Here is a 72,089-nt window from a genome sequence, read left to right as displayed (position 1 = left end):
ACCGGAAGTCGGAACTAATATGGAGAGGATTATGATAAGCTGCACATGCATTCCAAAAATATATTTCTCAATGTTCTGTCACCAGTTTGTTTTACTGGATGAAACATTTTTGAATGTGTTTTTTTTTTCACATTACGGACTGGTTTGAGCTAATATCAAGTAGGCCGATTACGAGTATCTCGGAAAGAAAAAATCAAATTATTATGTTCAAAGACTGAAGAACATCAGACGGTATCCGTGTGTCTTATCGGATGGTTTATAAGAAAACATGCAAAGAAAGGTACTCAGCATTTGTCACTGATAAAGGAGGATAAAAGAGGGATAACGGCGGGACGACTGAGCCTAGCACAGTTAGTTTCCTCTTCCCGCATGAGATCATGGAGAGACGGCATGGGGATCGCTACGTTACGGCTCACGTGTTTTATATGCACATACATACATACACGCGCGCGCTATGTGTTCAGAACAAAGAGATTATACCACAAGAGGGCGTAGTCCAGTGGGGAGGCACAGTGCCGTATATTAAGAGAGTCTGGCCAACTCGGTTTTCGGCTAATGTGTTTTGAAGCCTGTGATTGGTCAAAAGCTGGTCCCGTGACCTACAGGCGCCATGTCGTTACCAAAGTCAATCACGCGGGCGCGAGCAGAGCTCATACGCAGTGCCCATTGTTGATTACGCGTAGCTATACGCTCTAATATTGCTTGCCTTGGGACTTCCCCTGAATATCAGTCATAATGCAGTGGGGATATGTCATTGCCGTTGTTGTCAGCTTTATTGAAGTAGAAGGTACAATACGAAAGATATTTTGATATCTTACTGCGATAACCTTAAGATTCGTCATGCCTTCCTACACAGCATGGCGTTGCGCAAACCGACCTGGCTCTTTAGAGCAATGATGCAGCGCTTTCCGACAGATCCAAAACAAAGACGAACATTTTGTTTATACAAATAAGGATAATTTTCTACTGTTATTTAAAGCTTTAGTAAGACCTCATTTAGAATACGCCCATGCGGTATGGAGTCCTTATTTGAAAAAAACAACAACATAAATACTTGTATTAGCTTTAGAAAATGTCCAACGGAGACCTGCAAAATTAGTACGTGAAATAAGATCTTTATCTTATGAACAGAGACCTGGGCACCTTGGGCTTTCAACTTTATAGCATACCGCAGGGTGAGAGGTGATAATGAATATTTGAAGTTTTTAAATTTTTTTCAGAAATATGATCAAAAGGTAGAGCCTGATTTGGGTTTAATAGGAAGAAAAGCACTGAGAAGACATAGTAAAAAGTTATATATTTTTCGGTCCATGTAATCATCTATTAAGGTAGCGTTAGGGATTCGGAAAAAAAAACAGATATATCCATGAAAACAGCTATTGTACTTCACGATAAAATGTACTGTTCGGAGGAGAATAACACAAGCCACAAAATTGAGGTGAATCCCTGCGACATAAAACGTTTTAATCAATAGAATTACATCATAGTTACAGAGAAAATTACAAATAGATCTTACTGCAAAACGACAAAGCAGGAGGGTAGAATATCTAAAATAGAATAAGTAACTAGTGAATCGGGAAAGAGAAGAGGTAAAATTTATATCTTGTCCATTTTCTAGCTAAAAACTGGGAAAGCCTATTAAAAATAGCACGATGGCATTATCAATGCTCTAAAATTAATTCATACATCGTTATTGTCCTCTATTAAATTCATTTGTGTTTTTGTCTTTTTTTGAGGGGTGAAGAATACTAATTCTTCTATTTTTTTTTTTTTTTTTTTTGGGGGGGGGGGAGCGGGGGCATGAAGAATACAATTCAATTTTCTACTTGATAACAATGTCGCTCCCTGACACACTTGCCCCCCCCCCCCCCAGAAGTATGTAGAAATACATATTTGATGATGTTCATAATTATGTAGATGGTCACCATCTTTCAATTGATAGCTTTACGAAATTACACCCGCCAGTATGTTATTTTTTCGATCATGGAACACCCTGTACAGGTGATTGACATGTAGATGGCGCTGTTTATCCTGTCGGTCTCGTAGGCCTTCTTTGCCTACTGTCGGTCTCGTGGGCTTTCTTTGCTTAGTGTCGGTCTCGTGGGCCTTTATTGCTTAGTGTCGGTCTCGTGGGCTATGTTTGCTTAGAGTCGGTCTCATGAGCCTTTTGTGCGTAGTGTCGAACTCATGGGCTGTATGACTCCTGAGCCGTATAACTCGTGGGCTGTATGACTCATGGACCTATTATTGATGTCGGTCTCGTGTCTCTTTCTCCCTCTCTCTCTGCACTGTCTACGAGAAAGAAAAGTCAAGCAACACCGTCACCGTGCCTTTGGGACGCCTGCGCGAACACGCTAACCCCTAAGCGCACACGCTAAAACCATAAGCGCACTGTACGCTGGGTAACGACATGGCGTCCAATTTATGAGTTGGCCAGACTCTCTTAATATACGGCACTGGGGAGGCACAGTGCCGTATTTGAGAGTCTGGCCAACTCACAAATTGAACGCCATGTCGTTACCCAGCGTACAGTGCGCTTATGGTTTTAGCGTGTGCGCTTTGGGGTTAGCGCGCGCAGGCGTCCCAAAGGCGCAAGGCACTGTGTTGCTTGATTTTTTTTTTTTTTTTTTTTTTTTTTTTTTTTTTTTTTTTTAGAGAGAGAGAGAGAGAGAGGGAGAGAGAAAGGGTGTAGGTTGGGGGAGGGACATTCATTCATTCCATCCATGTTGAACATTTAAGCCAACAATCAATCATTTTTACACATTCAAATAGACACAAGCACACAGGTATATAAACTTAATAGGGAAGCTGTTTAAAGGACGTAATTCCTGAATATAAATATGATAAATTATTGCTGTATAAATAAAAGAAGAATTCACAGCATGTCGTGTCGTAAACTTTCACTAGACTGTAGGCCCCCTATGCTATATTGTTTATTTAGCAAGTTGTCCAGGGAACAAGAATATTGTACAACAAAATGATGCAATGTATATATATTTACAATTCTAGCTGTACTGTGCACAGACGATAGACGGATTTCACAGTTTTACTGTTTCGCACATAAATAACCATCAATTACCATCCTATATTTAGTACCATAAACTGACATGAAGGCCTACTAGTATAAGTAGGCCCTAATTCAAGAGGAATACACCTATGTACAATGTATATACAACATGAAAAGTCATCGGCAAGTGCGTAATCATAATGGTAATATGTCATAAAATGATCTCAAATTGTTTAAAAATAATTTCCAAAAAAAAAGACCTGTAATTGAACAATTGAACAAGCACAATCTATACCTGGATAACATGATAATCATGAGGGATATCCTCAGTGACATCCATACCAAATATAAACTATGATCAGGACCATTGACTGGATATGAAATGAGTTTTAAAAAATGAAAATGTCCAAATGGCGACCGGTATACCTCCGCCATATTACATTTGTCTTAGCAGATGTAGAGTATACGCCTTGACAATGTTACACGACAGTTTCACATATTATTGGCAGAAAAATTTGTCACAAAATTTAATGCGTCGAGTGTTTACTTTCCTTGAACTAGGTGTAAATGGATGAGTTTTATTTAAAAGAGAAGTATTAAGGAATTTGAGCATTTTTTCACTCGTAAGTTGATGAGCAATACTTTAAGCGATTATTTCACAAATCTGCGGAAATTACTGTCATTTTAGTATTTTCACTTGACCTTTGACCATCATGGCCAAAATCTTTCCCCATGCGTCATTGTGTACGAATGGTGACATGCAAATACCGCGTTTGGTTTTAAATTTGTGCATTGGGTATAATCTCCAAGGTAGAGATGAACTGGGTAATAATATTTCAACAATAGATAGTAGAATTTTAACATTTTACCCGACATCGATCCTTGACCTTTGCCACCTCCCATGACCCCCAACCCCACCCCCACCCCCCACCCCCCCCCCCCAAAAAAAAAAAAAAAAATCACAAGAGAATCAAGGTCGGGCAGTAAGTTTCGTCTGGAAATACATGTGCTCACCTTCAGAAATTGTATACAGATATGGGGGAAATGGCAGTATTTTAAGATTTTAACCATTATGATTTTGACGGTTCACTTTGAGCATGCTTACACAAATGTTATATGCTAAAAAAACTTCGTCCACTCCCACATGCACACAATCATGTCAAGTTTCGTGGCCAATGGTTTCAACAAAATTGATTACGAATGAAGGACAGACAAATGCCTCAGGCGACACTTCGTACGTCATAGAGGTGACATACAATCTTAATGTGAATAAAAACTTGGATAGTCTGAGAGACACCGCGAGGAATCCAAAGAAAAAAAAAATCATATAGTTTTCCGGTCACACTCTAATTTATCACTTCTTTCCTTCGTTTTTGGATCTTACGGAAAGCGGTGCATCATTACACTTGAGCCAGGTCGATCGGTTAGCGCAACGCCATGCTGCGCAGGAAGGCATGACGAATTTTCAGTTTATCGCAGTAAGATATCAAAATATCTTTCGTATACTTCACTAAAATAGACAACGGCAAGGACACTGCACCGTGACTGACAATGACAATGTTTGACAATGTTTGACAATGTTTTTTTTTTATTTTCCCATGTCACTCAAATATAGAGTATTGGGGAAAATCAAATCATGGCACAGAGTGATAACACGAAAACGAAGAAAAATACAATTTATAACTACTATTTACATTATTTACAAATCAACAGCAAAGCACAGTAGATAATATACATTTGATATAATTTGCGAAATTCTTGAACGAAATGCGTTTGATAAACTATATACATTATTTACAATCAGCAGTAAAAACAACAATAGAAAAGATGCATGTATGTATGAATGAAAATCTTGACTGAGTATGTATGTGGTTAATTAATCAAAGTATGCAGATGGGTTAAAAAATTTCAGACAATATACCCAATTCAAGTTTAGAATGCAAACCACACACATTTAGACCTAGTATTTGAATATCAGATGGAAATGATGAATCAGTTAAGTTACTTATCGATAAGAAGTCCACTTCTTCTTTGTTGCCATCGCATTCCTAGTGGCGAGTGATGTCCTTGATCTTCTCCACTGTCCAGCCCACTTTCCGCAGGTCTTTCGCGGAGTCGATGGATAGCTTCTCCTCCTTTCCGTTCGCATTCTTGATGGCGAAAATTCTCCCATCGATGGTCCAGACGGTTTCGAAGGGGTGTGATGTTGGGGATGTCCCAAAGGCAAGCAATATTAACGCGTAGCTGCGCATGTTCAACAATGGGCACTGCGTATGAACTCTGCTCACGCCCGTGTGATTGACTTTGGTAACGACATGGCGCCTGTAGATCACGGGACCAGCTTTTGACCAATCACAGGCTTCAAAACACATCAGCCGAAAACAGAGTTGGCCAGACTCTCTTAATATACGGCACTGGGGAGGCAGCCGCGCGAGGGAGCTGCCATTTTGCGTTGTGGGAGCCGCCATTGCACGGATCCTGTACAGTTATTAATCAGTAGGTGGCAGCGCACTGTGTAATGCGCTCGACTTGAATATTCGGCGCAGTGACCTTGCGTTGTTTTTGTTGTGACGTCACAATGGTCATGTTGAAGCGTCATAATGGTGCTGATGTTGTTTGATTTTATGGCGTGAGTGGGAATGTACGCGAAACAAACGTCATAATGCTCAAGTACTGTCTAGTCTACACCCAAGTTCCCACTGTTTATTTTGGGAATAACAAAAAGGTCTGGACTCTACCAAATGGTTCAAATGATGTGATATCATCGTAGAAACTAATATTTAAACAATTAACCACATTGTGATTATGAAAAAGAAAATGTGTAATGAAGAATAACATATCATTCCAGATATGATATGAGAAGATATGACTTGAACGTAGACTTAGATCCAGTGCCAGGAGCTGAGTGTGCGCTCCCTCTTCAATTTTGGACGCACTATTTGTACGCACGCGTATGGCGACTACTTACTCTATAGGTATAATCTCTTTGGTTCAGAATGACTCTGCAGAAGGAAAGAGAACAGAAGGATAGCGTGAATTTGGTTTTCAATATTTCGTCTGTCTCGCGTGTTTGAAAGCGGCAGGTCAAGAAATGGAACCTCGTTGTATCCGATCAAATTGCTTATGTGTTTCTTTATCATGACTCACCGAAGATGCCCTCGTTATAACCGAAATCTCATCATAACCGAACTCGTTGTAACCGAGCGATCCGTTTTACCATAGGTTTACACTCAAAGAAAAATGGGACCGACTTGATCATCTCGTTAAAAGCGTTTCCTCGTTATAACGGGGTTTCACTGTAGATGAGAGGGTTCCTACTCTAACATTGTTTCATGGTCCTCAAGGAATCAGCGTGCCGAATTTAAACCTTTTATCTGCAGTGTAAGAGCAAAACGAAAAAGAACAAGCAAGCAACACTTTTTAAGGGGTCCCCGTCCCTTTTGCCCTACCGCCCCAGCTTATATTACGCAAAAATGTAAACAATGCATCGACCACAATGTCCAAATTATGGCTCCTAACCAAACCAAAAATAAAAATATACAAATATATCTTGTCATCAAATCAAACATAAAAAGAAGCGGGGAGTTTGCCAAAAGTGTCGGCCATTTTGAAATTTTATTTGTGTGTGTGTGTGTGTTTTCCTTAGAAATATTATGAGAGCCCCTACTCTAATATTGCTCAATATTCCTCAAGGAATGCGTGCCCCAAATGTGGTGCTTTTATCCTCCTTTGTATACAAGCACAACGAAAAAAAAAAGCACGCAAAAAAGCAGCAAGCAACCATTTTAAGGGGGGGGGGATCCTACCCTTTTGCCCTACCCTCCCTCCCCCCCCCCCCCCCCCCCCCGGAGTTAAATTTAAACAATGCTTTTACTACAATGTCTATAATGAAGGTTCATATAAGTATAGCCAAACCAAAGATAAAGATATACAAATACTGTCATCGAATCACCCATATGGCATAGCGGGGAATTTGCCATAAGTGTCGGCCATTTTGAAATTTGATTTGTGTGTGTGTGTACGTGTAAGTGTGTTTTTGTTAAAAATTCCAGGAGGGCTCCTACTCTAATGTATTGTTTAATAGTCCTCAAATGAATCCCTGCGCCAATTTTGATGCTTTTATCTGCCGTGTATACAACCAAAACGAAAAAAAAAAAGAAAAAAGAACAAGCCAACAATTTTTTTAAGGGGGTCCCTCCCCTTTTGCCCTACCCCCAGCATTTCCTAGACTTTACATTGCGCAAGAATATGATAGAAATGATGCTCCTACCGCAATATTCAACTTCAGTTGTAAACCAAACCAAAATTAGAATAACATCACCCATAAATGACATGAAAAGTGAGGGGTATGACGTGTCGGCCATTTTGAAATTTGATTCTGTGTGTGTGTGTGTGTGTGTGTGTGTGTGTGTGTGTGTGTGTGTGTGTGTGTATGTGTGTGTGTTTTCCTTAAGAATTCCAGGAGGGCTCCCACTCTGATATTGTTTGATGGTCCTCAAGTAATCCGTGCGCCAATGATGCTTTTATCCGCGGTGTATAGAGCAAAACGAAAAAAAAAAAAACCTATATCTTTAAGAGGGGAGGGGGTGTGCCCCGCCCCTTTTACCCTACCCTTCTCCCAGCAGTTTAGATGGTACTTTACATTACGCAAGTATATAAACATTGCTCCTACTGCAATGTCCATATCAAGGCTCTAAACCAAATCAAACATAAAAAAATATGTAATACATGTATATTGTCATCATATTGCCCATATGACATGAAAAGTGAGGGGTTTGCCAGTTAAGTGTCGGCCATTTTGAAATTTGATCTTTTTAGTGTTTTTCTCATAAATTCCCGGAAGGCTCCTACTCTAATATTGTTTCATAGTCCTCAAGGAATCCATGTGCTAAATTTGATGCTTTTATCCGCCGTGTAACGGTAATTTCACATAAGCCCCTTTTACACTTTCACGGATCGCATCACGGATGACCACGGATCGTCGATCCGGGATCATCCGTACTGTTTCCGGCATGACCGTGTTGACTCCGTGAAGTCATCCGGCATTATCCTTGATCATCCGGCATGTCCGCGGGAAAAATTAAGCTTGCTTAATTTCTCATCCCGGACATCACGGATGAAAATCAATGCGAACTCTTCCTTGTTGGCACCGTCTACTCCATGTTGCCGCCGTATTCCTTCCTTGTAGGCACCGGCTATTCCGTGTTGCCTCCGTACTCATTCCGGGACAATCCGTGTACACATCGGGACGTCCGTATTAGCATCGGCTCCATCCGGGATGAGAAATTCGTGTATTTTGCCAATACAAGCTCGTAAAGTCCATGAAATTTGCTCACATCTTCCCCCATCGGTACAGCCAGGAACCCCTCATACTGTTCGAGTAATTGTAGCCTGAGAAGCTTCAGTGACCCACACACATTTCCTTGATGATTTGTGTGTGTGTTTTTTTTTTATTTGTTTTGTTTTGTTTTGCTTTGTTTATGTCATGATGTTCTCGCGAAATGAGAGTTTGCGAGAAGAGATTTGCCTGATGTCGACAAGCCCAGGCGTATGTCATGTACAGTATGTAGGCTGCTGTTATTAGCTCTGGCGGCATGTTGCCCGAGAATGATAAAGTATCCAAAGCAAAAGTAAATGTCATCTATCAACATTTTAGGGACATCTGTGTAAAGACCGCGAAGGGACCCAGCTGCATCCGTGCTTTTCCTTGATATCCGTGTTAGCTCCGTATCTTTTCCCTTGTGGTTCGCGTTCGTTGCTTGTCTGTTCGTGTAGGCACTTTAATTGTACGTGTAGCCTCCGTACTTGTCCGTGTAGGCACCCAGTTGGGATCGTATTCACACCGGCATTGAGAGGAAAATAGATAGTTTGCATGCCGGAACACCACGGATGACGATCCGTGGTCATCCGTGAAGCAATCCGTGAAAGTGTAAAAGGGGCATAAGCGACCTGACTAAAAGGGGAAAAAAGTAAATCACCGTCTATTGTCTGATGTCCTGCAGTATAGTGCAATCATTAGTGCTATGTAATTCCGCATTTTTTTGAATGCAAGCATGAACTTTGTGTCAATAAAATTGCCATTTTGGGGTAATTTTAATTTCTAGTTAACCAGAAATGATTCACTTTGCATGGAAATTGTATTCATCTCTGGAATTACAATGTATTTCTTAGAAGTTCAGCGAGAAGGCGTTCCCCGAATGGTTGATACATTTTTCCGACCTTTGAGTATATATTCTAGAGAAAAAAAAAAGGATCCTAAACTAACAAAACTCAGGCAATAGCAGGCAGAGAGCACACAAGCAATGGAGCATCCACCCTTGAATGAAAAGAAAAAGAAAAAAAATCTTCACCGATCATGTTAACGAGCACTATTGAATAATGAGCTCATGCAATATCCCTATTATAGTTCCAAAGCCTTCGCGGACAAAAGGGCAGACGCTAGTTGGATGTGCCTCCCTGCAGCTGGGGCACGCACGTCCACCAAACACCAATTTCAAATTAACATCAAATAGGAGGCCCAGTGGGAGGACACCAGAAAAGAAAGAGTTGCCCAACCGTAATTGGAAAAGAAATCTGGAAGTTGTGGTTTTGCTACACAGACCGAGGTTATCTTCTGCAGGTCAAAGTCCCGGAGAAGGGGAACGGTGTTCTCTTGGATATTACGGGAGCAAGAAAAGGTACGCAAATTTTACCCAAGAATATTTAGTATACGCAAAAGGAATTAGACTCAGAATGGACGTAATGATAAAGCCTTGTTGAATTAAAATAATGTACTCTCGAAAACTTCAAAGTGATGACGTCAGTTGGCTTTACGATTAAAAGTTTAATCGGACCACTTTTTTATCACCCATGCGTGATTATTAACTGATTACAGCTGTACTTCTACTGTCGCACCGTCAATGTCCATTGGGGTTGTGTTATTTATTGCGTTTGGATCTATATACATGTAGTCAGTAAGCCACTCGACGACGGAAACCGTCAAGTAAGTCAGTCATCACACCTACTAGTCCATGGGCCAGGCCAGATATTGGTACCATCTGAGGTGGCAAAACCTTTTTGGTGTCATTTTGTTTGTCGGGCATAGATATGCTTATCAAGCTATGATAGCATTTCCAAATGAGTAGCTTAGTCATAGTAAATGAATTTTTAACCAGTTTGGTCTCGTTGTTATATCCCTATACTTCTGAATCGAAACTAACCGCTATACAAAGAAGAGCACTGTCTTCTGTATGTTCCATAGAGCTGTAAAATGCAGCTCTATGGTATGTTCACAGGTGTTCTATTGTAAACGCGGAGCGCTTAGTCTTTATTCAAGGCAGCGAAGGGAATATCCAAAGGTTATGATGTCCACAGCGCTTAGTCTTTATTCTAGACGGCGAAGGGAATATCCAAAGCGTATGATACAGTGTATATCCTTTTATCTAAAAACAACAACAACTACAAAAGCAATTCCTCGTGAATTTTACCGTATCTTTCAATCATTTATCATTTTCCCGCGAAAACGCTACGGTGAAAACGCTGATACCACGGCAATGTCGCTTTATTTCCCTCCAACAATATAAGATAATGCAAAAACAATGTACCGGTACACTACGATACATTATAATGAATGATATTGTAAATGAACAGAGTGATTTTTGTTTAAAACTGATGTATTTGTTGATAGGGTAGTATAAAAACAGTATAGATAATCCCTTTTATGAGGAACTTTAGATATGATAACGGTACATTGGTCTAGATAAAGACTAAGCGCACCGCGTGACAGCTGTGGACATCATAACCCTTTGGATATTCCCTTCGCTGCCTTGAATAAAGACTAAGTGCACCGCGTTTACAACAGAACACCTGTGGACATACAGAAGGCAGTGCTCTTCTTTGTATAGCGGTTTAGTTTCGATTCAGAAGTATAGGGATATAAAAACGAGACCAAATTGGTTAAAAATTCATTTATCATGACTAAGCTACTCATTTGGAAATGCTATCATAGCTTGATAAGCATATCTATGCCCGACAAACAAACTGACACCAAAAAGGTTGTGCCACCTCAGATGGTACCAACAACCCATTTTTCGGGTCTTGGCCCATGGACTATACATCATTATTATGAAGTCTAGGCCTATATAGAAATGCAGGTCGAAATAGATTATCTTTGAGCACCTTCCTCAGGACAAGTACTAGGTGTTTCAAAAAACATTTCCCACTTTTGATTCTTAATAATTCATAAACTATATATTAGATAACACTGTCATTGACATGAGTGATAGCTGAATACTGTACAATTTGATTGAAGGTGGTTTAAATATGAAAGCATGAATCAATTTCATGAAATCCGTAATTTATTTCACAGTTAGGTTCCAGATTTTGCTCTATTTTCAACCCTCTGTACAAAATTTCACTTTGCACAGGGGACAATGGGTGTGTATGGGAGTGTGTGGTTAACACCCTGACAATGGTCCTGAACAATGGCCATTGTTTGAATGCTTCATTATTTATTCATGAGAAATTCCACTGTCACAACTAGTCTTTAGTCAGCCTCTGGCAGTATCTGTGTAAAGTCAAACACCTGCTGATGCTGTCTTTGAGTCGCGACAGTGCTCTCCCTACTTCTGAAAAACGAAATTATAATGAATACCTTCTGTTCTATCGTAAACATGGTGACAGGAAGCAAAGAAAATCAATTAGAGTATACACTTGTGTATATGGAGCCTTAAACAAATCTACTGTGAAACAAATCAGTCCAATGATAAATGCTGCTGAACTCTTTACCAAAAATGACCTCTTTTTATCGAAAAAGCGAAAATTTGTCAGACTATTTAATTAGTAGACAGTTGTATAAAAATGAGGAACTTTAGATCATTTATGCTTAATTATATCCCAAATTTAGTGATATGTGAAGCAAAATTTGAAAATGATTGCCAGCTGGAATGAAATGTGGTGTTTGCAAGCACATGGAAAGATGTACTTACTTTTTCCATGTGCATGCATTTTACCCTTTACCGTGCATGAATCCAGACTACCAGTGCCCAGGGCAATCAACATGAGTTATTGATTAAGCATTCATGTGCCAGGGAGCGCCAGACTGACGCCTTGTCAACAGGTGGTTCAGGCATGTCCATTGTTCAGGGCCATTGTCAGCACACACTCACATACACATCATTGGTTTCTGTGTAAAGTTCATTTTTGTACAGAGGGTTAAAATTTGACCAAAATCTGAAACCTTTCTTCAAAATCAATCTTAGATTTCATGAAACTGATTTATGCTTTCACATTCTAATTACCTTCAACAAAATTGTACACTATTCAGCTATTACTCATATCAATGACAATTTTATCGGATGAACAGTTTTAGAACTATTAATGATCAAAAGTGGGAAATGTTTTTTGAAACACCTAGTATAAGGCCTGTACGTACCGTAAGATTGTCACCCGCGAATACGATTAACTGTATTGTGTTTTCTAACTGCGAAGATGACGATGACAAAGAGTTGTAAAAACTGTACACACTGGATAATGTAGAATTCAGGTTTGAGAGTTCATATTGCCCATAATTTGGCTGGGATACGGTATTACATTACTATGGAACGCCATTAAGGAAACAATACAAAATTCATTTCACTCCAGCCAATATTCATTTCACTTTTCACAATAATACATTTCACTTTTAAATTAAAATTCATTTCACTTTTCACAAAAATACATTTCACTTTTGCATTAAACTTCATCTCACTTTTGACAAAAATACATTTCACTTTTGAATTAAAATTCATTTCACTTTTCACAAAAATACATTTCACTTTTACATAAAGATTCATTTCACTTTTCATAAAAATACATTTCACTTTTAGATACAAATTCATTTCACTCTTCACAAAAATACATTTCACTTTGGCGTACCATATCACTCAGACGAAACCATTTCACTGCGCTAAAACCATTTCACTCTGATAAAACCATTTCACTCTGATACAAAAAAATACGTTCCTCTTTTTTCCCGGCCAAAAGGTGGCGCCAGTCTGAGAGGAGTCACAGTGCCATGGCACTTTGTTAGCACTGAGCTGAGGTGAGTAGCCGGCCAGCTGGCCGGCTGGCTATGCATGCAGTACTATACCTAGATTTACTGAGAAGCCAGTCAGTCGGCAAGCCCGAAAAAACCCGTCTAGAATATCCAAGTCCTCGCACGCGAGTTGACCCCGCAAGTCATAGAGCGCGATTGGAGAATCGTTTTGAAATGCTCATATCTTGGTCACTGAATTACGTTTTCACATGAATTTTCTTTTATTTGATAGGTAAAGGTTAAAACTTGGATGCTATTTTGTTGATTTTTCCAAGAACGACATGAAAGATTATCAACTTCGTGGCTAACTAATTGCAGATGTTCCGGAAATAATGGATACAGATATTCTTCTAAAATTCTCCTAAAAGTCTTCTTTTTCATCGTGGGGCACCAACAAAAGTTATATCATGTAAAAGGAAATTTATTCAGCTTTAAGATGATACCTAAAAGTGTAATGTGATGATTTGTAGATGGGTCAGCAGCCAGCTGATATCATAGGGATGTCATTCCTTTTTTTTCTCGGCACGAAATCGCGAAGTACTGTACTGTCCCACATATAGAAATTGACGTGTGCCCTCGATGCCTTTGTACGTGTGTGTTACTGTATGAGCGACCCCAGCGTAAATACACGTGGTCAGTTTCGAGCGTCTAGCTGTGATATACTGTGCTTGTGTCTGTCATTAGACATTACGTACTAATAGTCTACAGCCTCTTGCTGGGCCTCCCTCTCTCTCTCTCTCTCTCCCTCTTTTTTTTGATTGTATGTCTTATTCTTGTTATTCATAATACAATGTATGCTTGTTTTGTTTGCTTTTGTCCACCCTTCTGATTTCGTCAACAGGAAGTGTCTGATTCTCAGTTTCATTCTGCCATCAATCATTCACATCACTCTCTCTCAATTTAAAGCATCCTAAGCATCCACTCAAATATATTATAACCACTACTTACACCGTTCACTCCGCTAAAGTGAACACAGTTACATTATATCAAAATTCCGCTTACATTATCCACTTTTTTTTTACATGCTTGGTTATAACATTTTGATATAACAAAAGAAAGTTGTTGATCCCAAGGACTTCACTACATTACTTCACTCTATTACTATAGGCCTACCTAACTAGGCAGAGAAATTTACATATATTATTGCACGTGCCATTCTCATCAATTAATAAAATACCTTTTTTTTCATTAATAACAACAGAGAAAGGAGCACAATCCACAAGTTTTTTTTCTTTATAAATGTATATACATCTCCATATATATATATATATATATATATATATATATTTGTTTATTACATGTAAGTGTTGAAAGAACTACATTGCAGTTAAGTTTCAAGGTATCCACCAATCTTCATGACAATGTATCACACACATAACAACAAAAAAATAATACCTAAAGTAAGAGCTGCATAAGCAGTCTACAGTTTTATCTACTTTTTAGCAGTATAGTCAAATGCAGTTTTAGATCATTTCATTTTTTTTATTTATAACTCTCATTTATTTATTCATTCATTTATTAATTATTTTTAATTCATTTTTTGGTGGTGGTATTGGACTCAGTCTCCAGCCAAGTGGCATGTAAGAGACCTGCGAAAGGTACAACTGTCAGCGGTCTTGTGAGTACATGTAGGAACGCGAGTAGGATCAGTCTGTCTTGACTACAACAGTGATGTACAGTGAACATTTCAAAAAAAAAATTCTTCTGGTGAAGCTCAGTAATAAGACAAGAGCAAATGAATGTACCAGGTAGTTTGAACAATTGCAGAGCTACATTGTATGGAGCAGATCTGTACAAATAAAATGCCGGCAAATTTTAACACTGGCAATAAACAAACTATACTGATACCGATGTTGCACAAACATGAAACAGTTGTGAATATGGCTTGAATGTTATGTAAGTGAATAAAATCAAGCAAGAATACCACAAATGTTTTGAGGCAATACTCTGTAAATTACATGCCATCTACACTTTTGGCAAGGTTTCACTCAAATGATACATGTACAGAGATAACTTCATTAATAGTTCAAACTGCATGAATGTTTGAGGGTGTACAAATGCCCTTGAGTACTCTGAAGGCAGGTACACATACGTGTATCTACTATAGTATTCAAATCGCCAAGGTTTCACACACATGAATAGAGGGTGACAGTAAACTGGCAGCTGCAAGAGCAATTTGAAGGTGTACATGTATACATATGAAGTGTACTTACTGGAAACAAAATGAAACATGTACAAAATATATAAACTTCATCGACAGTCCAAACAGCAGAGAATGTTTTGAAGGTGTACATATGCCCTTAAATACTTTGAAGGCAAGTACAATGTATCTATTGGTCACACTGCCAATGTTTCAAACACATGAACTGGCAGCTGCATCAACAATTCAGAAGTGTACATACTACATATGAAGCAGGGGCGGATCCAGGAATTCCGTAAAGAGGGGACACGTTTACAAAATTAAAGGGGGGCGCATGCACCCCTCCCCCCATTTTTTCTTTTAATTTCTTTTGTTTAAACAAAAAATAAAGGGGGGCGTGCGCCAGTTGCGGTCCTAACTGGATCCGCCAATGTATGAAGTTCACTTACTGGAAACTAAACAGATAAAAAATTTTAAGTAACTTTAAAACATCAATATTACTGGAAATCGAAGCAGACAGATTAGATTTGGCCTTATAGCATCTTGCAAAACATCTATGTGAAGAAATCTTTCATTCCCAACTTTAGCATTGACTGTATATAATCTTATCTGAAATGTCAAAAGGCAAACTAATCATCCCAACATCTCTGTCAACTGAATACACATGTATCAGTACATGTACACAAGCAGTATCATACACATTTAAAATATCTGTGTGTCACTCTCTTCATGGTTATGACTGAGTGAATGATACAAATGTGTATTCGAACCCCTTACCAGTAACAACACTCGACAACCCTGGGGTAGACTACAGGCCAACATGAAACCCCCCCCCCCCCTGGTGTTATAATAATCTGCTCATCTTACCTTTCACAAGGTCCACAATTTTTCTTTATAGGTATCTAATAAGAGCATGCCCGTTCAATGCGAACATGTTCAAAATTTTGGTTGATTTGGGGGAAGTACTAATGTAATGTATCATCTATCTAACTGTTGTGTCAAAATCTTCATCTTCCTTATCCCTTCTTGACCGTTCAATTCCTTTTGGTGACATACCTTGTGTATCTTCCTGATCGAACAGAATTCTTACATCTTTGAAACCTCTTCTGAAATGGGTCACAACCAAAATATTAGCAATAAAACATGCATACATGTACTAACTAAACCTCTTATAGTGCTTCAGTGATGATGTACAAATTAAATTCATACCTTCAGCAACAAGACATGCCCCTGTCGAGTAATGGCTGTACGTCCAGATACTACTTCATACTGTACAATGTACTTGCTTCCATAACATTTATCAAGAATATCATGAAGGATATTTAGTTTAATCAGGGCTCATAATTCTGCCATCTGTACAAACTCCAAAGTAATTTAAATGCACATAATTTAACATATACTATCTTGCATAGTTCCACACATTGATGTATCTGTAATGGTCGAACTTCACATTTACTACAACAACCGTGCTTTTCAAAGAATATACATGTACATCCTCTTTACTAAAAATGTTACCGTAAAGATGAATGAAGTTGATATACAGTAGCATACTGTAATATGTTACAATTGTATATCAACTTCATTCTTCCTATTGTATCATATCACATATTTAGCACCTTTCTGAGGTAGGTTATCATGATCACATACTGCTCCAGGTTTTTCAATGAAATGAAAAAGTTGACAGGTGTACTAATCAGTTGTTTCTATTCTTGTGAGGAAGTCACTCAGCGCTTGCAAAACAGCAGTGCTCTCCTTGATAAAAATCTGTCAGAGATTGAATGGTACGTGTGCATCCAAGAAAACAAAATACACTATAGAACTGACAGTGTAGATCTTCGCGTTTATGTCATGCAGATTTTCCTGGAGGCCACAGAGAAGAGAATCACCTTAAATATGCATGTTCCATCGGTGTGATGTCAGGTACTGGGGATACCTACATATACAATGTGACACAAATAGAGAAAATTAATCATAGATGATATTATAAACCATTATTCACAATAACATGTCCGAAAACATTATGTTGGAGTAAACCCCAATTCAAGCAGAGAGAAACTACAGACATGCACTGTACTATGGTAAACATATGAAGAGTCTGTTCGCAAAAACCGATAAGTCCATTTTTGAAGATTTTCAAGTACGGTCTCTGTCATAAAGTACAAAATAACACCTTTTAAATGAGATATTGGTCACTACATATAAAAGGGCATTTTTGAAGTTATGGTCAAAAGAAGCAAAAATTTTCTTAGTATTCTCTTTATTTTTCCTGACCTTTAATCGCAAATATCTCCATTTGGCAAATATGGACTTATCGGTTTTTGCGAACAAACTCTTCATATTATTCTGAGAATAATTGCATTCATTCAGACACCCTCGTAAACTTTATTGTTACAAATTGTAGATGCGGAAGACTAATAATACATCTCTATATTTACTGACACCCTGTATACCAACTTGAAAAATTCAAATAGCCTGGTACTCTATTAGTGTTAACATTGCAGCCGGGTCAACTCTTAAACATGTCATGAAAATTATGTTTACATCAAATACTAGAATCGCTCTTGTGCCTTCTTTCTCCATGCGAAAGAAAAAAAAACTAATAATAATAATAATATTGAATCTATATTGTTCTTGTTTGTATTAAGTGATGAGTAGGTGCCTAAATCATATAATTAACTACTAAGAGATAAAGACTAAGACCCTGTTTATTATAGACAGCATACACATTGTACACTGTACAATTTTTGTGAATAAGTTGTAAATTCAAATTTATAAATTGCCATCGCCACATACAATTGTAGGCCTACCGCCACCGGCCTACACTGACTCACTGTACACAACACACGATATCACGTAACTGCGACAGCCGCCACACGCAGTGTGGCGGCGCGGTCTCCGGGGCTAGATATCACGAAGTTCCAATTGAGCGAATGAACAACGCTAATTTCAATATATGGGACTGACCCTGCACCTCCGCAGAGATCGTTAACAACGGTGCATTTACGGTCCGAAAAAGTCCCCTTCCGCACTAGATGCGATCACGTGACCTTCCGGAGGACTAGAATACACTATTTGGCCTCTAAAAATGCAATCTTCAGGCCTAATTTTTAACAAGTTATGCTTCTAGGGCACCGTCGATCTTGGTATCTGCGTAAAGCACGAAGTATTGCCGACCTGATGAACAAAAATCACATCAATCCCCTTTTTAGATGGGTCAGCAGCCAGCTATAAACACGGGAATGTTTTGAAAGAGGAAAAATACTATGTCAACTTCGAGATACTATTTAAACGGCAAAAAAATACTCATTTTGAACCGGAAAAAATAGCATGTCGATCACAAGAAGTCAGACATCAAACTTACCCCACAACATCGCTGTTGAAAAGCGTTGTAAAACACACGTTAATTATTCAGCAAGTCAGGCGTAGATTCAATTCTCGATGTAGTATGCATGTAACGGCACGAGCGTGCATATTAGTGAGTGAGGCCGAGGCGAGGACCGTCGACTGCGTAGCTCGCCTCACGTCGCTTCCGCGCCAGCGTAGCGCGCTAAATCTAGGTACTGCATAGCCAGCCGGCCAGCTGGCCGGCCACTCACCTCAGCTCAGTGCTAAGTGCCATGGCACTGTGACTCCTCTCAGACTGGCGCCACCTTTTGGCCGGGAAAAAAGAGGAACGTATTTTTTTTTTATCGGAGTGAAATGGTTTTATCAGAGTGAAATGGTTTTAGCGCAGTGAAATGGTTTCGTCTGAGTGATATGGTACGCCAAAGTGAAATGTATTTTTGTGAAGAGTGAAATGAATTTGTATTTAAAAGTGAAATGTATTTTTGTGAAAAGTGAAATGAATCTTTATGTAAAAGTGAAATGTATTTTTGTGAAAAGTGAAATGAATTTTAATTCAAAAGTGAAATGTATTTTTGTGAAAAGTAAGATGAAGTTTAATTCAAAAGTGAAATGTATTTTTGTGAAAAGTGAAATGAATTCTAATTCAAAAGTGAAATGAATTTTAATTTAAAAGTGAAATGTATTATTGTGAAAAGTGAAATGTATTTTTATATAAAGTAAAATCAATGTTTGTGAGTGAAATGTATTTGTTAAAAGTGAAATGAATATTGGCTGGAGTGAAATGAATTTTGTATTGTTTCCTTAATGGCGTTCCATACATTACCGCAAAGATAGTTCATTATCTCTATACAATGAACGACATCGATTACAGCCACAAAAGAGGAAACCTGAGGGGACTGCGTTGTTTTGTGGGAATAGTTACATTCAATTCATAAAGTATTTCCTCAATAATAAGACAAGAATGTATCGGCCTCCAGTATACCAGTCGGTTCCATGATTTCATGAGTTTGCATGTTTTATACCTACGCATGTCTTATACCTACAAAACTGGAGACTGTAACCTACGAATTCCTTTTTATTTCATCTAATGTGTATTTTAAAAAGAATCATACAAATTACTGTGATCTTGCGAAATGGAAACTCTCCTTTTTATTGAAGGAAATAACTATTGTGTGGACAAATTGAAGGAGGTACAAAGAGACAAATTGTCGTGTTTCCGTCACTGGTGTATCCAAACTTTTATCAAGTGTGTTGAAAACGAAATTGAAGGTTTAGATAAATAGGTATAAGTTCACGCAATACTGGCAAATCATCACCACCACATGCTTATTCTATGCTAGTTTTTTAATCAATATGTCTAAAATCTCTTGTTCCGTCTATCATTTCAGACTAATGCTGTTGATTTCAGACTAATGCTATTGATTTTCATCGGAGATTTCTTATCTTATACTTTATACGTATGAATTAATAATTTCGCTTTCAAGAGAGTGCCCCTGTCGCACTGATGACGCAAAAAGAAAAGCAAACCATTCTTTGTGTCGTCTTTTGTTAATAAATATTCTTTTCCCCCTTAAAACTGTGTATTCCTTATCTAATGTGTTACAATGCACAAACGTTTCCACTGACTAACACATAATTTCTGAAATCCCACGGCTTCATCGATTTGAAAGCGATTTAAACTAATGATGCCTTATGACAAAAAGATGTTTAACTGAAATTTGCCTATAAGAATTATGTTTGGCGTGATTTCATTGCATATGAATTTGTATTCCATCCATTCGCCTACCACTTTTGTTGATTAAGGATTCTTTATGTCATACTGAAATGGGATATGATCCTCTGTTTCTCATAAAAGAAAATATACATATATATATATATATATATATATATATATATATATTTATATTAGTCAATATTGATGCAATCACGTCGTATTATAATGATTTATTAGATCGGTTCCTAACTTAACATCTTTTGATATAATAGAAAGGAGCATGGATAATATTTGCAATAAAGACACAAACAGCCCAATATATTTGCCCAAGTTTGCCCTCGTGATAGTTCTTGTCACTATCAATGTTGTTGCTTTTTTTTAACCCAACGTGTAGTAAATCAGATAACGGTTAATCATAATTATGCTGGCTTTACACCTGCGTGTTCTACTTTTTTCTTGTTTTTCAAGTGTGGGTCAATCTCGTAAGCTAATCTACAAGAAAGACTAAAGGGATTGTACAGTTTCAGTTGAGACCTAACTTCAGATTTCCAACATGTTTTGGTAAGATAATAAAAAACATTTAATGAAATATGAAAGAGCATGTAATTTTAAGAGGAATTCAGCGTTTATTTGATGAAAATTGGTTTTGAAATGGCTGAGATATCCAAAAAAAGAGCGATTCTCATAGAAGATGGGACCCAGCTTTTATTACGATCGTTTGTTTTACTTTGTTTTTGGGTGCCTCAGCCATATCAAAACCGATTTTCATCAAATAAACTTTGAATTCCTCCTAGAATGGTATCCTCTGTACTATTTCATAAGTGGTTTCCTGGTATCTCGAAAAAAAGTTAAAAGGCAAATTCTCATCTCCACCAATACTAAACTATCCCTTTAATGATGTATTCAAGTTCGCTAATGTTTTGGATGCACGTCATGAGTTCGACAATCACGAATCACACAGCCCACGATTCATACAGCCCATGAGTTCGACACTAATAAGCATAGGTCCATGAGTCCGACACTCGGCAAACAAGGCACATGAGTTCGACACGAAACAAAGAAGGCCCACGAGTTCGACACGAAATAAACAAGGCCCACGAGTTCAACACTAAACAAACAAAGCCACGAGACCGACACACTAATCCCAGTAATGTAATGTCGATCTCGTGGGCCGTTTTCGCCTTATGTCAAACTCGTTGGTCCTTTTTATCATTTAAAGACCGTTTAATTCGAATAATTATTAAGGAATCTTTTGAAAGCATTTCACACAGCATAGGTCATGTTATTTGATTTATACAAATTAAAAAGATATGATGTTCTGGGGTTAACACTTTCATGGATTGTTGACCGGATGGATTAGGATTTATTATTCATCTAGCAGAAAGCAATATATTTCATTTAAATCTTCTGAAACTCGGATATTTGACATTGTATATAGCGTTACCCAGGGATCAATCTTGGGCATATGTCGTTCTTTGAACATATTAATGATATAACAATTCCTCCATAACTTTCAAATCTAGACTTTTTGCTGATGACACTAATATTTTGAACTCCCATGAGAACTTTGAAACACTGATTTGAGCTTACTGACAAATTGCCCTACATCGACATAGTGGCTACCTATTCGGTGCCTATTTAGGTCGATGTAAGGCAATTTATCAGTCAGTTGCAATAAAAACAACTCTACGCAAAAAGAAATATTAATTTGAACTGATAGCAGCTTTAAACACGGAAATAGCCAAAGTTTCTCTGTGGCTTACATGAACTAGAAAGATCGTCTCCCTGGAATTGCCTTTGTTCGAGTCGCCTTTACGCTTTTTATTTTTATTTTTTAACCCAAACAAGGCGTCACGAGGAGTAGCTGCACACACCGCCTTCCCGTATCAGCAGCAAGCCGCGCACGTTGTTCTCCTATACTGACAGTCACGCTCTGCGAAATAGGGTTCACCCATAATGATCTCGCGTAACTAGTGAATGGAGGCGACACACATCGACTGTGATTCGTTCAGGAGACACTGTAGCATAGTGTAATAGATACACCAACACTTCAGCATTTTCATGTCTTTCTGTCAAGCATTTGGTGCATTTCAATTGATGCACTGGCGACATCATGTTGATTGTAGAAATACCTCTGATCGCTTAAAAAATATCAGTTAAGAAGTCTGGCGTGAATTATCATAGCCCGGATATTTGGATTTTTTTTTTTTTTACCCGACAGCCATAAACAATATAAGTGCATTCATTTATCGAAAAAAAAAGTGTTATCATTATATCAATGTCTAATCATGAGAGCATGTTGCTTTTCATCTGTTTTTTTTTTTCGTTCTATTCACTATTTTCTATTCTAAGGGCCCTGATCTGAACAAGAAATATGAACATAAAAGACACATTCATTATCACATAATAATACCCACAACTCACTTAAAATGCTACAAGACAGAGCCAATTTACATCAAAAGCCTAAGAGCCGGGTCTGTTTGTTTGTTTGTTTGTTTGTTCATTTCCATCTGAGGAGATGGCTGGATATCCCATATTCAGCTATACGATACCTTGTCTCCATGGGGTCCAGTTGGATGCGATGCGGAACCACTTCACCGGGTTAAACACCCTGCTATTGCGATGAATGAATGAAACGGGATCTTTTACGTGCATGAGTTGTGACTCTCTCACACACGTACGGGACCTCCATTTTATGTGCTATCCGAGGGACAGAGTGTTTTGCCTCTTACTAGAGGGGACGGTGTGATAACACACAACATTGCTCAGTCCAGACTCGGGTTCGAACCAGGGTCCTTAGGATCGTGGGACAGACGCGCTACCGACTGAGCCAACTCACCGCCTCAATTCCCCATCTGAACTCCACATGACAAGATAACCTGGCTTATCTAATGCCATCTCCCCAGTGAAGGAGGTAGCTACCATTCTGGGTCGACTAGCAGAGAGCTATCTGATCAAATTGTTATTTATTAGTGACTTAATAGTGGTCAGTAGCAAATGCTTATAAGACAATAGATTATATATCTCAGTAGTAGAAGGTCCAGATGAGCTTGTGATTGGCGAAAAGTAATTCTTTTATTTAGTTTATTAAAAATCAGCAAAGTCAGACAAAGTCAAAGAATAAGTTTGGTAATCCTGGCCACTACAATGATTGGGCAAAAATGAGTAGCAACCACAGACAGTATGTATAAGCCTGGCACGTTACATGTAGTTTTATAACCCAGGCGAACCTTTCTGTTTGTTTGATTGTAGGCAGATGTGAATCATACTGATGTGCTGAACTCACGCTTTTTCCTCTAAATTGTATAAGAGGTTTGAAATAGTGCATACCATATACGAGAAGAAGAGGAGAACTGTAACAATGTAAGGACTTCTCAACATGTCTGTTTTCAACGAAAGATCTCTCACAATAAACCAGGCAGGAGACTGATCAACAGCAAATATGCAAGATGTGCGGCTTTTTCAAGCCTGTGCTAATGTTGCCTAAACGTGGCAGGGGCGGATCCAGGAATTCTGTAAAGGGGGGGGGGGGGAGGGGCGTGACTAATATTTCTGGTGGCACTTACGGGTTTTCATTTCATTTTTTTCTTTTTATTTCTTTTGTTTTTAACGAAAAATAAAGGGGACGGAGCGTGCGCCGGTTGCGCCCCCCTCTGGATCCGCCACTGCGTGGTGATCGTTTTTTTTTCTTTAGCAAAAAAGCCAGTGTCAGCTTTGTTTCCCTTGTGTTAGCCCCTATTCTACGCGATTCTGAAATTCCTGCACGAAACTCGACGAGTTCCATATTAGGCAGTTTACAGAGGGCTATACCCCAGCCGCCCGGTCTATGCACACAATCGATATGCTTGAACTGCTTCCCCCTCCAATCTCTCTGAAAGACATTCATTCAACAACAACAAAAAGTAGCCTGTTTATCAAGAGAATGTAATTCACAAAATTTTAGATTTATAGAAAAAGTATTCTAAGGTATACTTGTACCCTAAGGGTACACTGTAAAATCATCGGTGTTAGATTTAACACCATGGGTGTTAAATCTAACACCAATCAAACTTCAATAGAGGACCACACCCACAGATGTTGAAAATGCACTGTAATGGTGTTGAAAAGTCTTCACCTGACAATTCGTGGTGTTAAGTTGACACTGTACCTGGTAATATTTTGACACTGTACTGGTGTTAATTCAAAAATGACACCACATGGTGTTACTTTGATATTTGTTAATGTTAATATCAATGGTGTAACACCCGTCCACCTTCAATAAGAGACCACACCAGCTGGCGTTACTGTGGTGTAAATTTATTTTCACATTTTTTCAAAAATCTAGTATTTTAATGTTAAATTCTTGATCGTCTTGTTTAAATTAAAAATCAACAAGAAGTGCAGTTACTAAGAAACTCCTCTAAAAACAGTTTTATATTTGGAAATGACACCCGGAGGTGTTAATTTAACACCATAAATGAGCACCGAAAATTTAACGCCAGCTCGGTGTTCACTATCTAACACCGACTTTTTGCAGTGTATATTCAGGGATTCCAACCCGGATCGTACCCCTCCCTCATCACAAAAAAGACGAAACTTATTCTTTCCCCCAATCGGATGACTATCAGTGTGGGCTATCAAAAGTCCCAGTCATGTGATACTTCATTTCTTTCTTATTGTAGACTAGCTGTTTCGTGTTTTTTTTTTGTACGATGGAGCTGTTGTATCACCAACAGATCCTTCGCGTCATCAACATTTGACCTTATCCCCACTTCCACACGCCACAGTCCTTCCCCGTCTGCACACAAAACGCCCCTTCCATTCACTCAAGAGATGCAAAACACTTTACCGCCAAACTCATCTTCTTCCAAACGCCAGAAATCAAGGTAAGCCTAAATCAGTTTGTTTTGATACAGATACCTACTCCATAAGTTATTTTTGTTTGTTTTTATGTTAAGTTAAATAATATTTCTGTTTTCATTTCACCTTGATTATGTTCAAATTTCCCTGTAAAGGCCGTGTTACACTATACACTATATCAAACCAACGAATTCGAAAATTTGAAGATACGTGCGCATCCGCTGCTATAACCATGGATTTAGTAAAATTTTGGTCGTTGCATTCATTAGCTGTTCATAAGGCTCCGCATGCAGAGATAAGCTGGAGCCGATTTTTTTTTTTCAAAAAAAAAATTGGGCACGTTTAATACTGAGCAGGTAACAACGTATCAATCAATGCGCTATGTATTCATTTTGTCCGCTTGATGCTCGTTTTTTAATCGTCCGCTGTTCGTAGCGACCATATTCACATTTGCCGAAACGAATGCACGAAGTATAAATTTTACACTTTCTAATGGGCAACGAATACACAGCATATTCAAAACTACTTCAGCGTTCTCAAGAAGTTCATGTGATGAGCCTGATGCTGGTCTACCGATAGAATAACAAGTGCGTCATGAATAATGTAGTAATGGTGTTGTCATTGAAAATTCGAGTATAAAATTTCAGCTCGATCAGCACCAAATACATACTTGAATTCAGAAACCTTTGATCTAATTTATTCTTACTGATAGAAGATTGTGCTTGTTAGTTCCCTGAAGCTATACCTTGACGGTATTCAAACATACCCATTATTAATGAGGTTAAAGAATCTGTAAAAATATGATTCATTTAAAGCCAGGTAGGTGACCAATTCGGTTATTTGTTTTCGTGTGCACTTTATGAAAATTCTTGCAAACAAACGCTAATGAAATAGTTTTGGAGACACCCAAATGCATCGAAAATAATTCTTTTCAATAACTCTACTGAAGGGACTTCTCCTTTTTAATAACACTACTAAAGAGACTTTGTGGATGGGGTTGTAAGGATATTGTTGAATATTTTGGTAAACAAGGAAGCGTACAGACAGGGATGCCCTTATAAATAAAGTCATTATGTTATGCATACGATGGGTATTCGCTGGTCATTCGTTTGATCCGCTCAGCATCCGTTGGATGAACGTTATACGCATATTCTTTCCTCGTTACTTTGTACGCTGGTATTAAAGTAAGCATGCGAACATATTTCGTTTGGGGAAAGTCTGAAAACAAGCTTTTGCCCGAAAGTTCGAGAGTACATTTCGAGCGCATAGTTTGCAGAATTTCAGTACTAAAATGGTACACGTTAGAATATACGTTACCTTGTTAAACGCCTTCGTGTTCGTAGTCTGTCTTGCGTCGTGGTAAACTTTTTAAAAGGGAGTGCCCCCTTGGGATCCTATGGGGGTTCATATTGGGACCAAATTTTACAATATCATTTTCTTGAAGATGCATGGTCAAACTCAATCAAACTTGTCATTTAGGCCTATCATTATTAGAGTAATTGAATACATGAATACAATTTTTACATCAATATTGACTTTTTTTTTCTCCTTGTGAGCCCCAGGGGCACAATATCCCCGGGGGCGGGGGGGGGGGGGGAGGTGGGGGAGTGATGACAAGTAAAGTCCTAAATTGAGGAATCTTAAAAAATCTCCGCTAGAAGCAGATGGTATTAGAAAAGTTAGTGCTATGAGTATAGGTGATTGGTGATTGTAGTTTCAAGTTTGTGGATGGCAGATCATGGAGTGGACGGGGGAATAATATTGCGGCCCAGTTTTCACACTTTCGTCTTCTTCTTAAAAATGCGTAGTCGCATTTTAATTTGGCAGGTATGTTTTATCGCTTGATCGTAGTATATGCATTTCTGCAAAAATAATGTTTACCACTCCCTTCTCAGGGAGTCTCAGGGGCAACAAAGTCAAGAAAGTGTGTGCGTGTGTGTGTGTGTGGGGGGGGGGGGCACAAATGAAATTAAGGAAACTTGACAAATCTTCTCTAGAACCAGAAGTAATGAACCAGATTAGTGTTATGATCAAATAGATAGGGTGTCCATGGCAGATCCCGGGATGGGCGTTGTGGGGGCACCAACAAGAGGTCTAATTTATTTTCACATTGTCATCTTTTTTTTTTTTTTTTTTTTGGCAACACATGGTCAGATCTGTTACTAAATTTAAAAGGCATTTTGAATAAGCAAAACAAAAACAAAAACAAAAACAAAACAAAGCAAAGCAAAGCAAAACAAACAACAATGAGAACAACAACACTCACAAACCCTTCTATAAAATCAGAAATACTTCTATAAAATCAGAAATGAGTAAATAGATCCAGGAGTGTACCTGTAAAGTTACTTGTGGATGATCCGGGGTGACCCCATCTGCCCAGAACCGAATGGGGGATCAGGTTTTAACATTTTCATCTTCTTTTTTACAAATTAAATGTATGGTGAAAGTTTCTACATGCTTGGCAGGTAGACATGGTAGAAATGCCAGTTGTGATAGGACATACCAATGGACACAATACCCCCTGGAGGTCGTCAGAGCTGCCCCCCCTCAAGTTTGCTATGCTTTAAAGGTAATAATCTTCAAGAATGCGTGGAAGGTGGAACTTCGGATACTCAGGTGAGCGCGAGACGCCCGGTCTGTTGTAATTGTTTTGTTGTTGTTGTTGTTGTTGTTGTTGTTGTTGTTGTATATCAAAAGAGCGCGAGACGCCCGGGTCTGATGTTGTTGTTTTTGTCGTTGTTGTTGTGTATCAAAAGCCATGCAAGGAGACCGGTAAAAGGGTAAAATTTGGCGAGTGAAGGCAAAAAAAAAAAAAAGAAAAAGAAAGAAAGAAAAGAAAAGATGCAACTATTATACGAATAATTTATGAGTTGTGAGTGCATAGGGCACGAATATCGCACGAGGCGCGAGATAAGCCACTGGTCTATTCAACAAGGCGCGTAGCGCCGCGTTGAATAGACCAGTGGCGAATCTCGCGCCGAGTGCGGTATTACGTGCCCCAATGCACGAACAAAATCATAAATTATTCGTTTTATACAACACCTTGTCCACAATCACAGTACTAAATTAGTGACCGCTAACTCAGGAAGGCCCAAAAATAAATGTAACAATTAGGCCGAGAATTGTAAACCACCCTGTGTACTGCTTTCAAACACTCGTCATGATTCGACCACACAGTCACAGGAATCACAAACTCCGCAGGGTCTATACCCATTCTACGCTAACGTTAGATCGAGTTAGGCCTGACTGTTAAGCCTACCTGAGATGTCGGTAGATCTAGTAGTAGGTCTAGACTTTCTCTATTTCCGAAAATGATTTTGTATAAAAACACAGAAAAATAATCAAATTACGGTTTCTCAACTTGAAATGAAGTCTTGATTTTGGGATCACTGTGGTCCACGTAGCAGATCAGAGTCAAAACTAAAAACACAGCATGTAGGCCGCAATACATGCAACTAGCTAGGTAAAGTAGCTGCGCGTACACAATAACGTTGCAGTACTCCGCCGCGCGCGACTGGTCCGTTTACCGGCAGCGCATCGCAGCGCAGCCGGCCAGCACGTACAATGTAGTTTGCTGGCGCTTTGCTGCTGTGAGCGGCCATGCATTAGTGGCCCCCCACGAAGCCGTGCTATAGTACCTTCGAGCCGTGCAATAGGCCCATGCCAGGGGCCTATTGTATGGCTGTCACTCTCAATGAGTTTGGTAGGTATTTTCTATTGAATGTCATGTGACATGTTCTTGGCCAATCACAATTCGACATCATTCTGAGGTGTTGTATAAAGGCCTATAGTTCCCGCTGGCTCCTCATTCAGTCACAATTATAATGAAAATATGAAGCCTCATCTCGCTCATTGCTAAAGCAGATGGTTTACAGCCTGTACTACATATTTTGAAATATTTCTTTGATTATACCACACGTTCACTCAAGTGAGGCAAAGCAAACAGCAAACTCTCCGAAAAAGGTGGATTCCCCTTCTATACAAACGTGCCTTTATCATATTTATCTTATTGTTAGCCCTGGGAAAACAATATCCTCCCAAATGCAAGCGAGGACCCAAGGTATTGTCCATCACAATCGGACCATTTATAGAAAAACATTTGTGATACAAAAGGAATCTAGAGATAGATCTACTTAGATGTGCTTCCTGAATTCATGTCTCCAGTTAATGGGTAGCTTATGACTGGCAGTATTTTCGTCACAAAAAAAAAGAGACAAAAAAAAAAAATCCATCCAATGTTTGCACCAAGGGTGAATAAATGTTTGTCAGCCGGGGCTGGACCATAATTCATCACTTTGTAAATGTAATCTGAACATGTTCGTCACATTGTGTCCCTCCCTATGCAGGTCACCAGTGGGGCTTCATATAGACAGTAGTAGTACCCACATACGATTGCAACTACCATCTGACCTTTCACTGCAAAACCAAAAAAATTGGCCGCGCTAAAATTTAGGTTCGAGATCAGATGGGACATTGAAGTCAACGTGATTCGTAGCTTTGAGATAATTTGTAACTCATTATTACATTGTACAAGATTTTACTTTTGTAAGAAAAGGTTTTTCAAAGAGAGCCAATTCTTTTATTTTCAGAGTTTCATGAATTATTTAGTTTCCTCAAGCATAGGTTATGTGCATATTGACGGCAACTAGCTCATTTTTTTTTTAATCACTGTCAAAACCCCTCATATTTTCAGGCCTACTAAAAAGCTCAGTGACCCATATGACTTTCAGAGCAGTTGTGTTGCAGATTGTTGTACATTAAAACCACGTGTTTTTGGCTCGTAGCCGTCTTCACTGCGCTGAACACCTTTGGATTTAAGTCTTAATGAATGAGGAACAGAAAGTTGAATATGTTCAAATCCTACAAACTTTGGATTGAAAAAAAGAACCCATTTCATATATGGGTATAGTGGTTGTACCTTTCTACCAGCTCCACAAAAACCATAAAATCCTACATCTATGAACAAAGTCCAAGGAACACTTACAAAGTTATCAATCAGATTGATAGAGCAGACCTATTATGTATTTTAGTGTGTGTGCGAAAACTGAACAATTTTCATATGTGGTCTGACTCTCATACTTTCCTGTACTAACCTTTGTGAGAAGTATGTCTCAAAAATGATGTTCATCCGTATTGACTGGTAACTCTTTAGAAATTTGAAGCAGAGATGGTCGATTTATATTTCAAACACATCTGGTGAGTATTTGCCCCAAAATAATTGTGTCAAGTGCATCGCATCCAGGGTGTCATAATCTGTGTTTCGTTTTGTTTTCCATGACTTTGCTTTGTTTTGTTTTGTTTTGTTTTGTTTGTGTGTGTGTGTTTTTTTTTTTTGGGGGGGGGGTGCTGGGGCGGGTGAGTTTACAATCAAAATCAAGTCCAGTCATCCTATTTGGCATAATAATAATAATAATAATAATTCACAACATTTATAGCGCGTTATTACATAAAATGTCTCTAAGCGCTATGGGAAAAGAAAAAAATAGAAAGAGAAGAAGAAGAAAGAAAAGAGATAAAGAAGAAGAAGGTGCAGTTCAGAAACGGCATAAGACATGAGACACAGTCATAATACTACTCAATAAACAGATACGTTTTTAACATGGATTTAAGTTTGTCTACTGAGTCTGTTTGTTTCAAGCATTCAGGTAAACTGTTCCAGAGTTGAGGTGACGCTGACTGAAAAGCTCCAGAACCATAAGATTGTGTATTGACAGGAAGAGGTATTAAAAGTGATTTGTTGTTAGACCGCAAGTTCCGGAAGGGTAGGTATTCAGTTATCAACTGTTGAAGATAAACCGGTGAAATATTTCGCAAATATTTAAGAGTTAGCAAAAGAATCTTGAAGTTAATTCGTTCGCGGATTCTTAACATATGCAGTTCTCTCAGTAGTGGGGTAACCGACTCACGTGAACGACGTTTAGCAATAAGCCTGGCAACTGAATTTTGAACTCTCTGCAGTTTGTTGATTTGCGCATCAGGCAGACCATACAAGAGACTGTTGCAAAAGTCAATGCCAGACATAACCAGTGCCTGGGCGAGTCTCTGGGTTGTCTTTTTCGTTAGAAATTGGCGGATGCTGCCAATTTTATGTAGGGCAAATGAGGCTGATCTGCACACATTGTTCACATGAGTCTTCAAAGACAGATTGTGATCAAATGTGACACCCAAGTTTCTTGCATCTGTGCAGCATTGTATAGTAGTATCATCTAAAGAAATCGTGCTAATCGGTCTTGAAATCCTGTGCCTGCTTGTGAAATGTATATATTCTGTTTTGCTTTCATTCAGCCTCAAACCATTCTGTATTGCCCAACTCTTGATATCCGAGACACATGCACTAAGTCTTTGTATACTATAGCAGTAGACGGATGCTGCTTCTTGAAGACAAGGTAAATTTGAGTATGGCTGCATAGGTCATACACCTTATGTCGTGGTGCTTGATGGCATCATCTAATGGAGATGAGAAGAGTTTAAAGGCCAGTGGGCCAATCACAGACCCTTGGGGAACTCCGAAGCTAGAGGAGGTGACTTGTGACTCAGAACCACCAACGACGACAGACTGGGTTCTATTAGTAAGGGAGGAACGGAACCATCCTAGGGCAGTGTCACTAAGTCCAAATCTATCGTGCAAACGGCTAAGCAGGGCATCATGACTCAATGTGTCAAAGGCAGCCGAATAATCCAATAGCAGCAGAATTGCTTCTTCACCTTTGTCTAGAGAGAGAAGAATATCGTTTGTGACTTTTAGCAGGGCAGTTTCACAACTGTGGTGTGGCCGGTAGCCTGATTGCATCTCAGAGTAAAGATTGTGCTCTGACAGTTTATCTTGAAATTGAGACAACACGAGTCTCTCAATAACCTTTCCGAGGAACTGAAGATTAGAGACCGGTCTATAGCTCTTAATTTCATCAGGACTAAGTTTAGATGATTTCAGGATCGGAGTTATATGAGCATACTTCAGAGAACCAGGGAAATGACCATCCTTGAGGGAAGCGTTGACAATGGATGTAATAACCGGAGTTGATTCATTGACACAGTTCTTTAGCAGCCAAGTAGGAATTGGATCAAGTCGACTGGAGGTTGATCGAGACTCTCTCATAACTTTCTGAACTTGTCTCTGCAGTATCGGAGAAAAAGCATGAAAACAGTGCCGAGTGCTTTGAAAAGTGATGTGAGATAGATTATCCGAGGGTAATTTCTGAAATGACTGGACGAGGACATCGATCTTGTCGATGAAGAAATCAGAAAACCGATCGGCAAGAGATTCGTTTGGGTTGTTATCAGATGGGAGGACCTTCTTGGCACCGGCTGAAGTCAGACGATCAACTCTCTGGAAGAGTTGATGAATGTCACAGTCGTCCAGCTGCTCGGAGTAGAACTTCCGCTTTGCCTTGGCAAGTTGCTTGCTGTAGAAATGACATTCATTCTTAAGGATCTGGCGATTGATTTCAGTTCGGGAGTGACGATATCCTCTCTCCAGTTGTCTTACCCTCTGCTTAATATGGCGAAGATCATCACTGAACCAAGGGGAATGCGGTCTTGCAGATATACGTCTAGTGATCGAGGGGCATAGTTCTCTAGAAGAGCTTGAAGTACCCTGTTGTACTGGAGAACAAGCTGTTCAAGATCTGAGGCGGGTGACTCATAAAGTTCGGACTCAAGAATATCTGCCCGGAAAGCCTGGATATCAATATGCTTAAGTTTTCGAAAACTAATATCAATTTTCAATAGATCCGGCTTCTGATGTTAACATAACAGCTGACAGATGAGTGGTCAGATGGAAGAAACTGCGATGATTGAACTTGGGAAATGACATCATCGGAGGCTCTGGTAAGAATTAAGTCCAACGTATGGCCCTTCTGATGGGTAGGAAAGTCAACGTGCTGTGTAAAATTGGCTGATGATATCAAGTCCAGAAACAGAAGAGCTTCTCGATCTTTATCATCATTGACGTGAAAATTAAAATACCACGGATTACAAGATGGTCGGATTCAGATGCCAGTTGTTCAAGAAATACTGCAAATTCATCCAAAACGATGGATGAAGTTAATCTTCGGTACTTTGTTCTCTGTGGCCTTGCAAACTACAACCAGACGAAGAGGCTTTTGACATTTGGCAGAGATCAAATCATTGATGTATTCGAAAGATTCAAGTGTACCCACATCCTTTCCGAGGATAGTGTAGCTTCGATGAAGGCATATACCGACACCACCACCTGATCTCTCCTTTCGGGGTGAGTGAATAAACTGATGGGAAGGGAGGTCAGTGGAAAAATCAGACAGGGCTCGATCATCACGTGCGTCTCCTGTGAGCCATGTCTCAGTGAGTGCCAAGATATCCACATGTTGCGAGATTACCATGTCTGACACCATATGCATCTTGTTATTAAGAGATCTGGCATTCCAGAGAACCATCTGACAACGTCCGTAGCCTGGTGGTGGGACCTTTGTGACCTACTTGAGATCCCTAGTGTTTTAATGGTATTCCAAGTACCCAGGTCAATTCGTTGGATGCATTGTAGTTCAAAGAGTTCAGATCTGCCAAGTGTCTGCTGTAGGATACTCTTCGATCCAGACTCTGTACTTATCCTAGGTACAATGGCCTGTGCAGAAAATGCTGAAGAAAGCCCATGATCCTTAGCGTTTTCACCAGGGCCCGGATTGGGATGTACATCACCAGCTTTTGTCAACTCAGTGCGAAATGTGCTGGTGGAGTTGCTGTAGTATAGAATCCTTTTCCCTGCATAGTGATGGCGGTGATGGTCATGGCTTCTATTCACTGTCCTGCCATGAATAGATGAAGAAGCAAAGTCCACATTCAGGTTGATGGACAAACACAAAAGAACCAGTGAAAGGAGGCTAATGGTGCAAGGCATTGCTGTCTTGAGTGTACAGTTGAGTGAACAACAATGTACGGCCTACTGCACAGAAGTAAAGGCTCCAGGTCCCTGCAGTGCTGTGACCAATACAGCCTGAAGCCAGAAAAGTTGATTTCCAAAATATCACGTTCAAATGCAAAATCCATGCACCAAAGTTGTCTAGCAGTGTCAGCAAACTAGTGCAATCAGACTGGCAACAGCCTTATAAAGAAATTCCAGCTGAAACTAATGAGCAGAGCAAAAGTAGAGAGAGCTGTGGGAGGCAGCTGCTAGGTGCACTCACCACACTCACAAAAAAAAATATGGGGGTACCTGTTCAAACATGTACATAACATACTCCTGTGCAACAAGCTTACTTACATTAATGGCTAACATAAATGCGACCATATCATTGCCCTTGTAATTTGCGTTGTTTCAAGGAGACGTCATCACAGAAGAGCAACCGACAACCGGATATCACATGATTCACTCAGAAAAATGGATTCTAAGAACTGGAGATGTCTCGTGGTCTCGAAAGTGCTCTTTTACGGATGTTTATCTACTATCTTCTTCATTCCACATACATGTGAGTTTGGAAACAATTGATGCATACTTTCTCTTTCTTATTCTTTTCCTTTTTTTTTGCCAGATCACATTATTAGAAAGTTGTGACTGAATTGGATATGTATCATTTCAATATGGAATTTATAAAATCTATAATGATAGAGCTTTGCTTAATATGTATGTATATATATATATATATATATATATATATATAATAATAATAATGTCGGGTGAATTCCTATTAGCCCTGTTGATAATGGTATGCCTATTGGTCCTATTATAAATCATCTTTTCGACAAAAAGTGTTCTCCTTATTTAAGCAGTACAGGCTTTCCCGCCCATTTTCGTCACATCTTCATTTCCTTTCATCAATTTTCAGTTCAACTTCGCTTTGAGAACCTAAATGCGTTGAATTTTAGGTTTAATTCTGTTGAAATGTCATTCATATTAGTTTTTAGCAATCAGATTCAGAAATTAAGCATTCCAATGCGTCAATATGTCACTACAATCTGGGTTTTTTTTTTTTGTAGCTTAGCGAGTTAGGAATACTAGCATCAAATTCGGGTGTTGCATTTATACAATCAGCTGATAAGACCAGATCGCATCATATACGTACATGTACGGTATAATGCAAAGGCCTATATGACATGTATGAAGACTTTTTCTTTGTGGATAGGTATAACTAAATGCGTAAAGGAAAGTGTGTTTGTATGCCTGATTTCAGATACAGGGCCTAACCTTGTTTTACCGGTCATTTTTTTTTTCAAAATAATGATATTACCTTATTTCGAGGGCGCTGAATCCCAATCTGGATGATCCAAATCTTATAAAAATTAAGATTTTCTATTGACATATCCAAGATTGCAGCCAAGAATTGAAATTTCAATTTAAGTATTCTTTATATATGGTGAATTAATCAATGGGAAAATGATGGCTTTACCCTATTTCGAGGGTGCTGAATACTTGAGGTTTTGAGATATTCAAGATTTTTATATTCGTTTTGGCCGCCATCTTCAAAACTTCAATGATACAAGACTTGCATTAACAGAACCCTCGAAATAGGACAAAACAACCAACTTGCTTCCAATTTATTCACATTTTCATAAGGAAATACTTTTATTAACATTTTTGCGGCCATCTTTGGACATGTCAAATACTTCAGGGGTGCAAGAGTTCCTTCATCCAGATTGGGATTCAGGATGCCCGATATAGGTTGAGACCATCAACATTTTAAAACTTTAACCATTTCAAAAGAAATATATGGGAATTTCTATTTGTGGCGACCATCTTCAACATCTCACAATCCTGAAGAATGCCAAAGTTGCATCATTCAAATTCGGATTCACCACCTTTTGTATAGGGTTTAACTTTATTTTTGTTTTCATTTTTCATAAGATGATAATGCAATTTTAGCGATCCCTTTGGCCATCATCTTGAATAATAATTATCTTAAAACCCTCAAGGATTCAAGATGGCATCATACAGATTCAGATAAAGCATCCTCGAAAAAGTGAGGGTAAAAACGTTAAAAACATTGGGGAATGGTTAAACTAGGCCCTACTCATTCGATTTAGGCAATAATTACAGCAAAGTGAACCTTTGACAATATGAATGCTGATTTTGCAGTTTCCAGCTCAGCTTCCGTGACGGACGACTTTGAAACGCACTCGATGAAAAATATGACAAAGCAGAAAATCGAATGACAAAAGTTCACAATTGATTAACTAAGTGTGAAATTAATTTCAATCAGAATTCTCACATTCAACAGTGTCAAGGATGAAAGTGAAAACTTTTTGTAAAAAATGAAATGAAATGAAGATCATGTCATACATCATAACGTCGAAAATAGATTGTAACAAGACAAAAAAGTGCGTTACTACGATTGAATATTCAGCAAAAGCATATGTAGTACTTAGCAAAGCAACTGCTTGATATTTTAACTACAACACTATTCCAACATAAGATGGCACTACTCCAGATGCAACAACGCAGTCGACAGCAACCGAGTTAGCAACAGCTGAAAGAAGTACAATCACAACAGGTAGGACTGCTAAACTCCTTTATATGAGATGTTACAAAAAAGAACAGGGAATAAATAGCATTACACATAGTGTTTGAAATCTAAAGGGGTCTTCAAGATTTCCTCCCGGATTTCTACTAATATCTTTGTTGCCATTCCCTCCCGCCTTCCGCCAACAATTTGTTGATAATGAAATTCAACTTTATAGTAGCAACAATTTATCAGCATGTTCATGTTTTCAACGAAAATTGTTTTCAATTATTTTGACAAACGTTTTACTTTAAAAGATTGTCCATCACGTCAGGATCTATAAATCATATTCAAAGACAAATATTAATTGTAAGAAGACTATAACTGTGGGTAGCTATGTCTGAGCATTCACTAAGAGAATTCGAAATTTCACATAGCAATGTTATTTATTTGTACTTTGTAACTCCTATCATAGCATTGGAAGGTTCTACAGCAGTTGCAACAACGCTGTCCACGCCAACTGAATTAACAACAGCTTTGACAAGTTCAATGACAACGGGTAGGAGAAACGGAATAGATTAGATAAGATTAAATCAAATAACTACAGGATTCAACATTCAGTAACAGAAGTCGAAGTTTCACTGTGTATTGGTAAATATTTGGTATTGTAAATCCAATTCTAAAATAAGACCTACATGACACTACTCCAGTTGTAACTTCAAGTCGACACAACCGAGCAAACGACACCTGAAACAAGAAGGCCTACAGCTACAACAGGTGGGATGGAATTATTTCAATTCAGATGTTACAAAAAGTATAAATCCAAAAGCGAAAATGACAAAAACTATCGTGTGGAAGCTCGGTGGTCTAGTGGAGATGACGTCCGTCCGGAGTTCAGTTCTGACTTTTCCTCCCATGCCAGCCACTTGAAGAGACGCTTCGGAGCCAGGAGCCTAGGAGCTATGGTGCCAGGAGAGTTTAACAAGCCATTGATAAAGATCACTCTCTCCCCAGATCTCAAGTTCTCAAACCAAAAACTAACAAACAAGACACTATCGACAGAATGCCCTTTGTGACCATCTTCCATCTCAATCTGCATCCATATCCTTCATGACAATAACCATATTCTGTACACTTCTATTTGCATTCTATACAGGCCGTTTCATCGCCATATCATTTATCTGTTTTTGTTACAATTGAAATGAGTGCATTGTTCATTTTTCTCTGCATTCGTATTTATATTTATATCACACTCAACGATTTTTCCTTTCATATTTGTTAACAGTTGAATTGATAAACTATCCCCCTGAATTATGTTTTTCTTTTTATTTGTGGAAATAAATAAGTAAATAGATTAAAGCGAATTGAATGATACTCCTTAAGACGCGTGCTGCAACCTCAAGAGGTCTTTCGTTGAAGCTGAAGTACCCTCTCTCGCCATGCTTGCTGATAATTCTTCTCCCATCAGCATGGCATCTTCAAATTCACAGCCAACAGGTGTTTGTGATATACACATCCATGAGGGTGACACTTTCGCCAGTAACTCTAGCGGCTCCTCTCGCCTACCAAGGGTAATCTACCTTGCATCACCACCAATGTTGTGTATCTCATCACTTGAAGAGTTTGTAGGATCCAGTATGTAGAGTAAATCAAGACCACGCTCAAGAGAACGCTTCTATGGGCACAGATCAACTGTCAACACAGTCAAGCTTGACACTCCAGTTGGCCACCATTTTAACCTCTCTGAACCACCCTATCACATACATCATTCCACAGGGCATCGAATCTTTGGGTTCTCCTCCAGACACAGTCCGAACCAGCAGAGAAAAGCTCTGGATGAGACAATTTCGCACAATCCAACCCAATGGAATCAATTTAGCATGCATCCAGGAGGGAAATGACTACATCCACAGTTATTTCTCATCCTGCGCATTTCAACAAACTCCACTTACGATGTCCTTTTTTTCATTGTTTTTTTTTTCATTTTTTTCATTTCATTTTACATCCCCCTCCTCTCACCTGTTGCCCTGTTGCCCTCTAACTTACCTCTATGGATTTATTTGTTGTGTCCCTTTGTTCTTCCTATAGACTACGCGTGTTGTGTGTAGTCCGTATGAGTATCCTACGTGTGTGCTATTTTGCTTCTGACGTAGATTATGCTAGGATCGAAAGCTCAGGTTTTATTCAATTTTAATCAACTGGCTCGCCACTATATATGGCAAGCAGTTTTCAGCACTATTTTTTGTTCTACAAATAGAAATCACAAAAATGCACTTCTTTCCCTATCTGTTCTGGTAACCAGATATTGACGAGTGTCTTTCGATGGCCGATTGCCATGCCAACGCTACCTGCATCAACACGGACGGCAATTTTACTTGTGAGTGCAATGAAGGCTTTGATGACCAGAATATTACCTATCCAGGTAGAAATTGTGAAGGTGAGTATTTCAAAGTTTCTACTTTTCGTAGAAACTTTTAAACAATTACTGCCCCCCCCCAAAAAAAACAAACAAAAAACAAAACATGAATATGCTGATATTCCCCTTCGTCTGTATTGTCAGTCTGTTCCATTTGTCTTCTTGTAAAAATTAGTACAAAACAAAAAATACTATAGACATATAAGCACGTAGAAGAAATATACATTTGAACATTGACATATTTCGAGGTACAAATGTCTTCCATCTATTGCTCTCTGTTATTGCGTGACTGAATGTATATACATCGCATTTCTTGTGGGAAAACTTTTAAATCGATAATTCTCAAAATGATTTCAAAATCATGGCGTCAATGACAAGTGACTGTGATGAACAATACATTTACCTTGGTATCACAACTCTCAACGTCCTCACACTTGATTTCGTTGTCCCATATGAAAACGTTTTTGTCTTGGAATCAAATAGACGCGCAAAATCCCTGTTCTCTGTGATTGGTACTGCTAACTGTTACAATTCCTACTTAACGTGAAAGCATACAGGTTATAGTGTGAATGTAATGAAAACCTTCTTTTTAAAGAAATAGAGACACGTAACAGTGATCTAATCATTTTCTACGTGATACCTTTTCAATTCATACTCAATCCACTTGATTTCATCACACAATTTATATCGGCCCTGTACAAAGATGCCTCAGTTGTCCTTGGAGAATCGTAACACTCAAAGCATTGTTTTCTCATCTAGTAGACTACGCCCTACGGGAGATACAAGCATTCGGCTTGGAAACACTACTGTCAATGTATCACACACTGTAAAAAATCTAGGTGTTCATTTTGACCAGATACTGTCGATGACAGATCATGTCAGTAGAGTGTGCCAGACAGCAAACCTCCATCTGAGAAACATATCTCATGTTCGAAAGTATCTTACAGAAGATGCATGTAACCATGCAGTGCGCTCTCTAGTTCTTAGCAGGCTTGATTATGGAAATTCTCTGCTGGCAAATATGAATGTCAGTGATGTGAAAAGACTCCAAAAAGTCCAAAATCGAGCGGCTCGCCTGGTGCTTGGTGTAAAGAGAAGATCCCCGAGTGCTCCTTTACTGAAGCAGTTACACTGGCTCCCCATCAAAGAGCGTATCGATTTCAAACTAGCCCTTCTTGTCTATAAATGCATGATGAATACCGCTCCTCAATACCTATCCAACCTACTAACCACCCCTACAGCCACCAGATATCAACTCCGGTCACAAAATGATAAGACAGTCCTACAAATCCCACAAGCAAAAACCAAAGCTTTCGAACGTACATTTTCACATGCTGGATCTGTTGTCTGGAACACTCTACCAAAACAACTCCGTCTATGTGATTCAGAGGAAATGTTTAGAAGGAAACTCAAGACTGAACTATTTCAATTGTAACTACTAAGTATGTTCCTATGCTTTATGAATGTGGTTTGTTGATGTATGTACAGCGCTTTGATCAGGTCCTGTAAAAGCGCTCAATAAGAAATAGTTATTATTATTATTATTATTAACACTTAAATGGCACTTTCAAAAAGAAAGTGAACTTAAACTCTAGACCTTGTGACATCAAATCATCACGACTGTAGAAATGTTTTCTGACTGTGATATTTGTAACAATATGATTTGGGTTTCACTTGTAGACTGACATGACAATAACGTCTCTTCACAGATGTGACACTTCCAAACATCACTGGATGTCCAGATTCGCAGTCGGTGTCCACACTACCTGGATTGCCTTACGCGATTGTTTCCTGGATTGAACCGAACGCTTCAGATTCATCTGGCTACGTGTCTCTTGTGTTCAATGGACCCCGCGGGAATGGCTTTGAATACCCGATTGGAGAATACAACGTCAGCTACACTGCGACAGACTGGGCTGGCAATGCCGCCACTTGCCAGTTTGTAATCAACGTGATAGGTGAGTTGAGAGAGTGGTGGCAGCGGTGTTATAGTTCCTAAGTCGAAATCATCCTCTTACAGGAATGAACAGGATATGCACATACATTGTTTGTTTACTTCTTTACTAATAGGAGAATCAGGAGCCGTGGAAAACGATGGCTGAACATTAAAAAACTTTTTGAAGTAAATCGATGTATAGTATGCTTAACGCCAATATACTGTATAAATCATGCTGAATTAATCATCTCTTGTTGTAGACAGCGAATCTCCTAACATCACCTGTCCCGATGACATTACGATGCAACAAATGCCGTACTCTGCTTTTCTGAACGTGACGTGGTCAGCCCCGGTGGTGGTAGATAACTCGGGCATTTACTCAGAGCCTCAGTCTACTCCCGAGTCAGGATCGCTGTTTGGTATTGGCAACACTACCGTGAATGTAACTTCGCAGGATCCTAGTGGAAACGTTGGAGGCTGTCAGTTCACCATCACCGTTCTTGGTAAGACGTGTAGGACCCCTCGAATTTCCATAGAACTGATTACTAACCCTCTCTTATACCTCCAAAGCTTGCCAGAAGCAATGCATTTTTGGGTTGTCCGCCCATTCTGTTTCTGCTGTCTCTGATGTGTCACGCTTTTCATGCAGGTAAAGGAGGTACCGGGGCCCTCTGGTAGAGCAGTGGCGACACTGAAGATTCAACCCTAGATATAGACGACGGTATCATTATTCCGTTAGTTATCAAAGTGTGTACAAAATATGTCATATTGTTACCAAAGCAGAGCTCGCTTGTAACGTCTTAAAATTTACCATTATGAGTAAATTTCTGAGCTACTTAAGAGGTCAACGGCGCAGCAGACTGAGGTCTTCCGGAATGTCGAATGACTTTAATGAGCCCGGTTCATTCTTCTGAACATAGAGCGTTTTTTTTCTTTTTAACCTGCGCCATATTCAGAAAGGTCAAAGGTTTAAAGGGAACAGGGTAATATCCTCTCTCGAAATATCAGCAAATCTGCACTTGTGCTATTTAATGAGGGGATAAGGGATATATTTTTGTGGATAGCAGTACATTCTGTCAATACCACTTTGATTTACGCCCCTTACCCAAAAGACAGACCTTCTCCTTTAATAGCTGTCACATTTCCATCATGTAGTCCTACTATTTTGATTGAAATGATTCTTATCTATCCAAACCCATTGCGGATGATCACACATAGATAAACACACACACACTCACACCCCCACACACAAACTGACATATAGAAAACATAGAAATATAATTCTTTTCCCATCTGTGCTGGTTAACAGACATTGACGAATGTATTTCATTCTCTGATTGCCACGCCAACGCTACCTGCACAAACACCTACGGCAATTTTACTTGTGAGTGCAATGAAGGTTTTGATGACCAGAATATTGCCTACCCGGGTAGAAGTTGTGAAGGTGAGAATTTCAAATTTGTCACTTGCCTCGGAGCTCACTGGTAAACCGTTTAATCCATTACTGGTAACATACTGACATAATTAAATGAATGGTAACGTTTCATTCCATCTTGCATCTTTTTGATCACGGTTCGCGGCTTCTTCCCACGTATACTAGGATATGACAATACTTTGGCATATAACGGTCTTCTCTGATCGATATCTTTAGCCATTAAAATATTGATACTTGATGTTGAGAGCATAATTTACTGTGAATATAATGAAAGCCATTTCTTCAAGAAAAAGAGACACGTAAAAGTGATCTCATCATTTTGTACGTCATGCCTTAATTCTTTATCCATTTTATTCCATCAGATCATTTTATAGGGCCTATTCAGTCTTCTACGATGATGATCCATTTGTCGTTGCTTTGAGAATAGTTGAGCATTCAATGAACTTTTAATTATGACTTAAAAATATGAAATAAAACCCTCGACCTCATGTAATGAAATCTTGACGACTGTGTAAATGCGTCCTGCAGCTGCTGTTAGGGCTTGGAAAAACAAATTCTCGATGTCAAATCCATGAGCAGCAAGATTTTTAACACAATTGGGGTTTTACTTGAAGACTGACATGACAACATCTCTTCACAGATGTGACGCTTCCAAACATCACTGGATGTCCAGATTCTCAGTCGGTCTCCACACTCCCTGGATTGCCTTACGCGATTGTTTCCTGGATTGAACCAAGTGCATCAGATTCATCTGGCTATGTGTCTCTTGTGTTCAACGGACCCCGCGGGAATGGCTTTCGATTCGACATTGGAGAATACAACATCAGCTACACTGCGACAGACTGGGCTGGCAATGCTGTTACTTGCCAGTTTGAAATCAACGTGATAGGTGAGTGGATAGAGTGGTGACGGCGACGTAATAGTCCCTTGAACAATTTAGGTGGAAGCCATGCCTGCTCAGAACTTTATGTGATGTCCACATCAAAAAGAGAATCCATGTTTAATTCAACCCTAAGAGGAGGGTCATTGGCATGGAAAACGCGGCGGTCTAGATGATTACATATAAGAACATAAAAACTTCAACTCTTCGAAGTAAATCGATGTGTAGTCTGCTATACGTCCATTATCTATTTCATAAATCATGCTGAAATAATCATCTCTTGTTGTAGACCGTGAGTCTCCTAATATCACCTGTCCTGATGACATTACGGTGCAACAAATGCCAAACTCTGCTTTTCTGAACGTGACGTGGTCAGACCCGGTGGTGGTGGATAACTCAGGCTTTTACTCAGAGCCTCAGTCTATTCCCGAATCAGGAACTCTGTTTCCTGTCGACAACACTACGGTCAATGTAACTTCGCAGGATCTGAGTGGAAACGTTGGAAGCTGCCAGTTCATTATTTTCGTACTTGGTAAGATGTGAAGGGCCTTTTCGAGTTACCAGGAGTTATTCCTAACTATAAGCCACTTCCCCGGAGGTTGGCAGTGGCATCAAAGTTTTGGGTTTTCTGGCTATTCTTTACTGTTAATCATCTGTTGTATGTGATTTGAAATTACTGATTTTCGTGAAATCTCCTCGTTATACATGTTACATTGGAATGATTGTTCATTCTAATAATTGTAAAAGTTTGTCTTTACACCCATTAACCACCACAAACGACAAGCCATTTGCCTTTTGCACAGTCCCATTTTCTTCATGCAATGTTGTATTTGCTGTTCATGCCGTGCATTCGCCACAATTTATGTAGGTGTCAATTTTCTCTATTTATTTCAAATTGCGAATGATGAATAAAAGAAAGAGAGATAATCACCTCTATGAACATCTATTACGGATAATCATACACACACACAAAAAAAAAAAAATTCTTAGAAATCTACCTCTTTAACCCATCGTTCTTGTTTGCAGATATCAATGAATGCATTTCGCTGGCTGATTGCCATGCCAACGCTACCTGCATAAACACCTACGGCAATTTTACTTGTGAGTGCAATGAAGGTTTTGATGACCTGAATATTGCCTACCCAGGCAGAGATTGTGAGGGTGAGTATTTCAGAGTTACTACTCTCTCAAAGATTTGGTAGAGACTTTTGAAAGATTGATGATACAATATCGACATGATTGAACGAGTATGCTGGCATTTTCTTGAGTCTTCCATGTACTGCTCTCTGTTTGTTATTGCCTTTCCGCCTTTGAAATTTACATCATGGTTCTTGTGGAAAAGATTGTAGATCGATAACTCTTAGAAACTTTTCAAAATTATGGCGTTTATGACAAGTGAGTTTGACGAACAATATTCGTTATATTGATGTCACAAGGCTAGACCTCATATCATCTTGTTTCGATTTAACTTTAATATGGAAACTTCTTTGTAGGCCTACATTTGGCAAACAGCAGTCCCCTGTGATAGGAATATTTAAGTATTGCAATGTTGCTACTTGATGTTGAACGCATAATGTTGCTACTTAATGTTGAACGCATAATTTACTGTGAATAGATTCAAATTCTATCTTGAAGAAATAGAGACATGTAACAGCAATGTGATCTTTTTTTTTTACGGCGTCTTGCCTTGATACTTTATCCACTTTATTCCATCAGAAAATTTATGGCAGTCATCTACAATATTAACTTTTGTCCTTGCTTTGAGAATCGTTGAATACTTAATGAATTCTAAAATGTGACTTTGAAAAAAACAAATAAATGAAAGGCTCGAACTCGTGCTGCCGAACCTGAAGAAATGATTACATGATTCCTAAAGTTGTCGTTGAGGGATTGTAAAAACAAATCCTCAATGTCAGATCCATGAGCAGCGGATTGTAACGATATCACTTGGTGTGACATGTAGTTGACGTGACAATAACATCTCTTCACAGATGTGACACTTCCAAACATCACTGGATGTCCAGATTCGCAGTCGGTCTCCACACTCCCTGGATTGCCTTACGCGATTGTTTCCTGGATTGAACCAAGTGCATCAGATTCATCTGGCTACGTGTCTCTTGTGTTCAACGGACCCCGCGGGAATGGCTTTCGATTCGACATTGGAGAATACAACATCAGCTACACTGCGACAGACTGGGCTGGCAATGCTGTCACTTGCCAGTTTGAAATCAACGTGATAGGTGAGTGGATAGAGTGGTGACTGCAGCGTGATAGTGGCTTAAAGTCTGAGTTTTTAAGTCGAAATCATCCTCTGACAGGAATAGAAAAGGATATGCACATATACAATCAATGTTTGATACTATTCATTACTAATAGGAGTATCAGAGGGTTTGGAAAACAGTGGTTAAGGTGATAGAACATAAAAACAAAACTTTATTTGAAATAAATGCATGTGTGGTCTACATGATTACCGCCAATTACCTACTGTATAAACTTACTGAACTAATAATCTTTTCTCGTAGACCGTGAATCTCCTAACATCACCTGTCCCGATGACATTACGATGCAACAAATGCCAAACTCTGCTTTTCTGAACGTGACGTGGTCAGACCCGGTGGTGGTAGATAACTCGGGCTTTTACTCAGAGCCTCAGTCTATTCCCGAATCAGGAACTCTGTTTCCTGTAGACAACACTACGGTCAATATAACTTCGCAGGATCTGAGTGGAAACGTTGGAAGCTGCCAGTTCATCGTCTTGGTACTCGGTAAGTGGACTTTTCGAGTTTCCACCATAAAGCCACTACCCCGTAGGTTGCGAGAGGCGTTATGTTAAATGGTTGTGCGTTTGTTCTGTCGTGTTAGGCCTATGTGTATGCTCCGGTTGTTTCCGATGGTTAATTACTGATTTTCGTAAAATCATGGACTTTAGAACAAAAGCTAAAATGAAATCGTGAATTAAACATTTTGCTTATAGCTTTTTCATCCTCATGTTACTAACAGTTATAGAATGTGTACAAAGTACTTACAAATCGACAGTATTCGTACTAAATTCTATTCTTACTAAAGTCTACTTCATATCGTGTCAAACTTTTTTTTTCTTTTACAAGTTTATTTATTTCCTCTTCATTATACAACGTAACATACAAAATCATATTACAAATCATGTTTTGTTTAACAAATTAACAACAACAACAACAACAACAATAAAAGATGGGTATCAAACTCTTCAACAATTGAACAATATCCTAAAGATACATTCAGCTCTCGTTACAATAAACTCCTTGGGCCCAGCGAAACCACCGTGATCTTGTCACTTTTGAAACCTTGCCATATCCAGGGCACAAATACCTCTGAATAGGAAAATTTTCAAACCCTGGGACCCCAAAAAAACTACCCCATCACGTCGGGGTTCTGCCATATGGATATTCTTTATAACGAGAGTCGACTGTTTGTTCTTCTACAATGACATAAAAAATATATTCTACAGGGGACCATTTCTTATAATGAAAATTTAATTTGTTTGTTCGTTTTGCAATGTTGGATTCTATATATCGGATATTAACAATAAATGCTGTCAATCCATGAAATTTCACACCTGTATCTTTGCATCTCTGAATATATATGTACCTTTTGTATAACAATATTAAATGATTCAATAAACTCCTGTGGGGCCCTTTCCAGTCTTTGATGAATCCAAACATTACTCTAATTCTTGTACAATCCTCTAATTTGACATGAAAGATCGTACCAATTTCATCCACAAATTTTTGAAGTAATTCTTTGGCAGCTTTACAATCAAAAAACAGATGTACAGGGGTCTCAGCACATGACTTACAAAGCGTACACAACTCTGATTCTGATATTTTCATCTTAAACAATCTTTCATTTGTGTAAAGTATATTATGCGACAACTTGAACTGAAATTCTCTCAATTTTACTTCAATTGTACATGTAAATGGCAACATATATATTTGTGTCCAATCTTCTGGTTGAATTCCATACTTGCCAGCGAAAACTGTTTCGCAAACAGGTCTTGATTTAATCTCTTTTAAAAATTCCTCATATATTGGTTTTGATTTCACATCTTGTAACTGTGAAATAATAAGATCCTTTTGTTTTTGAGCCACTTCTTCTTTCCAAAACATCTCCAATAGGAGTGTATTGAAGGAACATTTCGAGTATTTTTGAACAGAGTCTACAATTGCCATATACATCATATTATATTTGCTTGGCACTCCTTTCCTTAACCAAAATTCAAAATCAATGAGCCGTCCATCAATACTAAATATTTGATATATATAACATAAACCTGCTTCAAAAAACGGCCTGCAGAATATTGAGTGCTTATCAATCAAAATATTCTGGTTATTCCATACTGGTTGTTGTAGGATGCCTGCTTGGCTATTTTCATCACCAATAAAATCCTCATGTATGTTTGTCTTTAACCATATTTGTAGAATATTCTCATAGAATGGAGGGATACCCCTCTTATCAATAGTTTCAAGGGAATAATTACTTTTAAACACTAGAATTCCACCAAGCCTTTTTAAGAAATAATCTCCCAATAGCACCCATTGATGGTTGCGATTTCCATAATATCTTTTAACCCACTTAATTAACTGCGTATCAATCATACATTGTAAATTGGGGAATTTGAGACCACCCTCAGCATATTGTGCATACATAGTTGACCTTGAAATCTTATCTGGGCCATTCCATAAAAAGAAAAACATTAACTTTTCTACGTCTTTCACAAAATCTTGAGGAATTTCAATGTTTGACATCAAATAAATTATCTTAGACATAATAAATGTTTTCAAAATTTGAATTTTACCAATTAACGTTAAATTACGATTTTTCCAAATGAAAAATGTTCTCTTAATCTCACCCAATCGATCTTCAAAGTTTCTTCGGATTGCTTCTTTTTTGTCATATGAAAACCAGATTCCAAGAATTCTAAGACCATTGTCTGACCACTTTATCATCTGTGGCTTTTCTTTCGATAGTCTATCATTTCCTATCCACTTTCCTTCTGATTTGCTTCGGTTGAGGCAAAGGCCTGATATATCAGAAAATTCTTGAAAGCTTTCTAATACTACTGATAATGATTTTGTATCCTTACAAAAACATGTTATATCATCAGCGTAAGCTGTATATTTAATCTGTTTTCCGAGCATCTCCATTCCAATAATATTTGGATTATTTAACAATCTCATTAGATATATCTCGAGCCCTAATATGAATAAAAGGGGGGCAAGGGGGTCGCCTTGGCGAACACCCCTTCCAATTTCAAAATAACCAGTAGTAAAGCCATTTATCAATACACAGCTATTTATACCTGCATGCAATGTTCTCACCCATTGTTATCATTGACGGACCAAAATTAAGACATTCTAAACACTGTAGTAAATACCTATGACTGAGTGAATCAAATGCTTTGGTAAGATCTAATGCTAACACAATTCCAGATACATTGTTGGCATCTGCATAAAACATTAAATCTGAAATCAGTCTTATACCTTCACCTATATATCTGCCTTTAATAAATGCTGTTTGCTGAGGATTTATCAAATTACCAATAATTTTGGACATACGTTTCGCTAGACATTTAGAAAGTAACTTTGCATCCACATTTATTAAGGTGATTGGTCGCCAATTACCCAATAATCTCTTATCTTTATTGGATTTAGGAATCAATTTAATTATTCCTTGCCTCTGTGACACGGACATACTTCCTTTTTCAAAAGCATGATTAAATGATCGTATTAGTTCTTTAGAAATCAAAGTCCAAAATGTCTCATAAAATTCCACCGATAAGCCATCATTACCAGGTGTTTTATTTTTTGACATCCCAAGGAGGACTTCCCTTGCCTCTTCATGTGTTATCAGGCCTTCACAAGAGGCCTTTTCATCTTCCGTGAGGTGTTTTAAGCAGGAACTTTTTATATAATCATAACTCACTTTGTCAGACACTGTATCCCTGTTTTCAAACTGTTTACCAAAAGATTTCATCACAAAATTTCGTATATGATGGGGATGTTCAATAAGTTTCTCACCTGTATCTAATACATCTATGTTTTTACTCTGTGCTTGTGTCTTTTCCAATGATAAAAAATATTTTGTACTCTTCTCTCCTTTCTCGTACCAGGTACATCTTGAACGTAATATGGCCCCCTCTGCTAAATAGTTGTACATGCAGTTAAGTTCCTGTTCAATTTTCTCTTTCTTTTCCCATTTTTGCTCATTCATTTCTGTCGGGTCCATGTCATTTATTATTTTCAATTCTTGTTCTAATTCTTTTCTTCTAATTTCTTTTATATTTTTCTTCCTTTTAGAAAATGTGATTGTAAATTCTCGTATTTTGAATTTTAACCAATCCCATAATTTTCCTTTATCATTTTTATCTTCCCATTTATTTACCCACATCTCATAATGTCCCTTTAAATTTTCAACATACTCAACATCATTAAGTAAACTGTTATTAAACTTCCAATAAGATGGGCCCACAGTGTACTCTTTAATTCTCAGATGTAAATTCACAAAATCATGATCTGACAAAACACAGGGGACCATATCACAATCTGTCACCATATTTTGTACAGACTCATGGATTAACCAGAAATCCAGTCTTGACTGAACACAAGGATTGGAGCGTCTCCAAGTAAATCGTCTTAATAACGGGTTCTTGTCTCTCCAGATATCTATTACATGATAAACGTTTTTAATATTTTCTATTATTTCACAAGAGTGCTTCCAAGTGGACTTCATATTACCGCCCTCTCGGTCCAATGCCAAATTTTGAATAAAATTAAAATCTCCCCCTATTAATATTGTCTGTTCAGCATCATAATATTCTTGTATAGTCAAGTCTACAGCTTTAAAAAAATGCATGTGGTCTCTTTCATTATTTGGTGCATATACATTACATATCATAAATTTTTTTCCATATACTTCCATTTTAACCAGCAAAAATCTCCCGTTAGAATCTTTCACTGTCTCTGTCAATTTTATATGTGGGGTTTTCCGAAATATAATACACACTCCCCTACTAGAGGAGGTTCCATGACTGAATACAATATCGGCTCTTAATTGGTTCTTCCATAAACTTTCATCCTTATCAGTCGAATGGGTTTCCTGTAATAAAATAATATCCTTTTTTAATTTGGATAAAAAACAAAAGTATTTTTTCCTGGCTTTAAAGTCCCCTAGCCCATTAACATTATGGGTCATTAACTTCAGATCCATATACATATTTCACAAGTAGGTAACCTTGTAAATTCTTATGACCCATCATGATCAAGACAAAACAGACAACAAAACATTGGCAATGATAAAAACACACATACAATTTGCATGAAATCGAATAAAACATGATCACAAGGAATCCAAGTGCCCCTGGGCATCTTCACAGTTATTTTTTCCTCAAGTTGGCAAAAACAAATGATTTTCCCTATCACTTAATCACATGAATAGCGTATCTTGTCTTCTGAGATATCAACTGTTAATATACTGCTGGCATGACAGGGTGCTGACTGCTGAGCTATGGCAGTCGTGTCAAGAGTTTTTCAAAGTATGTCGTATTTTGTTAGACCATTGTCTACTGTGCAAAAGCAAACTGCCAATATCCATTCTATCTTGTGGTGTGCTGCTTGTACTCCACTTCTTTTCCGCTCTCAGTCTCCCTGTAAAACAATCGCGCCGGATATTTGAAGTACACCTTTCGCTTTGGGTCCTCCTCTTTCAGCTTTCGTTTCAGTGGCAGCAATTTCCTCCTGCTTTCTCGCACTTCTACCGGCAGCATCTCATCGACAAATATCTGGTGATCCTTTCCGTTGTGCTGAAAAGGCCTCTCCTTCAAATATCTGCGGGCACTGCTGATCACTGTTTGTCTGGTTGTGTATCTACTGAAAGCTACCACAACTGGGCGAGGAGGGCCGGGTTTTGGCCTGATGCGGCCTGCAGTGTGCGATGAGCTCTTTCAATGCTCACTTCACCTTCCATTTGCATATTTGACTTGGCAAATTCTTTGATCAATTGCTCACACTTCCCAGCGTTTTCAGCACCTTCAGGAAAGCCGTAAAACACAGCCGTATTCCTCATCTCTCTCGCAGTGAGGTCAACAAGACGCTCTCTCAATTTCATATTCTCCTTTTCTTGCTTGTTTACTTGGTCCTGTAACTGTTTGATATCAAAACGGCACGACTCTTGCTCCTCTTTCACGTATCAGGACAACTACCCCGATCAGGCTTTGAACGAAGGGCGTAAACCAGAGGTTTGTGATCCGTGTAGACCGTAAACTCGCGTCCTTCCAGAAAATGACGAAAGTGTTTGATCGACAAGCAGACAGCAAGTAGTTCACGACCGAATGTGCTGTACCTAACCTCAGTGGGTTGGAGTCTCTTGGAGAAGAAGGCTAGTGGTCTCCACTGCCCATCGAAGTTCTGTTGGAGCACTGCCCCAACAGCGGCGTCAGAAGCATCGACCATGATAGCGCTTGGTCGATCTGATGAAGGGTGTACTAACATCGTTGCATTAGCGAGTGCCTCTTTGACCTTGCTGAATGCAGAAGTACACTCCTGAGTCCAAGGCATTTGCTTAGAAGAGCGTCGAGGATGCTTGCGGAGTAAATCAGTCAGAGGTGCAAGGACGTCAGCACAATGCGGGACAAAACGTCGGTAGAAGTTGAACATACCAAGGAAGGTACGCAGCTGCTTCAACGAGGTAGGCTGAGGGAAGTCCTTGATTGCATTCACCTTCTCTGGCAGAGGGCGACAACCATGGCAGTCAAGATGATGGCCCAGGAAGTGAAGTTCAGGCTTGCCAAACTCGCATTTCTTAGGGTTTATGACCACACCATACTCTTGTAAGCGTGCAAAGAGTTGCCGCAAGTGTTCACGGTGCTGGTCTGGTGTCTCGCTAGCGATCAAGAGGTCGTCAATATATGCATAGACGAAAGGTAGATCCCTTGTGACACGGTCGATAAACCTTTGAAAGGTTTGTGCTGCATTACGTAGGCCAAATGGCATCCGCTTGAAGTGGAAGAGTCCGAACGGAGTAGTGATGGCAGTTTTTGGTACATCTGCCGGATCAATCGGAATCTGGTGGTAAGCTCTGACCAGGTCGATCTTTGAAAAGATCCTTTTTCCGACCAAGTTAATTGCAAAGTCTTGCAAATGTGGTATTGGATACCTGTCAGGCACTGTAACGCGATTCAAGGCACGGTAGTCTCCACAAGGGCGCCAGTCTCCTGACTTCTTTGGGACCATGTGCAGAGGGGAGGACCATGAGCTATCAGACGGCTCAATAATGCCGAGATCCAGCATGTGCTGAAACTCATCCTTAGCTATTTTGAGTCGATCATCAGCTAGTCGACGAGGGCGAGCAACGCATGGTGGGCCCTTGGTGACGATATGATGTGTCACGTCATGCTTGATGGGTACGTCCTTGTATAGCGGACGAGTGATGTCGGCGAATTCAGTCAGGATCTCCTCGTATGGATTCGTCGGTTCAACCGGGCTCAACGTGAGATGAGTGCCAGGCGAGGTAACTGGACCTATAGCAGCAACAGTCAATTGTGTCGTTGAGTCCCTGAGTTGCCGTGCACGAACATCCACTGTCAGTCCAAAATGATGCAAGAAGTCAGCTCCTAGCAGTGGTGTGGTTACGTCTGCTACAACAAAGATCCACCGAAAAGTTCGCCGAAGGCCTAGGTTGAGGGTGAGAGATCTTTGTCCATAAGTTCTGATAGTAGATTTATTCGCCGCCTGTAGAGTGTAATGAGAAAGGGATTTGCGATCCTTTTCAGAAGCAGGAAGTACACTCACAGTTGCTCCGGTATCCACTAGGAATCTCGTCTGTGAGGAATAGTCCTTGACATAGAACAGGCGGCAGGCGGTGTTCCCAGCTGGTATTGCCGCGTCTACTGGCTGGGATTCGCGTTTCCCGCCGGGGAAGATTTGTCGATCACTGGGAATTTACAAGGTTGATTGCATCGCTTTGCTTGGGCGCCGAAGTGATAATGATACCAGCACAAGTCTCCGACTGACTTGCGGTCCTGGTTCTGACTGCGCTCTCGACTTGGGCTACGATTACGCCCTGACTTTGCTCCTCGTGATGTTGAGCGTGAGCGTCCTTCTAGCTGAACCTGAAGTCTGTCAACTGCTGAAACTAATGCGTTTACCTTAGCTTCAAGGTTTACGTTGTTGCTGATGTTGACTGCCATAGGCTCCTCATGAGTCACAGGTGCCGTCGCGGCGACTTGAGGAAGTGCACGTCCATGATGCGGTCAGCTAGATTCGACAAAGCGTCAACAGAAACTGCGTCAACTGATGCCGCCAAGACAACTCGTACGTTCGGAGGTAAGCGTTGTAGGAAAAGCTCCTTGAAAATGCCTTCCTCGAGGTGACGTTCTCCTAGCAGTTGGCGCATTCGGCGTAGGAGCTGAGACGGCTTCTTGTCTCCTAACTCTTCATCACTGAGAAGGAGCTGTACTCTCCTCTGTTCTGATGCAGTTGTGCGTTTGATTAATTCAGCCTTAAGAGTGGCGTATGGCTTTTCAACAGGGGGATTGATAATGAGGTCACGCACCTCCACTGCTATCTCCGGCTGGAGAGCCGAAACTATGTGGTGATGCTTCGTCTGATCGCTAGTAATATTGGGGGTCGCAAACTGAGCCTCAGCTTGACCGAACCAAACGATTGGATCAGCTGGCCAAAAAGGTGGCAGCTTAACTGATACATAGCTTACTGCAGGCTGTACGACTGCAGTCGTCTCATTGGTTTATTGTGGCATAGCCATGACTAGAGGAGACTAGATATTACACAGATAATATACAGATAATGTACAGATGATACACAGTTGAACCTAGTTTACAATATTAGATATGTGTGTCTTTCAACCGATCACGTCGGGGTCACCAATGTGGAGGATTTTAAACTATCCAGTATATTAATAAATATTCTTTCGTGTTTAACCTCCAAAAATAAAAAGTAATCGGTTGGGACAACACAAATATCAACAAATGTAAACAAAGGAATTAATTGAATAATCGATTATGTTCTTTTATTATTAAAACAATAAAATATCAGATTCTCCAGTGGATTTTTAAACCTGAACTTGAAATTATATATGTTTGTAAACAATAAAAATTGAGTACTTAATAATTGTATTAAGATTCAAAAATAAATCTAATAAGAATAAGAGACCACGTTTTACACTCTCTGAGAACTTCAATATAAACTCATCTAATTAAAATCTTACATAGATCACTTTACACTGTAGGAATGCTCTAATAATAACCCCTAAAAATAAAGCAATTGAATGTTAATCTTTTATAATTGAAAATATTATTAAATAGATCTATATACGAACGGGTGGCCAGGAGAGATCAGGCTCTGATGAGAAATAAATGTCCTTGGAATAACTACGTTGCAGATAGGAGACAGTGCGCGGCGATAAACGGTAGCGATGCAACAGTTGAAATAGCGACAGTGATGTAACAGTTCCAAAGAAAACAAGATAGTGATGAGGGAGAGTTCAGAAATAGTCAGGAAACGATGAGATGAGATTAGATGAGATGAGATGATATCAGATGAGGTGAGGTGAGATGAGATGTTGCAGAAGAGATGAGATGAGATGTTCGCAGAAGAGATGAGATGAAATGAGATGTTGCCAGACAGATCAAAGAAATCGCGCGATGATGAACAACAAAGTCCGAAATGAAAGTGTCTCTGAAGGAAAAACGGTGGCAAGCTCTCTCCGTAATAAGATCAAAGAAATCGCGTGATGATGAACAACAAAGTCCGAAATGTAAGTGTCTCTGAAGGAAAAAAAAAACGGTGGCAAGCTCTCTCCACAATAAATAAAAATATCGGGAAATTATAGGATCGTCTCCTGCCTTGAATATTGACCAGTAGGAAGTAAGTAAGTAAGTGAGAGTGTGAGTATAAAACAAGATATCTATCTCTTTCTTTTAAAAAGAAATGTCCGCAAGACAATGCGTTAATAGAATCTCACGTCTTAGCAACGACATAACAATACTAAAACTTGAGCGCGATGCGCTCAGACAACGCACAAAGAGGCACGCCTCAAATAGCGCAGCGCTCATTATTACTTAATAATAGAATGCGCATAAAACTTAAATACAGGTACATACGTCATAATACCTGTGGCTAAATCACGGACAAAAATAAGAACATGCTACAGGGGTACGTAAATTTTGTTTTTCTTTTGCGCTTTTGTGGATACCATCAAAGATCGTACACTCATACGACCTTTGATATCATCACACTCTCGGCTTGCTGTAAGTACATGTATAATCAAAATATCCCGCAAGAAAACGGCGTATTTCTCGATTTTTAGCGCTTTTTCGGCGACCCGTCGCGTAGACAATACATTTAAAACTGGACTTAATTCGCGCGCGCTTGGAAAAGTTCCGATTCTGCACTTTTGACGGTGGAATTTGGGATTTTCGATGGATTTTTGGCGGAGACTAAAGGACTTTCCTGTTATGAATGAGTGTTACAGTATGTGAAATTATGTGATTTGCGTGTGATGTGACTGTAGAACCAAAGATCGTACACTTCAGTGTACGATCTTTGGTAGAACTCACTGGCTCGTGATAAAGCACCTGGCAATTAAGTGACCGAATTCTGGTAGATGACCGAATGCACATTATGTTTACCCCGACTTTGTACTTAAAGGCGTGGGTCTGCCGCCTTTGACGGCCCCTCTCTAGTTTTATAATATTTTAAGAAGTCCATTCTTTGATGATTTTCTTTTCCTTTTTGCAATTTATGATCATGATGAGGAATATGTTAAATGAAAGAAAGATATCATTCAGAGGGGTGAAGGCTCAAGTTTTTGAGTTTCTTCAGTTTGTCTCCTTCTACAATGGAATATGTTGTTAGAAATACCCTTTTAATGGGGTTATGATTCTTATCTTAGATTCTTATGATAGTTACTATCCTGTATGTCACTGTAAGTAATTTCATTGTGCAATTTTCGTTTGTTATGTTGACTGTGAATTTATCTGAACATCATTACAATTCATTACAATTGACAGAAAAAAAAATATGAATATTCTGTTCCTGAAAAGACTTGAATTTGTAAAAAGGTAATATCTTCCAACAGGCAGAAACAATATTAGCACTGGTTGAACAGTTACCATGCATCCTGAATGCACCAGCCACATACCGGTATCTGCATGACACAACCCTTGCTGTACTATTGTTGGTAGAATACACCAGATTGATAGCTAGAACTTGTTATTAAGAGTATGGTAGTCAATACTACTTGAAAAAATACAGAAAAAAGTGCAAAAAGTGGCAGTTGGGGTAGGGGTAAAGGGCAACGCAAATTTATGCCTAAATATGGGCAAAAGGTTAGTATCATGTGGAAGATTAGATTTTACACTAAAATTATCATTATAATCCATTTTCTTGACCCCCAAAACATGGGGTTAGACACCAAAATCATCACAATTGACCAAAAAATAGCCGAGTTATAACCAGAAATTTCTTTTTAAAGCCGAAACGGCGACCAGCTTGAATTTTTTACGATTTCGGCCGGGGCACCCTGGGTTTCGCATTTTTCGTTCTTTTTTTAAAAAATGGTGTCAGTAGGCACAAATTCATCAAACTAAGGTGTGGTGAGCATGTTCTGAAAATGTTGACTTCTCCCCGTCTACTCGTCGTTTTTTCTCAAGCGAGGAGCGTGGAGGTGATTCCGCCGACGCGCCCGGGCTGGTTCCCTCCATATCTCGGTGAAGTGGTTTCACTACCGTGTGCACTGCAGAGTCAGTTAAGCCGTGTGCATTATCACTGTCACTGTGTTCTTGCGTAGCCTTCTCCGTAGTAGCGTCGCTAAAATCCATCTTAGGGTCAGAATCCTCCTTTTCCTTGAAATAATGGGAGATTGTAACGACTCCTTGGTCTAAGCTCCTTTTTCTCGATGTCATTTTGGCTTTTCAAACTGTAATAGGCGAAATGAGCTGCAATTTTATTTCCTCCTAATGCCTCCGTAACACTCGGGCACGTCCTAACCGCACAGCGCCATCTTGGATTCCTCCCGTGTCAAACTTTACCATAGTGAATTTACCTAAAGATTGGATTCCCGACACAGACTGATGTCATTCGGAGTGTCAATTGATTTTTATAGGTCGTATATTTGTTCTTCTGCATAAAGAGCCTCTTTTTAACCAATGCCAAAGTTAGGGAAATTTCTGCAGTTTGTAAGAAAGTGGGTAATTCCGTGGCTTCAAAATATCAGTAACATTTGCTAGTGGCAAGAAAAATATCGATCTTCTGAACATCCGTTCATTATATCAATACCACCTTGCCATTACATCCATTTCAACCAAAATCGACAGGCCATCTGCTTTGTTCACATTCTATTTTTTTTTGTTGTCATTGAACTCTTATATTTGCTGTTTATACTGTCACTTTCCAGCAATTTACTTGTCAAATGATATCCCTTTCTTTATTCGTAACGAAAAGTGATGAATAAAAAGAAAAAAGAAATAATTTATCTCTAGAGAAAGATCCACAAAACTTAATCATAGAAATACACTATTCTTGTTTTCCCATCTGTTCTGTTTAACAGATATTAACGAATGCATTTCGCTGGCTGATTGCCATGCCAATGCTACCTGCATTAACACCTACGGCAATTTTACTTGTGAGTGCAATGAAGGTTTTGATGACCAGAATATTGCCTACCCAGGTAGAATTTGTGAAGGTGAGTATTTCAAGTTGCCTCTTGAATCTACTGTTCTCCGTCTGCTATTGCGTTACCGAATCTACATCGCATTTCTTGTCGCTTGTTGGAAAGCATGTATATCGCTTATTCTCAGAAAAGGTTCGAATCAGACAAGAAACTTTGATGCACAAGACCTTTATATCGGTTTCACAACTCTCGACCACTTCAACCCTGATTTCGTTTTACCATATTAAAACATCTTTTGTCACAACACGTAGACCTAAATTTGACAAATAATGGTCCTCTCTGATCGGTAGCTTTGTGGAAAGCACAACTTTCTGTGAATATGATCAACATTATACCTTGAAGAAATAGACACACGTAACAGAGATCTCATCATTTTGTAAGTCATGCCTTGATACTTCATCAACTTTATTCAATTAGATGATTTATATCAGTCTTGAACGATAATGATCCATTTGCATTTTCTTTGAGAATCGCTGAGTGTTTAGTGAATTTTGAATGTGACTTTGAAAAAAAAATGAAATGAAACCCTCAAACGCATGTCATTAAATCTTAACGTAGGTGTAAATGTTTCCTACAGCTGCTGTTAGGGTTTGTAAAAACAAACCCTCAATGTCAAATCCACCAGCGATTTGATTTGTAACAATATGATTTGGGTTTGACTAGTATACTGGCGTGACAATAAGATCTCATCTATCTTCGCAGATGTGACACTTCCAAACATCACTGGATGTCCAGATTCTCAGTCGGTCTCCACACTCCCTGGATTGCCTTACGCGATTGTTTCCTGGATTGAACCAAGTGCATCAGATTCATCTGGCTACGTGTCTCTTGTGTTCAATGGACCCCGCGGGAATGGCTTTCGATTCGACATTGGAGAATATAACGTCAGCTACACTGCGACAGACTGGGCTGGCAATGCTGTTACTTGCCAGTTTGAAATCAACGTGTTAGGTGAGTGGATAGAGTGGTGACGGCGCGGCGGGTTAAAAGTCCCTTGAACAATCTAGGTGGAAGTCATGCCAGCACCGGACTTTCCAAGATGTCCACATAAAAGTGTATTCATACTTGATTACACCCTAAGACGAGGACCAAAGTTAATCGATGAATGTTCTACTTAACGTCCATGACCTACTGTATAAATCATGCTGAATTTAACATCTCTTACTGTCGTAGACCGTGAATCTCCTAACATCACCTGTCCCGATGATATCATGATGCAACAAATGCCGAACACTGCTTTTCTGAACGTGACGTGGTCAGCTCCGGTGGTGGTGGATAATTCGGGCTTTTACTCAGAGCCTCAGTCTATTCCCGAATCAGGAACTCTGTTTCCTGTCGACAACACTACGGTCAATGTAACATCGCAGGATCTGAGTGGAAACGTTGGAAGCTGCCAGTTCATCGTCTTGGTACTTGGTAAGAGGACTTTTCGAGTTTCGACTATTAAAGCCACTACTACGAAGGTTGCGAGAGGTATTATGTTGTTTGTGCGTCTGTTCTGTAGTGTTACATGCATGCCCCCGTTGTTTCTGATGTGAAATTACTGAATTCCGTAAAATCATGGACTTTAGGACAAAAGCTAAAACTTTTTTCATCGTCATGTTACGAACAGTTATAAAATGTGTGGCTTCAAAATATCAACAACGTTTGCTTGTGGCAAGAAGAATAACGATCTTCTGAACGTCCGTTCATTATATCAATACCACCTTGCCTTTGCACCCCTTTTAACGAAAATCGACAGGCCATCTGCTTTGTTCACATTCTATTTTTTTTTTGTCATGAAACTGTTTATTTTTGCTTCTTATATTGTCGCTTCCCACAATTTACTTGTCAAATGAAATCCCTCTCTTTCATGTCTTTATTCGTAACGAAAAATGATGAATGAAAAGAAAAAGAAATAATTCACCTCTAGAGAAAGATCCACAAAACAAAGAAATCATAGAAATACACTATTCCTGTTTTCCCATCTGTTCTGTTTAACAGATATTAACGAATGCATTTCGCTCGCTGATTGCCATGCCAACGCTACCTGCATTAACACCTACGGCAATTTTACTTGTGAGTGCAATGAAGGTTTTGATGACCAGAATATTGCCTACCCAGGTAGAAGCTGTGAAGGTGAGTATTTCAAGTTGCTTTTCCTCTCAAATCTTACGGTTGGAACTTTTAATCGATTGTTGATAAAATAGAGACATAATGAAATGAATACGCTGACATTTCCTTGCGTCTTCCATCTACTGTTCTCCGTTTGTTAATGCATTACCGAATCTACATCGCAATTCTTGTGGAAAAGCTTGTATATCCCTTATTCTCCGAAAGGGTTTGGAGTCATGGCGTCAAAGACAAGTGACTTTAATGCACAAGACCTTTTTTGTTGATACACAAGATGCACAAGACCCTTATATTGGTTTCGCAACTCTAGATCTCCTCACATTTTGATTTGTTGTTTTTTTTTTCATGTGGAAAAAATCTTTGTCTTAACATGTAACCTCAGATTTGGCAAATAAGGGTCCTCTCTGATTCGTATCTCTGTTGAAACGTATAATTCGGTATGAACATAATGAAAACCATATACGTAACAGTGATATCATAATTTTGTACACTATGTCTTGATACATTATCAACTTTATTCCATTAGACAATTACATGAGTCATGTACGATGATGAATCATTTGCCTTTGCTTTGAGAAACATTTAGTGGTCAATGAATTTATAGACGCGACTTTGACTTACAGAGTCACCAAATCTTAATACTTAATACAACTGCGGTTAGGGTTCGTAAATACAATCCTCGACGTCAGATTCATGAGCAGCGGGATTTGTAACCATATAATTTGGGTTTGACATGTAGACTGACGTGACAATAACATCTCTTAACAGATGTGACACTTCCAAACATCACTGGATGTCCAGATTCTCAGTCGGTCTCCACACTCCCTGGATTGCCTTACGCGATTGTTTCCTGGACTGAGCCAAGTGCATCAGATTCATCTGGCTACGTGTCTCTTGTGTTCAACGGACCCCGCGGGAATGGCTTTCGATTCGACATTGGAGAATACAACGTCAGCTACACTGCGACAGACTGGGCTGGCAATGCTGTCACTTGCCAGTTTGAAATCAACGTGTTAGGTGAGTGGATGGAGTGGTGACCGCGGCGTGATAGTGGCTTAAAGTCTGAGTTTTTAAGTCGAAATCATCCTCTGACAGGAATAGAAAAGGATATGCAGATATACAATCAATGTTTAATTCTATTCATTAATAATAGGAGTATCAGAGGGTTTGGAAAACAGTGGTTAAGGTGATAGAACATAAAAACAAAACTTTTACTATTTGAAATAAATCCATGTGTTGTCTACATGATTAACGCCAATTGCCTACTGTATAAACTTACTGAACTAATAATCTTTTCTCGAAGACCGTGAATCTCCTAACATCACCTGTCCCGATGACATTACGATGCAACAAATGCCAAACTCTGCTTTTCTGAACGTGACGTGGTCAGACCCAGTGGTGGTAGATAACTCGGGCTTTTACTCAGAGCCCCAGTCTATTCCCGAATCAGGAACTCTGTTTCCTGTAGACAACACTACGGTCAATATAACTTCGCAGGATCTGAGTGGAAACGTTGGAAGCTGTCAGTTCATCGTCTTGGTACTTGGTAAGTGAACTTTTCGAGTTTCCACCATAAAGCCACTACCCCGTAGGTTGCGAGAGGCGTTATGTTGGTTGTGCGTCTGTTCTCCGGAATTTACCTAAAGATTGATTCCCGGCACAGACTGATGCCATTCGGAGTGTCAATTGATTTTTATAGGTCGTATATTTGTTCTTCTGCATAAAGAGCCTCTTTTTAACCAATGCCAAAGTTAGGGAAATTTCTGCAGTTTGTAAGAAAGTGGGTAATTCCGTGGCTTCAAAATATCAGTAACATTTGCTAGTGGCAAGAAAAATATCGATCTTCTGAACATCCGTTCATTATATCAATACCACCTTGCCATTACACCCATTTCAACCAAAATCGACAGGCCATCAGCTTTGTTCACATTTTTTTTTTTTTGTCATTGAACTCTTATATTTGCTGTTTATACTGTCACTTTCCAGCAATTTACTTGTCAAATGAAATCCCTTTCTTTATTCGTAACGAAAAGTGATGAATAAAAAGAAAAAAGAAATAATTTATCTCTAGAGAAAGATCCACAAAACTTAATCATAGAAATACACTATTCTTGTTTTCCCATCTGTTCTGTTTAACAGATATTAACGAATGCATTTCGCTCGCTGATTGCCATGCCAATGCTACCTGCATTAACACCTACGGCAATTTTACTTGTGAGTGCAATGAAGGTTTTGATGACCAGAATATTGCCTACCCAGGTAGAATTTGTGAAGGTGAGTATTTCAAGTTGCCTCTTGAATCTACTGTTCTCCGTCTGCTATTGCGTTACCGAATCTACATCGCATTTCTTGTCGCTTGTTGGAAAGCATGTATATCGCTTATTCTCAGAAAAGGTTCGAATCAGAGACAAGAAACTTTCATGCACAAGACCTTTATATCGGTTTCACAACTCTCGACCACTTCAACCCTGATTTCGGACGACCATATTAAAACATCTTTTGTCACAACACGTAGACCTAAATTTGCCAAATAACGTTCCTCGCTGATCGGTAGCTTTGTGAAAAGCATAATTTTCTGTGAATATGATCAAAATCATACCTTGAAGAAATAAACGCACGTAATAGAGATCTCATCATTTTGTAAGTCATGCCTTGATACTTCATCAACTTCATTCAATTAGATGGTTTATATCAGTCTTGTACGATGATGATCCAATTGCATTTTCTTTGAGAATCGCTGAATGTTCAGTGAATTTTGAATGTGACTTTGAAAAAAAATGAAATGAAACCCTCGAACGCATGTCATTAAATCTTAACGAATGTGTAAATGCTTCCTACAGCTGCTGTTAGGGTTTGTAAAAACAAACCCTCAATGTCAAATCCACCAGCGATTCGATTTGTAACAATATGATTTGGGTTTGACTAGTATACTGGCGTGACAATAAGATCTCATCTACCTTCGCAGATGTGACACTTCCAAACATCACTGGATGTCCAGATTCGCAGTCGGTCTCCACACTCCCTGGATTGCCTTACGCGATTGTTTCCTGGATTGAACCGAGTGCATCCGAGGACCAAAGTTCATCGATGAATGTTCTACTTAACGTCCATGACCTACTGTATAAATCATGCTGAATTTAACATCTCTTACTGTCGTAGACCGTGAATCTCCTAACATCACCTGCCCCGATGATATCATGATGCAACAAATGCCGAACACTGCTTTTCTGAACGTGACGTGGTCAGCTCCGGTGGTGGTGGATAATTCGGGCTTTTACTCAGAGCCTCAGTCTATTCCCGAATCAGGAACTCTGTTTCCTGTCGACAACACTACGGTCAATGTAACATCGCAGGATCTGAGTGGAAACGTTGGAAGCTGCCAGTTCATCGTCTTGGTACTTGGTAAGAGGACTTTTCGAGTTTCGACTATTAAAGCCACTACTACGAAGGTTGCGAGAGGTATAATGTTGTTTGTGCCTCTGTTCTGTAGTGTTACATGCATGCCCCCGTTGTTTCTGATGTGAAATTACTGAATTCCGTAAAATCATGGACTTTAGGACAAAAGCTAAAACGAACAGTTATAAAATGTGTACAAAACACTTACAAATCGACAGTATTCGTACTAAATTCTATTCTTACTAAAGTCTACTTTATATCGTGTCAAACTTTACCACAGTAATTTTACCTAAAGTTTGATTCCCTACACAGACTGACGCCATTCGGAGTGTCGATTAATTTCAATAGGTCCAATATTTATTCTTCTGCATTAAGAGCCTCTTTTTAAACGATGCCAAATTTAGGAAAATTTCTGCAGTTTGTAAGAAACTGGGTAATTCCGTGGCTTCAAAATATCAACAACGTTTGCTTGTGGCAAGAAGAATAACGATCTTCTGAAGGTCCGTTCATTATATCAATACCACCTTGCCTTTGCACCCCTTTTAACGAAAATCGACAGGCCATCTGCTTTGTTCACATTCTATTTTTTTTTGTCATGCAACTGTTTATTTTTGCTTCTTATATTGTCGCTTCCCACAATTTACTTGTCAAATGAAATCCCTCTCTTTCATGTCTTTATTCGTAACGAAAAATGATGAATGAAAAGAAAAAGAAATAATTCACCTCTAGAGAAAGATCCACAAAACAAAGAAATCATAGAAATACACTATTCCTGTTTTCCCATCTGTTCTGTTTAACAGATATTAACGAATGCATTTCGCTCGCTGATTGCCATGCCAACGCTACCTGCATTAACACCTACGGCAATTTTACTTGTGAGTGCAATGAAGGTTTTGATGACCAGAATATTGCCTACCCAGGTAGAAGTTGTGAAGGTGAGTATTTCAAGTTGCTTTTCCTCTCAAATCTTACGGTTGGAACTTTTAATCGATTGTTGATAAAATAGAGACATAATGAAATGAATACGCTGACATTTCCTTGCGTCTTCCATCTACTGTTCTCCGTTTGTTAATGCATTACCGAATCTACATCGCAATTCTTGTGGAAAAGCTTGTATATCCCTTATTCTCCGAAAGGGTTTGGAGTCATGGCGTCAAAGACAAGTGACTTTAATGCACAAGACCTTTTTTGTTGATACACAAGATGCACAAGACCCTTATATTGGTTTCGCAACTCTAGATCTCCTCACATTTTGATTTGTTGTTTTTTTTTCATGTGGAAAAAATCTTTGTCTTAACATGTAACCTCAGATTTGGCAAATAAGGGTCCTCTCTGATTCGTATCTCTGAAACGTATAATTCGGTATGAACATAATGAAAACCATATACGTAACAGTGATATCATAATTTTGTACACTATGTCTTGATACATTATCCACTTTATTCCATTAGACAATTACATGAGTCATGTACGATGATGAATCATTTGCCTTTGCTTTGAGAAACATTTAGTGGTCAATGAATTTATAGACGCGACTTTGACTTACAGAGTCACCAAATCTTAATACTTAATACAACTGCGGTTAGGGTTCGTAAATACAATCCTCGACGTCAGATTCATGAGCAGCGGGATTTGTAACCATATAATTTGGGTTTGACATGTAGACTGACGTAGATTCATCTGGCTACGTGTCTCTTGTGTTCAACGGACCCCGCGGGAATGGCTTTCGATTCGACATTGGAGAATACAACGTCAGCTACACTGCGACAGACTGGGCTGGCAATGTTGTCACTTGCCAGTTTGAAATCAACGTGTTAGGTGAGTGGATGGAGTGGTGACCGCGGCGTGATAGTGGCTTAAAGTCTGAGTTTTTAAGTCGAAATCATCCTCTGACAGGAATAGAAAAGGATATGCAGATATACAATCAATGTTTAATTCTATTCATTAATAATAGGAGTATCAGAGGGTTTGGAAAACAGTGGTTAAGGTGATAGAACATAAAAACAAAACTTTTACTATTTGAAATAAATCCATGTGTTGTCTACATGATTAACGCCAATTGCCTACTGTATAAACTTACTGAACTAATAATCTTTTCTCGAAGACCGTGAATCTCCTAACATCACCTGTCCCGATGACATTACGATGCAACAAATGCCAAACTCTGCTTTTCTGAACGTGACGTGGTCAGACCCAGTGGTGGTAGATAACTCGGGCTTTTACTCAGAGCCTCAGTCTATTCCCGAATCAGGAACTCTGTTTCCTGTAGACAACACTACGGTCAATATAACTTCGCAGGATCTGAGTGGAAACGTTGGAAGCTGTCAGTTCATCGTCTTGGTACTTGGTAAGTGAACTTTTCGAGTTTCCACCATAAAGCCACTACCCCGTAGGTTGCGAGAGGCGTTATGTTGGTTGTGCGTCTGTTCTCCGGTTGTTTCCGATGGTTAATTACTGATTTCCCTAAAATCATGGACTTTAGAAGAAAAGCTAAAATGAAATCGTGAATTAAACATTTTGTTTTTAGCTTTTTCATCCTCATGTTACTAACAGTTATAAAATGTGTACAAAGTACTTACAAATCGACAGTATTCGTACCAAATTCTAGTCTTACTAAAGTCTACTTCATATCGTGTCTAACTTTACCATAGTGAATTTACCTAAAGATTGATTCCCGACACAGACTGATGCCATTCGGAGTGTCAATTGATTTTTATAGGTCGTATATTTGTTCTTCTGCATAAAGAGCCTCTTTTTAACCGATGCCAAAGTTAGGGAAATTTCTGCAGTTTGTAAGAAAGTGGGTAATTCCGTGGCTTCAAAATATCAATAACATTTGCTAGTGGCAAGAAAAATATCGATCTTCTGAACATCCGTTCATTATATCAATACCACCTTGCCATTACATCCATTTCAACCAAAATTGACAGGCCATCCGCTATGTTCACATTCTATTTTTTTTTTGTCATGCAACTCTTATATTTGCTGTTTATACTGTCACTTTCCAGCAATTTACTTGTCAAATGAAATCCCTTTCTTCGTAACGAAAAGTGATGAATAAAAAGAAAAAAGAAATAATTCATCTCTAGAGAAAGATCCACAAAACAAAGAAATCATATAAATACACTATTCTTGTTTTCCCATCTGTTCTGTTTAACAGATATTAACGAATGCATTTCGCTGGCTGATTGCCATGCCAATGCTACCTGCATTAACACCTACGGCAATTTTACTTGTGAGTGCAATGAAGGTTTTGATGACCAGAATATTGCCTACCCAGGTAGAAGATGTGAAGGTGAGTATTTCAAGTTGCTTTTCTTCTCAAATATTATGGTAGGAACCTTTAATCGATTGTTGATAAAATAAAGAAAAATAATTGAATGAGTATGCAGACATTGCCTTGCCTCTTGAATCTACTGTTCTCCGTCTGCTATTGCGTTACCGAATCTACATCGCATTTCTTGTCGCTTGTTGGAAAGCATGTATATCGCTTATTCTCAGAAAAGGTTCGAATCAGACAAGAAACTTTGATGCACAAGACCTTTATATCGGTTTCACAACTCTCGACCACTTCAACCCTGATTTCGTTTTACCATATTAAAACATCTTTTGTCTCAACCCGTAGACCTAGATTTGACAAATAATGGTCCTCTCTGATCGGTAGCTTTGTGGAAAGCACAACTTTCTGTGAATATAATCAAAATTATACCTTGAAGAAATAGACACACGTAACAGAGATCTCATCATTTTGTAAGTCATGCCTTGATACTTCATCAACTTTATTCAATTAGATGATTTATATCAGTCTTGAACGATAATGATCCATTTGCATTGTCTTTGAGAATCGCTGAGTGTTCAGTGAATTTTGAATGTGACTTTGAAAAAAAAATGAAATGAAACCCTCAAACGCATGTCATTAAATCTTAACGTAGGTGTAAATGCTTCCTACAGCTGCTGTTAGGGTTTGTAAAAACAAACCCTCAATGTCAAATCCACCAGCGATTTGATTTGTAACAATATGATTTGGGTTTGACTAGTATACTGGCGTGACAATAAGATCTCATCTATCTTCGCAGATGTGACACTTCCAAACATCACTGGATGTCCAGATTCTCAGTCGGTCTCCACACACCCTGGATTGCCTTACGCGATTGTTTCCTGGATTGAACCAAGTGCATCAGATTCATCTGGCTACGTATCTCTTGTGTTCAACGGACCCCGCGGGAATGGCTTTCGATTCGACATTGGAGAATATAACGTCAGCTACACTGCGACAGACTGGGCTGGCAATGCTGTTACTTGCCGGTTTGAAATCAACGTGTTAGGTGAGTGGATAGAGTGGTGACGGCGCGGCGGGTTAAAAGTCCCTTGAACAATCTAGGTGGAAGTCATGCCAGCACCGGACTTTCCAAGATGTCCACATAAAAGTGTATTCATATTTGATTACACCCTAAGACGAGGACCAAAGTTAATCGATGAATGTTCTACTTAACGTCCATGACCTACTGTATAAATCGTGCTGAATTTAACATCTCTTACTGTCGTAGACCGTGAATCTCCTAACATCACCTGTCCCGATGATATCATGATGCAACAAATGCCGAACACTGCTTTTCTGAACGTGACGTGGTCAGCTCCGGTGGTGGTGGATAATTCGGGCTTTTACTCAGAGCCTCAGTCTATTCCCGAATCAGGAACTCTGTTTCCTGTCGACAACACTACGGTCAATGTAACATCGCAGGATCTGAGTGGAAACGTTGGAAGCTGCCAGTTCATCGTCTTGGTACTTGGTAAGAGGACTTTTCGAGTTTCGACTATTAAAGCCACTACTACGAAGGTTGCGAGAGGTATTATGTTGTTTGTGCGTCTGTTCTGTAATGTTACATGCATGCCCCCGTTGTTTCTGATGTGAAATTACTGAATTCCGTAAAATCATGGACTTTAGGACAAAAGCTAAAACTTTTTTCATCGTCATGTTACGAACAGTTATAAAATGTGTACAAAACACTTACAAATCGACAGTATTCGTACTAAATTCTATTCTTACTAAAGTCTACTTCATATCGTGTCAAACTTTACCACAGTAATTTTACCTAAAGTTTGATTCCCTACACAGACTGACGCCATTCGGAGTGTCGATTAATTTCAATAGGTCCAATATTTATTCTTCTGCATTAAGAGCCTCTTTTTAAACGATGCCAAATTTAGGAAAATTTCTGCAGTTTGTAAGAAACTGGGTAATTCCGTGGCTTCAAAATATCAACAACGTTTGCTTGTGGCAAGAAGAATAACGATCTTCTGAACGTCCGTTCATTATATCAATACCACCTTGCCTTTGCACCCCTTTTAACGAAAATCGACAGGCCATCTGCTTTGTTCACATTCTATTTTTTTTTTTGTTATGCAACTGTTTATTTTTGCTTCTTATATTGTCGCTTCCCACAATTTACTTGTCAAATGAAATCCCTCTCTTTCATGTCTTTATTCGTAACGAAAAATGATGAATGAAAAGAAAAAGAAATAATTCACCTCTAGAGAAAGATCCACAAAACAAAGAAATCATAGAAATACACTATTCCTGTTTTCCCATCTGTTCTGTTTAACAGATATTAACGAATGCATTTCGCTCGCTGATTGCCATGCCAACGCTACCTGCATTAACACCTACGGCAATTTTACTTGTGAGTGCAATGAAGGTTTTGATGACCAGAATATTGCCTACCCAGGTAGAAGCTGTGAAGGTGAGTATTTCAAGTTGCTTTTCCTCTCAAATCTTACGGTTGGAACTTTTAATCGATTGTTGATAAAATAGAGACATAATGAAATGAATACGCTGACATTTCCTTGCGTCTTCCATCTACTGTTCTCCGTTTGTTAATGCATTACCGAATCTACATCGCAATTCTTGTGGAAAAGCTTGTATATCCCTTATTCTCCGAAAGGGTTTGGAGTCATGGCGTCAAAGACAAGTGACTTTAATGCACAAGACCTTTTTTGTTGATACACAAGATGCACAAGACCCTTATATTGGTTTCGCAACTCTAGATCTCCTCACATTTTGATTTGTTGTTTTTTTTTCATGTGGAAAAAATCTTTGTCTTAACATGTAACCTCAGATTTGGCAAATAAGGGTCCTCTCTGATTCGTATCTCTGTTGAAACGTATAATTCGCTATGAACATAATGAAAACCATATACGTAACAGTGATATCATAATTTTGTACACTATGTCTTGATACATTATCCACTTTATTCCATTAGACAATTACATGAGTCATGTACGATGATGAATCATTTGCCTTTGCTTTGAGAAACATTTAGTGGTCAATGAATTTATAGACGCGACTTTGACTTACAGAGTCACCAAATCTTAATACTTAATACAACTGCGGTTAGGGTTCGTAAATACAATCCTCGACGTCAGATTCATGAGCAGCGGGATTTGTAACCATATAATTTGGGTTTGACATGTAGACTGACGTGACAATAACATCTCTTAACAGATGTGACACTTCCAAACATCACTGGATGTCCAGATTCTCAGTCGGTCTCCACACTCCCTGGATTGCCTTACGCGATTGTTTCCTGGACTGAGCCAAGTGCATCAGATTCATCTGGCTACGTGTCTCTTGTGTTCAACGGACCCCGCGGGAATGGCTTTCGATTCGACATTGGAGAATACAACGTCAGCTACACTGCGACAGACTGGGCTGGCAATGCTGTCACTTGCCAGTTTGAAATCAACGTGTTAGGTGAGTGGATGGAGTGGTGACCGCGGCGTGATAGTGGCTTAAAGTCTGAGTTTTTAAGTCGAAATCATCCTCTGACAGGAATAGAAAAGGATATGCAGATATACAATCAATGTTTAATTCTATTCATTAATAATAGGAGTATCAGAGGGTTTGGAAAACAGTGGTTAAGGTGATAGAACATAAAAACAAAACTTTTACTATTTGAAATAAATCCATGTGTTGTCTACATGATTAACGCCAATTGCCTACTGTATAAACTTACTGAACTAATAATCTTTTCTCGAAGACCGTGAATCTCCTAACATCACCTGTCCCGATGACATTACGATGCAACAAATGCCAAACTCTGCTTTTCTGAACGTGACGTGGTCAGACCCAGTGGTGGTAGATAACTCGGGCTTTTACTCAGAGCCTCAGTCTATTCCCGAATCAGGAACTCTGTTTCCTGTAGACAACACTACGGTCAATATAACTTCGCAGGATCTGAGTGGAAACGTTGGAAGCTGTCAGTTCATCGTCTTGGTACTTGGTAAGTGAACTTTTCGAGTTTCCACCATAAAGCCACTACCCCGTAGGTTGCGAGAGGCGTTATGTTGGTTGTGCGTCTGTTCTCCGGTTGTTTCCGATGTTTAATTACTGATTTCCCTAAAATCATGGACTTTAGAAGAAAAGCTAAAATGAAATCGTGAATTAAACATTTTGTTTTTAGCTTTTTCATCCTCATGTTACTAACAGTTATAAAATGTGTACAAAGTACTTACAAATCGACAGTATTCGTACTAAATTCTATTCTTACTAAAGTCTACTTCATATCGTGTCAAACTTTACCACAGTGAATTTACCTAAAGATTGATTCCCGACACAGACTGATGCCATTCGGAGTGTCAATTGATTTTTATAGGTCGTATATTTGTTCTTCTGCATAAAGAGCCTCTTTTTAACCGATGCCAAAGTTAGGGAAATTTCTGCAGTTTGTAAGAAAGTGGGTAATTCCGTGGCTTCAAAATATCAATAACATTTGCTAGTGGCAAGAAAAATATCGATCTTCTGAACATCCGTTCATTATATCAATACCACCTTGCCATTACATCCATTTCAACCAAAATCGACAGGCCATCAGCTATGTTCACATTCTATTTTTTTTTTGTCATGCAACTCTTATATTTGCTGTTTATACTGTCACTTTCCAGCAATTTACTTGTCAAATGAAATCCCTTTCTTTATTCGTAACGAAAAGTGATGAATAAAAAGAAAAAAGAAATAATTCATCTCTAGAGAAAGATCCACAAAACAAAGAAATCATATAAATACACTATTCTTGTTTTCCCATCTGTTCTGTTTAACAGATATTAACGAATGCATTTCGCTGGCTGATTGCCATGCCAATGCTACCTGCATTAACACCTACGGCAATTTTACTTGTGAGTGCAATGAAGGTTTTGATGACCAGAATATTGCCTACCCAGGTAGAAGTTGTGAAGGTGAGTATTTCAAGTTGCTTTTCTTCTCAAATATTATGGTAGGAACTTTTAATCGATTGTTGATAAAATAAAGAAAAATAATTGAATGAGTATGCAGACATTGCCTTGCCTCTTGAATCTACTGTTCTCCGTCTGCTATTGCGTTACCGAATCTACATCGCATTTCTTGTCGCTTGTTGGAAAGCATGTATATCGCTTATTCTCAGAAAAGGTTCGAATCAGACAAGAAACTTTGATGCACAAGACCTTTATATCGGTTTCACAACTCTCGACCACTTCAACCCTGATTTCGTTTTACCATATTAAAACATCTTTTGTCTCAACCCGTAGACCTAAATTTGACAAATAATGGTCCTCTCTGATCGGTAGCTTTGTGGAAAGCACAACTTTCTGTGAATATGATCAAAATTATACCTTGAAGAAATAGACACACGTAACAGAGATCTCATCA

General features: G+C 38.9%; 2 protein-coding genes across 2 annotated transcripts; one reads left to right on the top strand and one right to left on the bottom strand.

Annotated features, from left to right (window-relative positions):
• The first annotated feature begins 37,976 nt into the window (after positions 1 to 37,976).
• LOC139709895 (hyalin-like) lies at positions 37,977 to 46,528 on the top strand. The gene is made up of 11 exons (XM_071621852.1): positions 37,977 to 38,142; positions 38,810 to 38,944; positions 40,633 to 40,881; positions 41,120 to 41,362; positions 42,169 to 42,303; positions 42,935 to 43,183; positions 43,464 to 43,706; positions 44,201 to 44,335; positions 45,166 to 45,414; positions 45,697 to 45,939; positions 46,512 to 46,528. Exons 1-11 carry the CDS (start codon positions 37,977 to 37,979, stop codon positions 46,526 to 46,528), a joined length of 2,064 nt encoding a protein of 687 aa, XP_071477953.1.
• A 6,882-nt stretch (positions 46,529 to 53,410) lies between these two features.
• Positions 53,411 to 57,047, bottom strand: LOC139709894 (uncharacterized). Its single transcript, XM_071621851.1, has 2 exons — positions 56,912 to 57,047; positions 53,411 to 53,880 (listed from the first exon to the last, which is right to left on the bottom strand). Exons 1-2 carry the CDS (start codon positions 57,045 to 57,047, stop codon positions 53,411 to 53,413), a joined length of 606 nt encoding a protein of 201 aa, XP_071477952.1.
• Positions 57,048 to 72,089: the final 15,042 nt, after the last annotated feature.

Source organism: Diadema antillarum, unplaced genomic scaffold (genome assembly GCF_040938485.1).
Source record: "Diadema antillarum isolate AM-2024a unplaced genomic scaffold, OU_Dant_1.0 seq00001479_RagTag, whole genome shotgun sequence".
Classification (NCBI taxonomy): Eukaryota; Metazoa; Echinodermata; class Echinoidea; order Diadematoida; family Diadematidae; genus Diadema; species Diadema antillarum.
The sequence above is the reverse complement of the archived record's forward strand: the minus strand, read 5'-3'. Positions and strand labels throughout refer to the sequence as shown.

Bases quoted from the DNA above. Each gene is read 5' to 3' on its own strand.
- LOC139709895 (XM_071621852.1), top strand. From the start codon at position 37,977: ATGGCATCTTCAAATTCACAGCCAACAGGTGTTTGTGATATACACATC. The intron at 40,882-41,119 runs GTGAGTTGAGAG...CTCTTGTTGTAG, and splicing joins GTTTGTAATCAACGTGATAG to ACAGCGAATCTCCTAACATC. The intron at 44,336-45,165 runs GTGAGTATTTCA...ATCTCTTCACAG, and splicing joins CCCAGGCAGAGATTGTGAGG to ATGTGACACTTCCAAACATC.
- LOC139709894 (XM_071621851.1), bottom strand. From the start codon at position 57,047: ATGGATTTTAGCGACGCTACTACGGAGAAGGCTACGCAAGAACACAGT. The intron at 53,881-56,911 runs GCGCGTCGGCGG...CTTTTTGGCCAG, and splicing joins TATGGAGGGAACCAGCCCGG to CTGATCCAATCGTTTGGTTC.